The 72089-nt window shown below is 40.8% G+C and overlaps 1 protein-coding gene across 2 annotated transcripts; it reads left to right on the forward strand.

The window, feature by feature from the left end:
• The first annotated feature begins 1235 nt into the window (after positions 1–1235).
• LOC132404018 (aldehyde dehydrogenase, mitochondrial-like) lies at positions 1236–57167 on the forward strand. Of its 2 annotated transcripts, XM_059987968.1 has the most exons (13): positions 1237–1537; positions 7538–7642; positions 13483–13623; positions 27408–27487; positions 29383–29494; positions 31880–32008; positions 36126–36239; positions 42333–42435; positions 43099–43283; positions 45109–45273; positions 50831–50988; positions 55358–55472; positions 56524–57167. In XM_059987968.1, the coding sequence occupies exons 1-13, from the start codon at positions 1427–1429 to the stop codon at positions 56554–56556; spliced, it is 1551 nt and encodes a 516-aa protein (XP_059843951.1). In that variant the 5' UTR covers positions 1237–1426; the 3' UTR covers positions 56557–57167. The 2 variants fall into 2 exon arrangements, with proteins under 2 accessions (XP_059843953.1, XP_059843951.1); XM_059987970.1 differs by lacking the exon at positions 36126–36239 and having other exon boundaries at positions 1236–1537.
• The last annotated feature ends 14922 nt before the right edge of the window (positions 57168–72089 follow it).

Raw genomic sequence — 72089 nt, forward strand, 5'->3', positions numbered from 1 at the left:
ACTTTTAGCCCTTAAGTCAAAAGGGTTGCCGGTCTCTCGATGGCAGGAGGTCCTCCCTGAGGCACTGCACTCTATCCGCTCTCTGTTATGTACGTCCACCAATGCCACCCCTCACGAACGCCTATTCTCTTTTCCCAGGAAGTCTGTCACTGGGACCACCCTACCAGTTTGGCTGACGTCCCCGGGGCCAGTGCTGCTCCGGAAACATGTGAGGAGCAATAAATACTCCCCGCTGGTAGAGAGGGTTCACTTTCTACATGCGAACCCCCAGTATGCTTACGTGGCCTTACCTGATGGGCAGGAGGACACGGTCTCCATCCGTGACCTGGCACCCGCAGGTGCAGCAGACCACTACCCTGAAGGCTCTCCGGTAACTATGAACCCTGCACCAGAGGTGACACCGTGCTCACCAGGCCCTACACAGACTCCTCACGACACTTGTATACCGGGCGTTTCGTACGCATTTATACCAGGCGCCTCGCACATGCGTGAGGGATCACCGGCGCCTAGTGGGCAGGAACAAGCGCAACCCCCATCCCCTGTGCAATCACCAATGTCGCCTGCATCCATGCGATCACAGCCGGTGCTACGTCGATCGCAGCGACAGATTCGACCACCTGATAGACTTGACTTGTAAGAAACTTCGCCACATGGGGACTCTTTCAAACAAAGGGGGGGTGAATGTGGTGAACTATGTGCCTGTCTGGACATGCCCCTGCTGACTGCTCCTGTGGCTCCTCCCACAGGCCCCTGTATAAAGGCGATCTGAGGCCTGACGCTCGGCCTCAGTCTCCAGGACATGGTATGATGGACACTCACTCCTTCTTCCAGTCAATAAAAGACGATATCTCGCCTTACGTCTCAGTGTGAGTTATTGATGGTGCATCATGTGTGTTGCTTGAATTTCCAGCATCTGTAGATTTCCTCATGTTTGCAAATTTTTTCCTCGCGTTTCTCTTAAACAATATAACCGGACAGAGGAACTTCAGGGTAAACGATGAAGGTTGGACATTTTTTGTTTTCCCGTGCTGATTCAACATAAAATTCATCACAATCTTTTAATAAAAAGGATTAATAAACAATAGTGCCAAACTAAATCAGGATAGAAGCCGTTCAGAATAAACAGATCTAGAAACTCATTAACTCTCTTACACAAAACTATTCTAAGAAAAGATTTATGCACTTTAAATATTAATCTATCTTACTTCCCACACCCTGCTGGTATTGCCAGTTCACTTTCACAGGACAAGTGGAAGACAAATTGTTCTTGGTCCTGAACTGTTGATTGACAGGCCGCCATTACTAGGCTGGGCGGTCGGTCCTGTTTACAGGGATTGATAGAAAGGGGCCTTGTTATTAGCACTTAATTGAATTCGAGTAGGATTTCCCCCCCGCCTGGGAGGTTGATTCTGGACGAACACGGAGAATGCTGCAATCGGTAGTTAGTCGCTTGTTCAGGATCTCGCGAGTGAGGCGATACTCCGCTGCTGCGGCGATTCCAGCTCCGACTACCCACCCCGATATTCACTTCAACAAGGTAATGGCGGGCGGTCCTGTGCGTAGCAGTAAGGGAATATTGTTTGTACTCGTTTAAAAATCAGTGTGACGAGTTAAAACTTGGGTGAAATGTTATAAAATGATTACAACGTATTATGCGGTAATAATATATTGTCACAAAACAAAAGGCTGTAAATTTGATGCAGAATACAGAGTATGTGCTCGTGTGGGTGAATTTCAAATTGTTATACCTTCTTGAAGATTCTGGCCAGCTATTACTGTATCAAAAATGGATGTTGTTGGTTTTGAACCGAAATAGAGATGGATAAATCCTGAAGGAAGCAGCGAGAACGTAGGGAAGAAATGGCAGGGCTCATGGCAGCGAGTTTATTTACCCGTGGGTGAAGTATTGGAACGCTAGAGATGGCTAATGTGCGTTTATTCCAAAAAAGCTGCACAAACAAACAATCCAGAGAAATATAGGTGGGTGAACTTTGCATCTGTGTTGAGATAGTTACAGGAAAGCATACTGGGTAACTAGATTTATTTTGAAAGGCAAGAAGAGATTAAGCAAAAGTTCAATATTTACTTTCAGTATCAGAGAATGTAAACATAAAAACACTACAAGCCCTTTGGCCCACAATGCTGTGCCAAACATGAACTTTAGAAATCACCTAGGGTTACACATAGCCCTCTATTTTTTTAAGCTCCATGTACCTATTCAGGAGTCTCTTAAAAGACTCTTATCAATTCTGCCTCCACCACCATTGCCAGCAGCCCGTTCCACGCACTGTCCACCCTCTGCGTAAAAACCTTAACCCTGACATCTCCTCTGTACCTACTTCCAAGCACCTTATATACAAGTGCCTTGGGAAAAAGCCTCTGACTCTCCATATAATCAGTGCCTCTTATCATCTTATACACCTCTATCAGGTCACCTCTGTTGCTCCAAGGAGAAAAAAGCCAAGTTCACTCAACCTATTCTCGTAAGGCATGCTCCCCAATCCAGGCAACATCCTTGTAAATCTCATCTGCACCCTTTCTATGGTTTCCACATCCTTCCTGTAGTGAGGTGACCAGAACTGAGGACAATACTCCAAGTGGGGTCTGACCAGGGGCCTATACAGCTGTAACATTACCTCTTGGCTCTTAAACTCACTCTCACGGTTGATGAAGGCCAATGCACACATGTGACTTTCTTAACCACAGAGTCAACCTGCACAGCAGCTTTGAATGTCATATGGTCTTGGACCCCAAGACCCCTCTGATCCTCCACACTGCCAAGAGTCTTACCATTAATACTATATTCTGCCATCATATTTGACCTACCAAAATGAACCACCTCACACTTATCTGGGTTGAACTCCATCTGCCACATTTCAGCCCAGTTTTGAATCCTATCAATGTCCCGCTGTAAGCTCTGACAGCCCTCCACACTATCCACAACACCCCCAACCTTTGTGTCATCAGCAAATTTACTAACCCATCCCTCCACTTCCTCGTCCAGGTCATTTATAAGAATCACAAAGAGAAAGCAGTCCCAGAACAGATCCCTGAGGCACACCACTGGTCACCGACCTCCATGCAGAATATGACCCATCTACAATCACTGTTTGCCTTCTGTGGGCAAGCCAGTTCTGGATCCACAAAGCAATATCCTCTTGTATCCCATGCCTCCTTACTTTTCTTAATAAGCCTTGCATGGGGTGCCTTATCAAATGCCTTGCTGAAATCCATATACACTACATCTCGTGCTCTATCTTCATCAATGTGTTTAGTCACATCCTCAGAAAATTAAATCAGGCTTGTAAGACACGACCTGCCTTTGACAAAGCCATGCTGACTATTCCTAATCATATTATGCCTCTCCAAATATTCATAAATCCTGCCTCTCAGGATTTTCTCCCATCAACTTACCAACCACTGAAGTAAGGCTCACTGGTCTATAATTTCCTGGGCTATCTCTACTCCCTTTCTTGAATAAGGGAACAACATCTGCAACCCTCCAATCCTCCGGAACCTCTCCCATCCCCTTTGATGATGCAAAGATCATTGCCAGAGGCTCAGCAATCTCCTCCCTCACCTTCCATGCATCTCATTTCATCTTGCCCCAGAGACTTGTCCAACTTGATGCTTTCCAAAAGCTCCAGCGCATCCTCTTTCTTAATGTCTATTTGCTCAAGCTTTTCATCCTGCTGTAAATCATCCCTACAATCGCCAAGGTCCTTTTCTGTAGTGGATACTTTTATTGTCACCAGACAATTGATACTAGAGCATACAATCATCACAGCGATATTTGATTCTGTGCTTCGCACTCCCTGAAGTACAAATCGAAGTAAATATAATAAGAATTTAAATTATAAATCATAATTAGAAAATAGAAAAGGGAAAGTAAGGTAGTGCAAGTTAGGTCCAGATATTTGGAAGGTACAGCCCAGATCCAGGTCAGGATCTGTTCAGCAGTCTTATCACAGTTGGAAAGAAGCTGTTCCCAAATCTGGCCATACAAATCTTCAAGCTCCTGAACCTTCTCCCGGAGGGAAGTGGGACAAAAAGTGTGTTGTCGGGGTGGGTCATGTCCTTGATTATCCTGGCAGCACTGCTCCAACAGCGTGCGATGTAAAGTGAGTCCAAGGATGGAAGATTGGTTTTTGTGATATCCTGGGCTATGTTCACGATCTTCTGTAGCTTCTTCCGGTTTTGGACAGGACAACTTCCATACCAGGTTGTGATGCACACTAGTAGAATGCTTTCTACGGTGCATCTATAAAAATTAGTGAGGGTTTTAGGGGACAGGCCAAATTTCTTCAGCTTTCTCAGGAAGTAAAGGCGCTGGTGGGCTGCCTTGGCAGTGGACTGCGCTTGGTTAGACCAAGTTAGGTCATTTGTGATGTCCACCCCGAGGAACTTAAAGTTTTTGACCTGTTCCACTTGCACACCACTGATGTAGATGGGGTCGTGCGGTCCGCTACTCCTTCTGAAGTCAACGACCAATTCCTTCGTCTCGCTGACATTGAGGGATAGGTTATTGTCTTTGCACCATGCCACCAGGTTCTTAATTTCCTCTCTGTACTCAGACTCATCATTACCCAAGATACGGCCTACAATTGTGTCATCAACAAACTTATATATTGAGTTTGATGGAAACTTGGCTACACAATCATGGGTGTACAGTGAGTACAGCAGGGGGCTGAGTACACAGCCTTGTGGGGCACCGGTGCTCAGAGTGATTGTAGAGGAGAGCTTGTCCCCTATTTTTACAGCCTGGGTCCTGTCTGTGAGGAAGTTGAAGATCCAGCTGCAGATCGGAGTGCTAAGACCCAGGTTCCGGAGCTTAGGAATCAGTTTATTTGGAATGATGGTATTAAAAGCAAAGCTGTAATTAATGAAAAGGGGCCTGATACTGAAGCAAAGTACTCATTAAGTACCTCTGCTAATTCCTCCAGTTCCATACACACTGAAGTTTCCACGAGGTGGATTTGCTGCTCGTGGTCAGCAGTCTGATTTTCGGTGTTCAACACTCTCTCAGTGAGCGCTTGCTGGGCGGACAACAGACTCTGGAAACTGTGTTCAAACTTGTCAAACCTCTCATTGAAGAACTGCAAGAGCTTGTTCTAACACTTTCTGCCAAGTAAGAGGAAGCTCGTCTTCCTTTTCGGCTGACGACATTTCTGGAGGGTTCTTGCTAGCTTGGTCCTGGCTAACATTAGCTGCAGCATTGCCTCGCAGGTGAGCGGCTCCCTTCCCACCTTGTGCTGTTTTACTGGACATGTTCATGTTACACTTTTTGGTGGCGTAAAAGAGAAACAAACAACGGAGATCTTGCAACAAAAACTGAGAGTCAAGCGTTCAAAAAGACAGTTTTAACTGGTAAAGTTTGGTGTGCCATGGGGAGCTGGAATAAACACGTCTCTACAGCACTCATCTCACTAGCACCCCCAAGTTGTGGAGAAATTGAATGTTTTCCCCAGAGTGAAGGAGGTTGATGGATGACCATAGAGATTTATAAAATTATAAAGTTGCAGTCTATTTCTCATGGTAGGTAAATCTAGGTGGAGGGGTGGAGATACGTTTCTACCAAGGAGTGTAAGGCGCCCTTTCCCTCCGCAAGTCTTCAGGTCACCCTTGGGTGTAATCAAGCAATGTACTTACAATATTACTTCAATATTAAATACTGATATATTAAATACACAACACCTTGATTTATTGGTTAGCACCATGTATGAGGTAGAGAAAGGAAGATGTTTCTCAGCCATTCCATTGGAAGTGTTCTTCTAGATGTCTGGTCATCAAAATTGTGGTTGATTCTCTCCTTCAGTTCTAGATAACTTGAATATATTAAAGTTCATGTTTATTATCATGGGGACATTTACAGGACATGAATGCCATGAAAATTAACTTTTATTTTACAGCGTAAATGAAGCAGATATAAATAAAATTCTATTTGATAAGATCATAGTTCATCTGGTCTTGACCTTGGCATCCAATAATACAATGCCACAAACTGTTCCAGCTGCTATCATCCGGGAAACAGTACCACACCATTAAAGCCAGGACCAAAAGGCTCCGGGGACAGCTTCTTCCACCAAGTCATTAGACAGATTAATTCACACTGATACAATTGTATTTCTAAGCTATATTGATCTATTGCATATCTTACTGTACATACAATTTATTACAAATTAATTTAGACATTGCACATTCAGATGGAGATATAACATAAAGATTTTTACTCTTGTATGTGAAAGATGTAAGAAATGAAGTCAATTCAGTTCAATAGGGAATTTGATCTTTACAATCCTTGTCTGAGGCCTAGTTCATCACAAGTAAAGCTCTCCCCACCATTGAGTACATCTACATGAAATGCAGTCACAAAAATCCATTATCAGGGACCCCCATCACCCAGGCCACGCTCTCTTCTCGCTGCTGCCATCAGGAACAAGGTACAGTAGCCTCAGGACTCAAACCACTGGGTTCAGCATCAGTTATTGCCCCCTGATCATCAGGCTCTTGAATCAAAGGGAATGATTTCACTGGAACCATCATTGAAATGTTTCAAGGATCTTCACCTCATGTTATTGATATTTATTGCTTGCTTGCTTGCTTGCTTATTTATTTATTTTTCTTTCTTTTTGTATTTGCACAGTTTGTTGTCTTTTGCACACTGGTTGCACACCCAAGTTGGTGCGGTCATTCATTGATTCTGTTATGGTTATTATTCTGTAGATTTATTGTGTATACCTATAAGGATATGAATCTCAGAGTGACATATGGTGACAAATATGTACTTTGAGAATAAATTTACTTTGAACTTTTGAACTTTTAAATTGCCAATCTCTTTACTTTTGTTCTTGGTTCACAGATTCAAAGGAATATTTTTGACTAAACAAACAATGATCCAATACAGTATATTTCTAACTCTTTTGTTGGAATTTTGTTTCCACCAAGAAGTTTGTATAAATTAGCCAAAAGAACTTGAAGATGAATCAAAGCCTGTCACCTCCATATAAACTTACATTTGGTTAGAATATTTAACTCTTTACTGGAGAAACAGCACAATTTTGTCTTTTTCTGCACTTGGCTTCAGCGCACAAGAACACACTAAAAAGTTGTAGCATCTGTCTGGTTCTGAAGAGTTATTTAACTGTTCAACTGATTTTTACATAATTTGTTAAGTATAGGTTAAAAAGGTGTAAAATAATCGAACACCAACTCGACCTTTTTCAATTGGCTTCCTCTTGATGTCCTGAAGAAGTTTTTGAGTATATTCGAAGATTCACGAGGAGGTTGTTTTCTGCATCCTATGTTTTATTTTAAACTGTGTGATAAAAGTTGTTCTGGAGCAATTGAACTGTCATAGATTTGGCATTCACAGTAATGTTTGATTGCATACCAAATGTCAAATTTGTTCTTTGTCTAGCACATACTATACTGGAGAAAGAAATGATAAATTTAGGAAACTCTTCCAAGTTTTGTGCTGTTTGGTTTCTGTATCCCATGCTCAACAAGAGGTCTATATCCTTTCTTTCCTCTATTGCAGATCTTTATTAACAATGAGTGGCATGATGCAGTCAGTAAGAAAACGTTCCCAACCATCAATCCCTCCACAGGAGAAATCATCTGTCAAGTTGCTGAAGGAGATAAGGTAATTTGTTTTTTATACATATTTGACATTGAAGATCGAACATAAAAATGTACAGCACAGGAGAAGATCATGTGGCCCACGATGTTGTGTGAACCAGCTAAAAAGCAAATGAAAACCTCCAAACACTAATCTTTCCTGCACCCACAATGTCCATGTCTCTCATCTTTCCTATATCCATGTGTCAATCCGAGCATCTCTTAAAACTTTTATAAAGTTGCAAATAGCTTAAGCCTTTCATTTAAACCAGGGGTCCCTAACTATATCATTAACCAAGGGGTCCTTGGTCCCTAGTTTGGGAACACCTGATTTAAACCGAATGCTTCCTCTGTCCTTTGCATATTGAATTCTGTTAAGGAAGTACAGAATTATGGAAAAAATGATTATTCCTAACAAATACTAGTTGAATCCAGCAAATTCCCTCTGATGCCTTACATTGTAATAGTGAGATGTATGAAACACAGGGGAACCTGCAGGAGAGCCTAATGAATTTGAGTACCAAGCTAAACAGACCAGTAGTTTTTGAAAGCATCTGTCATAAGATGCTAGTGGAACTCAGCAGGACAGGTAGAATCTATGGAAAAGAGTATAATGGATGTTTTGGGTCAAGACCATTTAACACTATGATGAATTTGGAAGCTTTGCTGGGACAACATACCCTGATAATTAGATTTATCTAGAAGCTGGTAGTGCTACAAACCCTGCTTTTCTTCCCTTCTTGTTTGTTTAGAAGTTTGAGGCAGCATTGAATTGAGATGTTGATTTGAACAGGAATGAATACAATGTTCACCTGGACTGGGGTTCCTACTGTCTGTTGTATCCACTGACCTCGACGTTCATGCAGGAGCTGTAGATGTCAGCCCCTACAAATCAGCACAGCCATTTGTCACCCAGTCTGAGCCAGGTGATTTGCTGCTCACATCAAAACGGTGTATGAAGTTACTGGGAGACCCTAGTCGGTTACAAAACAGTCAGGCTGTACAGTGAAGCTGTTTATTGAGAATTAGGAGCTTTAATCTGTGGTCATCATTCATCTTCTATTTATGGCTCCAGATGCAATTAAGAAACCATTGCCATCTTCTCGCAGTTCTGTTACTGAGATAAATCTGCAGATGTTCTGCTGAACACTGAAGTTCCCTTTGTTCTCAGCAACTTAAAAGCATATTTGTTTTCTAACTTCTCCTTATTCTGTTAAAATGTTGTTTCTCTCTCCACAGTTGCTGAGGGAAAACTACAGGTCTAAGCTTGCCATCACTTATTGGGTAACTGTTGGAATTCGTTATTGAATGGCAATGGGACTTTGGGAACATAGGCAGAGTCAAGCAAGCAGTGAAATAGTCATGTCTGGATCATCAAAAGTCATTAAGGTCCCATTCAAAAAAAGAAGTATGGAGGTGTGGGTCACGTGATCCTTGGGTCCGTTCAAATCTATTCCACACTGGGTAGAATGGCGGTTGATCTTGTGTCTCATATCCCCCTTGTTGCTCAGTCTCTGATTCTGGAATTATCCAAAGTTCTGGTCATTCCCAACCAAACTCAATTGTGGTCATTGACATTCCTCTGTTGCTGACAGTTCCAAAGACGTATAACTCTCTGGTGAAGGGGTCTTCTATCCTAAATGTAGGGAGGAGGTCCTGAAAACAAGATGACAGGGAGTTAGAAATGAAGTTGAGAAGCAGGACCAGAAAGGGATTGGAGCAGGAGGCAGGGATTCAGATTTCTGGATCATTGGGACCTCTTTTGGGGCGGGTGTGACCTGTACAAAAAGGATGGGTTGCATTTGAATCCCAGGGGGACAATATCCTGGCAGGGAGATTTGCAAAGGCTGTCGGGGAAAGTTTAAACTAGAATTGCTGGGGGATGGGAACCAAACTGAAGAGACGGAGAAAGAGGCAGTTGCTCACAAATAGAGAAAGCTTGGAGTCGGTGCAAAAGGGATAAGCAGGTGATAGAGAGGAGATGCACTCAGATCGATGGTTTGAGTTGTGTCTATTTTAATGCAAGGAGTATTATGAACAAAGCAGATGAGCTTAGAGCATGTATCAGTACTTAGAGCTATGATGTTGTGGCCATTATGAGACTTGGATGGCTTAGGGGCAGGAATGGTGACTTTGAGTGCCAGGCTTTAGATGCTTCAGAAAGGACAGGGAAGGAGGCAAAAGAGGTGGGGGCGTGGCACTCTCAATCAGAGAAGGTGTCACGGCTGCAGAAAAGGAGGAAGTAATGGAGGGATTGTCTACGGAGTCTCTGTGGGTGGAAATTATGAACAAAAAGGGGTCAATAACTCTACAGGGTGTTTCTTATAGACCACCCAATAGTAACAGGGACATCGAAGAGCAGATAGGGAGGCTGTACTTAATCTACTTAATCTCTCAGTGGGAGAGCATTTTGGAAATAGTGATCACAATTCTATCTCCTTTGCCATAGCATTGGAGAGGGATAGGAACAGACAAGTTAGGAAAGTGTTTAATTGGAGTAAGGGGAAACATGAGGCTACCAGGCAGGAACTTAGAAGCATAAATTGGAAACGGATGTTCTCAGGGTTGTACGGAAGAAATCTGGCAAATGTTCAGAGGATATTTTCATGGAGTTCTGCATAGGTACATTCCAATGAGACAGGGAAAGGATGGTGGGGTACAGGAACCATAGTGTACAAAGGCTGTTGTAAATCCAGTCAAGAAGAAAAGAAGAGCTTATGAAAGGTTCAGAAAACTAGGTAATGATAGAGATATAGAAGATTATAAGGCTAGCAGGAAGGAGCTTAAGAATGAAATTAGGAGAGCCAGAAGGGGCCATGAGAAGGCCTTGGCGGACAGGATTAAGGAAAACCCCAAGGCATTCTCCAAGGATGTGAAGAGCAAGAGCATAAGACGTGAAAGAATAAGACCAGTCAAGTGTGACAGTGGAAAAGTGTGTATGGAACCGGAGGAGATAGCAAAGGTACTTAATGAATACTTTGCTTCAGAAAAGGATCTTGGCAATTGTAGGGATGACTTACAGTGGACTGAAAAGCTTGAGCATGTAGATACAAAGGAAGTGGATGTGCTGGAGCTTTTGGAAAGTATCAAGTTGGATAAGTCGCCAGGACCAAACCAGATGTACCCCAGGCTACTGTGGGAGGTGAGGGAAGAGATTGCTGAACCTCTAATGGGGATGGGAGAGATTCCAGAGGATTGGAGGGTTGTGGATGTTGTTCCCTTATTCAAGAAAGAGAGTAGAGATCGCCCAGGAAATTATAGACCAGCGAGTCTTACTTTAGTGGTTGGTAAGTTGATGGACAAGATCCTGAGAGGCAGGATTTATGAACATTTGAAGAAGCATAATATGATGAGGAACAGTCAGCATGGCTTTGTGAAAGGCAGGTCATGCCTTACGAGCCTGATTGAATTTTTTGAGGATATGATTAAACATATTGATGAAGGTAGAGCAGTTGATGGAGTGTATATGGATTTCAGCAAGGCATTTGACAAGGTACCCCATGCAAGGCTTATTGAGAAAATAAGGAGGCATGGGATCCAAGGGGACATTGCTTTGTGGATCCAGAAGTGGTTTGCCTGCAGAAGGCCAAGAGTGGTTGTAGACAGGTCTTATTCTACATGGAGATCGGTGACCAGTGGGGTGCCTCAGGGATCTGTCCTGGGACCACTTCTCTTCGTGATTTTTATAAATGACCTGGATGAGGAAGTGGAGGATCGGGCTAGTAAGTTTGCTGATGACACAAAGGTTAGGGGTGTTATGGATAGTGTGGAGAGCTGTCAGGTTACAGCAGGACATTGATAGGATGCAAAACTGGGCTGAGAAGTGGCAGATGGAGCTCAACCCCGATAAGTGTGAAGTGGTTCACTTTGGTCAAATATGATGACAGAATATAGTATGTTACGTACCCCATAACTGGGTCACTTACCAGCAAAGATAGAGAGGTCCATTGAAGTCTGATGGTACTATTTTTAACAGTATTTATTGATAAAAATACACAAAATAATATCATTGGAAACGTACAGATACTATATGTCGTCAATACTAAATCTAAAAGCACGGGTATAATAATAATCAATAAGAAATAACACTATCGTTATCTACGGGATAATGTATTGTCCGATGGAAATATAAAAGTCACTGTTAGTTCGTTCAAGCTGCAGCGTTTTGGTTTGAGAGAAAGACGGGTTAAAACTTGCCCAGTCCTTTTATGATGTCAATCCTTTGAGAGTATTCAGTTCTGGGCGCCTCACTACAGGGAGGATGTGGACACCATAGAAAGGGTGCAGAGGAGATTTACACAGATGTTGCCTGGATTGGGGAGCATGCCTTGTGAGAATAGGTTGGGTGAACTTGGCCTTTTCTCCTTGGAGCAACAGAGGATGAGAAGTGACCTGAAAGAGGTGTATAAGATGATGAGAGGCATTGATCGTGTGGATAGTTAGAGGCTTTTTCCCCGGGGCTGAAATGGCTAACACAAGAGGGCACAGTTTTAATGTGCTTGGAAGTAGGTACAGAGGAGAAATCAGGGGTAAGTTTTTACGCAGAGAGTGGTGAGTGCGTGGAATGGGCTGCCAGTGACGATGGTGGAGGCAAATACGATAGGGTCTTTTAAGAGACTCCGGGATAGGTACATGGAGCTTCAAAAAATAGAGGGCTATGGGTAACCCTGGTAATTTCTAATGTAAGGACATGTTTGGCACAGCTTTGTGGGCCGAAGGGCCTGTATTGTGCTGTAGGTTTACTATGTTTATATCCCTTATTTAAGACTACGATCTCCCCTAGTTCTGCCCTTCCAGATGAAGAAAACAGCTTCTTGGCATCTACTTTGTCTATTCCTTCCAGAATCTCTGAGAGGAGATCTAATCTATCATTCTTTTAAATTTAAGTGGATAAAGGCCAAGTTATCCAATCATTATTCATTGGAGAATTCCCACGCTCCAAGAAGCAGTTTTCTAAAAGTTCACAGCACTGATTCCAATCCTTGTCCAAGTTTGCCTATATAACGTTAGCAATGTTTCCATATTTTAGGCTGAAGGGCAATAGTCTATGATGAAGTAATCATCTTAAGTCCTTTTTTAGCCAATGTTAACATATTAGGTTGATGTTAAGATCTGAACTGTTTCCAACCTATATGAAAGATTTTGCATAAAAGACCGAGTATTTTTATCTGTTTAAGCACTATCTATGGTTGTCGGGTGGCGGGGTGGAGATGCGTCTTTACAAAAGGAGGTGCAACGTGCTCCTTCCCTCCATTAGTCTGCAGGTCACCGTGGGGTAAGATGTATCTCCTGCTCAGCCAGCCCCCCCCCCCACCCAGTCAGGGTCACGTAAAGCCATGGGAGCAGGTGGTGGACGGTCGTATGAGCAGCTGGTGCACATCACAAGTCCTGGTTATGCGACCACTGACACCAGGCAGACAATCTTTGAAGAGTATTGATAATGGCTGGAGTCACCTGTCTTGTAAAGACACTGCCCAGAAAAAGGCAATGACAAACCACTTCTGTAGAAAAATTTGCCGAGAATAATTATGGTCTGAGGCTATGATTGCCCACATCATACAACATAACACATATTGATGAGGGCGATATGGGTTTTACCGACTCAGTCCATCCTTAAGTGCCTTTGAGAAGGTGATGGTCATATGATTTGGTTTTTAAGAGAATTGAGGACAAGAAGAATTAGTAGTGATACGGTGGGTGAGGCTTGATGGATCTCAATGGTAACTGGCCTTAGGAGTGGCAAGAAAGAATGAACACAACTGTGTCTGTCACTATCGCTAGAAAATTACTTTGCATTTTCAGTTTTGATTAACTGTGGGTACTTGTATTGAATATTGTCAGACGTTGTGATTAATCTGCCCGCAGGCTGACGTGGATAAAGCAGTGAAGGCAGCGAAAGATGCATTTAAATTTGGATCACCTTGGCGATTAATGGATGCGTCACACAGAGGGCTGCTTTTACACCGCTTAGCTGACCTCATTGAACGTGATAAAGTATACTTAGCTGTAAGTACTTTGCATAGGAACTTGTACATTTTGTTGACCCACGTTGTATTCTTTATGCTGTCACGTTTAAAAGCTTTGTCCATACATCTAATGCTACTTTAATGTCACTTCAGGTACATTAACCTGTCTTGGTTTTGTGTAGCTTCCTGAATTCATCAATACCATCTGATTTTTGAGAGTAGCTTTTGTTTGTGGGGAATGATTTTTTTATTTGTTTTCTTTATATCTCTATATAGAGGAAGACCAAGAGAACTGAATTTGTTTAGTAATATTATAATTGCATAAATGGACAGCAAATAAGAGGCCTTTTGAACGATTCATCCATCATGGTGCTTGTTTTACCCACAACATCAGCATAATCTTCTTTTTCTTTCTTCCTCATTAGTTCCATTGTAAATGTCCTCCATGCTGATAGATTCAAAGTACATTTATTATCCAAGTATGCATACAGAAACCTGTGAATGTGTGGGTCTCCTCCACATATTCCGGTTTCCCCCCCCCCAGTCCAAAGAGCTACTGCTTGGTTGATAATGGGTCATTGAAAATTGTCCCGTGGTTAGGCTAGGAGGAAATTGGGGGACTCTTAAGTTCCGGAAGGGCCTGTTCCACACTGTATCTCAATATAGTAAATTCAATTTAAAATACAGCTCCGAGATCTGTCCTCCTGCAAGCAGCCATGAAACAAAGAAAAGACTGAACACCCAACACGTGAGAAGAAGAATGTAACAATAAAAAGAGTGGCACCAAGCATGTAACAATATTAACGCTCTGTCAGATAATCAAGCCAGGTATTTAGCAATGATATCTCAGCTCCGCACAACCAACACCACTGGCATCGACGTTGCTGTCACCAGGTTACTCTTCATCCACAGACCAGAATTCTCTTTCCACTGGATGCACAAATACATCCCAAAAGCAAAAAGAAAAATGCCAATCTTGGAAATATGAAGCTAAATCACAGGATGCCTAAAGCATTCGCAAGATGAGTGCAATCTATGAGGAAACAGTCAATGTTTTGAGTCAAGGACTTTTCATCAGAATCAGAAAAGCTATAAAACGAAATATGTTTTTCACTGAAGGTAGGGGTGGGAAAAAGGGGGGGGGCCAGGGGTTTGATAGGGTGCACATCAAGTTGTTAACGTAATAATTACTTCTTAAAAACTTGCAACAGGAAAGGAAACTCTAACACTTAAACATAGGTACGGTTACATCGGGGGAGAGAAACTACAAGGATGATTACCTAGGTAATAAGTTTGGAGGACTGCACTGTGCTTAGGTGGGTAATGAGGTACAATTCCACTTCCTTGCCTAGGACGGTATTGGAGCAAGAGAGAAGGCTGAAGTGTAATCAAAAATAAAGTGCAAGGTGACTGGAGGAGCTCTGCAAAACATTATTTTCCCAATGTAGAGAGGATTGAGCAGCTAGTGCACATCACAAGTCCTGGTTATGTGACCACTGACTAAAGATGACTTAGCCAATGTAAATTGTCCCGTGATTAGGTTAAGGTTGATCATGTTTGTTGGGGGTTGTTAGGGAGGCGTGGCTCAAAGGGCCACTAAAATAAAAACTGTTTGCTGTTCTGTCATACCTCCATCTCTCCATGCTCTTAAATGCTCTTCAAAGCCACTGTCCAATACTTGGTTTACTGTAGTAATAATTTCCACAACTCAGTGTCAAACTTTCTAAATCTTTGTTTAATAAAAGATCTGTTAGGGAACAATTCATAATGTTGGAGGTGCTAAATACACACATGTTAATATTGACTGAAGTTGAGTTACTGATCCCACCAACTCTGTCACAAAGATACTCTTGTACTCATTTCAGTTCATTTGTGATTTCATTGCTCCAATCACTCTTTAAATATTTGCATCTTTCAGGACTTCTCAAAACCACTGCTGCCCAAGTTCTAAGTTGTACCAGCCCATTCTCCCATTGTGCGACTTGTTTTTTTTTTCCTTTCCCATGTTGGGTGTTTGATGTTTTCTTCGAACTGGTTCTTTGTATCATAGTTGTCTGGGGAAATCTCAGGGTTGTATACTGCGTACATATTTTGATAATAAATGTACTTTGAATTTTTGTCAATTCCTATTGACTCCAAATCATGCAAAGGCTCAAATTGGGGGGAAAAAAATTCTAATCTGTCTTTGCAAATTCTTAAATAACCTTAAAACTGTAGAACACTACAGCACAGTACAGGCCCTTCAGCCCTCCATATTGTGCCGACCCATATAATCCTTAAAAAAAAGAGTACTAAACCCACACTACCCCATAACCTTCCATTTTTCTTTCATCCATGTGCCTGTCCAAGAGGCTCTTAAATACCCCTAATGTTTCAGCCTCCACCACCATCCCTGGCAAGTCATTCCAGGCACTCACAACCCTCTTTTTTTTATTTATATATATATACAACTTACCCTTGATGTCTCCCCTAAACTTCCCTCCCTTAATTTTGTACATATGCCCTCAGGTGTTTGCTATTGGTGCCCTGGGAAACAGGTACTGACTATCCACCCTATTTATGCCTCTTATAATCTTGTAGACCTCTCTCTGGCCAAACTGTACTAAACTTTCCTCGTGTGGTGGAAGTCAAAATATTTTAGTGACATTTACACTTGAAGCATCCCCCTAAATGCAATTTTGCTGCAAGATTCAGGAAGGTATTAAAGTCAAAGCTGGTCAAATTCAATTCCCATTTGAGTAGTTTACATATATTAATAAGATGATTTCATTCCTCATGTCTGGGCTGAGTAAAGTAAAAGATTGTGCAATGAGTTCATGCTCTTTGCATTACAATCAGAAGTACAACATTTAATGATTTAATCTACCTTTGATAAATCAGTAACAGTAATCAAATTTTGATAAGTTACAAAGCAGTTTAAAACTACAAGTGCTTTAAAATTGCTTTCCAATTATAGTTCAGTTACTTGAGAAGAGCATGTAATATTAATAAAGATGCAGAATGTGCTGTATGTAGTTGCCAGCATAGAGACATTACAGAAAAGCTATGCAAATACTTAAATATCAATTTATGGGACATGGCATCACAGGAAAGACGAGTGCCTCTTACCCATCCTTAACGTCTTTGAAAAGACTGTGGCAAGTTGCCTTCTTCAACAGCTGCTTCTCTTTAGGTGACGGCATTCCCGTGGAGTTTGGGGCAGGGTGTTACAGGATTGAGGCCCACATGATAAAGAAATAGCAATATATCTCCAAGTCAGATGGTCTGGGATTTGGAGGAACCCACCAAGTGATGGTGTTTCAATATATCTGCAGCCAAGATTCTTCTTCGTGGTAGAGATGAAAGGTTAGGGGTTGTTGTTCAGAGTAACTAAGATTAGTAATTGGCAGCAGATTAGATCTGTAGAAAGTGACAGTAGAAGCAAAAGGTGAATTGATGAGCATGTAGGACAAAATAAGCTGCAGAGCTGCAGGGACATTATCCTGATGGGATTGTTCTGCCAGTACTAATATTGCCCTGTCAGTACTAGATAGTATCCTCACATCAACCATTACTGTCTATCTTTTTCTTTTTTTTCAATCTTTTTATTGAATTTCATATATAAAAAAAGCATATCATAATATTGAATAGGTTATAAGTGCACGAGACTTGAAGTTGAATTAGTAATAAGATAACAATATCTTATTAAAATATCAGCAAAAAAAATAGTACATTAATCAATCAAGCCTATAATAATTATACATGAAAAAAAGTAAGAATAATCATCAAAAGAAAAAAAAATTTAAAAATACAAGAGAAAAAAATATATATTGAAAAAAAAATTAAACCTAAACTAAACTAACATGGGCAGTAATAACAGTTTATATGTATATGATAGTGTCAAAAACTCCGGAACTCCATACCAGAACAAGAATAAAAAGAGAAAAGGTCTGGAAGAGGCCAAATTAATTCATGTGAAAGTGTCAAATGAACGGTCCCCAAGTTTCTTCAAATTTAATTGATGAGTCAAAAATAGTGCTTCTAATTTTTTCTAAGCTCAGATAAGAAATAGTTTGAGAGAACCACTGAAACGTGGTAGGAGGATTTACTTCTTTCCAATTTTGTAATATAGACCTTCTGGCCATTAATGTTACAAAAGCAATCATTCGTCTAATTGAAGGGGAAAACTGATTACCATCCTCATTTGGTATACCAAAAATTGCAGTAATAAAATGAGATTGTAAATCGATATTCCAAATTGAGGAAATGATAGCAAATATGTCCTTCCAATAGTTATATAAAGTGGGACATGACCAAAACATGTAGGTCAATGAAGCCACATCTGAATGACATCTGTCACATTGAGGGTTAATATGAGAATAGAATCGAGCAAGCTTATCTTTAGACATATGAGCTCTATGTACAATTTTAAATTGTATTAAAGCATGTTTAGCACACATAGAAGAATTAACCATTTGTAAAATTTTTTCCCATTTTTCTGTTGATATATTGAAGTTCTTTTTCCCATTCTTGTTTAATTCTACCTGATATTTCTGGTTGTATCTTCATAATCATATTATAAATAAGAGCCACTAATCCCTTCTGACAAGGATTCAAGGTAAAAATCAAATCTGAAAAATCTATCAAAGTTGAATTGGGGAAAGATGGTAGAACTTTATGTAAAAAATTTCTAATTTGTAATTATCTAAAAAAATTAGATTTAGGTAACTTAAATTTGTTGGAAAGTTGGTTGAAAGACATCAAACTACCTTCAAAAAAAAGATCACGAAAACATTTTATACCTTTCCTTTTCCATATGCTAAAAGCTTGATCTGTCAAAGAAGGTTTAAAAAAGAAATTAAGTAAGATAGGCCTATCAAGAACAAAGTTTTTCAGAGTAAAAAACTTACGAAATTGAAACCAAATTCGTAATGTATGTTTGATAATAGGGTTGGATATCTGTTTATTGAATTTAATTAAATCAGCAGGAAGAGAAGAACCAAGAACAGAGAATAAAGAATATCCCTGTGCATCATTGCATTCTATATTTACCCACTGTGGGCACAATGGTGAATCCAAATCTAATTTCCAATATATTAAGTTTCGAATATTATTCGCCCAATAGTAAAATCTAAAGTTAGGTAGAGCTAATCCACCATCTTTTTTAGATTTTTGTAATTGCCTTTTACTTAACCTGGGGTTTTTATTTTGCCACACAAATGAGGAAATTTTTGAATCAATGTTATCAAAAAAAGATTTAGGAATAAAAATTGGTAAGGCTTGAAATAAATATAAAAATTTCAGTAAAATCATCATTTTAATAGCATTAATCCGGCCAACTAATGATAAGGATAAAGGAGACCATCTTGTAGTAAGTTGTTGAATTTGATGAAGCATAGGTAAAAAATTCAATCTGAATAAATCTTTATATTTCTTGGTAATTTTTATACCTAAATAAATAAAGTTATCAGTAACAACTTTAAATGGGATCCTGTCATTCAATAAAGTTTGCGCATTTAAAGGGAATAATTCACTCTTATCCAAGTTTAGTTTATAACCAGAAAAACTACCAAATTGAACCAATAAGGATAAAATAGCGGGAATAGACCTGTCAGGATCAGAAATATATAACAACAAGTCATCAGCATAAAGTGATAACTTGTATAACTTCTCATTACGAGTAATACCAAAAATATTAGGGGATTCACGAATAGCAATGGCTAGAGGTTCTAATGCGATATTAAATAATAAAGGACTTAAGGGACAACCTTGTCTCGTACCACGAGATAATTGAAAAAAAGAGGATCTGTAATTATTTGTAAGAACAGAAGCAACAGGTTTATAATATATTAATTTAATCCATGATATAAAATTAGGACTAAAATTAAAATTTCTCAAGGCATTAAATAAGTATGTCCATTCAACTCTATCAAAAGCTTTTTCAGCATCTAATGAAATAACACATTCTGAGGTTGTAGGTGAAGAAGTATAAATTATATTAATCAATTTTCTAACATTAAAAAAGGAATACTGGTTCCTGATAAAACCAGTTTGGTCTGAAATAATTTGTGATAGTAACTTTTCTAATCTAATAGCTAAAATTTTTGTAAGAATCTTAGAGTCTACATTTAATAGCGATATAGGGCGATAAGATGCACATAGAGTAGGATCCTTATCTTTTTTAAGAATTAGAGAGTTAGTAGCTTCATAAAAAGACTGGGGTAGTCTCTTCTTAGTAAATGCATCATTAAAGATTTCACATAACCTAGGGGAAAGCAAAGAAGAAAAAGTTTTTAAAAATTCTATAATATAACCATCAGGACCAGGAGCTTTCCCTGAGTTCTCCTACTTCAGCCATAGAAATAGGAGCATCGAACAAGCTCCGATCTTCATCTGTCAGTTTAGGAATATTCAAATTGTTAAAAAAATTATCCATCATGGATAGATCGCCATCAAATTCTGATTGATATAAAGATTTATAAAAATCTTGGAAAGTATTATTAATTTCTTTATGATCAGTAGTCAGATTATCGTCTTGTTTACGAATTTTAATAATTTGTCGCTTAGTCGAAATAGCTTTTAATTGGTTAGCTAACAATTTACCAGTTCGATCACTATGAATATAAAATTGAGCCCTGGTCTTAATTAATTGATTCTCAATTGAAGAAGATAATAATAAGCTATGTTCCATTTGAAGCTCAACTCTCTTCTTATAGAGTTCTTTGGTAGGAGTCACAGAATAAATCTTAGCAATTTCTTTAATTTTATCCACTAATAAAGCAATATCTAAATATCTTTGTTTTCTTTTACCGATGGAATATGAGATAATTTGTCCACGGATAAAAGCCTTAAAAGAGTCCCAAAGTATTCCTCTGTCAATCTCTTCAGTATAGTTGAAGAAAACGAGTCAATTTGCTGTTTTATGAAGGTGATAAATTCTGGATCTTGAAGCAAAGTAGCGTTAAGTCTCCAAGATCTAGTATTATTGGAAGAGTCCGAAATATTGATAGTTAACTTCAAAGGTGCATGATCCGAAATGGCAAAAGAGTCATATTTACAATCAGTAACATCTGTTAATAAACGATGATCAATAAGGAAATAATCAATTCTAGAATAACTGTGATATACATGTGAAAAGAACGAAAATTCTTTATCTTTAGGGTTCAAAAACCGCCATATTTCAGTAATTCCCGAATCAACCATAAAGGAATTAATAAGTAAGGCTGATCTATTCGGAAGAATTCGTATAGGTTTAGATCTATCCATCAAAGGATTCAGACAACAGTTAAAATCTCCACCCATTATCAACATATATTCATTTAGATTAGGGAGGGAAGTAAATAAATGTTTAAAAAATTCAGGGCAGTCAAAGTTTGGAGCATAAATATTAACAAGAACCACTTTTCGATTAAAAAGTGAACCAGTTATCAACAAAAAACTGCCCTGTGGGTCAGAAATAATTTCATGATGTGTAAACGAAATTGAGGGGTCTATAAAAATAGACACACCCCTAATTTTGGCGGTACAATTCGAGTGAAATTGTTGACCCTTCCAGAACCTAAAAAAGCATTGATTATCCTCCCTCCTAATATGGGTCTCCTGTGCAAAAATAATATTAGCATTTAGTCTATGGAATACTTTAAATATTTTTTTACGTTTAATCGGATGATTTAAACCATTAGTATTCCAAGAAATAAAATTAATAGACTTATCCATCATGCCAATACTAATTGTATATATCATAAAAGGTTAAAAAGACACATAACCCATAATTCAGGAAGAAGGAAAAATGATTCAGGAGCAACTGGAGAACATGACACTTCAACAATATTAATAATCTAAAGTCGGCCCATAAACTGAAAGCAAAAAAATAAAAAGCAAAAGCGTGAAAAAAGATCCCTGCCCCCTCCCCCAACCCCACGAAAAAAAGCCAAGCGGCAGGCACACAAACTAATACTAATATTACCCCCATTTCAAGATGGCAACTCCATGAAAAGAAACAAAGACTATATAACACCCAGATATAAATACAGGGTTGTAAAAAGAAAGAATATATATCAATCAAAATGAAAAAATAATATAATAAAGCAAAAGATCATTAATAAAAAAGGATAAACATTAAAGTTTAAAATAGTGTAATATGCCTTTTAAAAAAAAGATTCCATATTCAAATACAAGAAAATGACGTTTCAAAAACAAAGACTTATGGGAAGAAGAAACGACATTTTGAAAAAGCCATATTACAGAATATAAATGTAAATTCACCAATCTATTAAAAAAGGTCATCAAAATAGGATTAAAAAAGGATTCAATAATCACTACACTATGTAAAAAAAAAAGGTCGAAAAATCCAAAACATTCGTCCCATTTTCAAGTACAAGCAAATAAATGCTTACGGAAAGCAAAGTTTTATGGGAAGAAGAAACGACATCTTAAAAAATAAATCATTTTTACAAAGTATTAACGTGTATATCCAATTCAGAGGGAAAAAAAATTAAGAAAAAAGACATTATAGTAAAATTAGAAAAGCATCTAATAACCATGATAATAAAAAAAAACCAGGTCTACAGACCACAGTAAAAAGCTATACCGCAGCTTCATAAGTTAAAGCCCAAAACGAAATGGCATCTTCTCTCCAAAATTTCTTCAACATAACACATAGTTCAACTTGTACTAGAAGACCGATATTCTTCGACAAATTTCTTCGCTTCTTCCGGAGTATTAAAGAAGCGCTGACTGTTGTCTCTCAACGTAATTCTGAGATTCGCTGGGTATCTTAAAGCTTGTTTAAGTCCAATCGAATGAATCTCTGCCATCACTGGTTTAAAAGCGATTCTCGCCTTCATCACATCAAATGAATAATCTTCAACAATACGAAACTTGTTTCTGTGAGAAATCATACCTTTCTGACGAGCTAATCGGATTAAAAGCTCTTTCTCCCGAGGATAATGGAGGCGAACAATCACAGCTCGTGGCTTGTCTCTCGAGATCGAAAATCTCGAAACTCTGTGGGCACGATCAATAGTAGGTTTAGCCTGCAAAGTGTCCTCGCCAAAAATTTCCCACAATAAGTTAGAGAAATATTCAGTTAAGTCACCAGACTCAACATTTTCGGGAAATCCGATAATTCGCAAGTTTTGTCTGCGAGATCGGTTTTCAAGATCGGTGATTTTAAACTTATTCTGCTCCACTATTTTAGCGGTCAACCGTACCTTCTCCAAAGTTTCAATAGTACATATTTTTTCACAAATTAACTTGTCAAGAGCCGCAAACTTTTTTTCATGCCGTTCAATATCTGCTGCCTGCGATTGAAACTTGGTATCAAACAATCTAACAACTTCTTCAAGCTCAGACATTTTCGCAGTAAGCTTATTCTCCAGACTTGGGAGTTTAGTATCCAGAAGACTGGAAATTGCCTCAAGAGATGGAGGGTCTTTAGACGATTTCTTAGATACAGACATTTTAAGTTTGAAAAGATTAAATCAAGTATTATTTTAGAAAAGAAGTAAATCGTAAATATCAACCCATGTAATTAAGTACGAAAAGATTTGATTAAAGGGTGATTATAGTTTAAAAAATGAAGAGCGCCTAAAAGGCAAATGTCTATGTCGCCATCTTGAAACTCCGCCCAATCAACCATTACTGTCTAGTTTGGAGCAGCATCCTCTCACAATGAATGAAAACTACGGTGAACCGTCAGGTCAGCAGAAAAGGTCACTGGCTGCAGTCCACCACTTGCAACTTCCAATGAGGGTAGTACATCTAAACTGTCAAGGAAAAGCATTAGTATGAGATGTGGAATTCCTAGGAATTCATGGAACCAGTCATCCAAAACTTAATTGAACTGGCTAGTGAAGCAGGATTAGAGGATGTTAATGATGGGGATGTTGAAGAGTTCTTGCATTCTCATGATGAGACCCTTAATAACGAAGAGCTTCGAGAATTGGCAGAGCAATCCATCCTCACTGAATTTTGAGGATGCAGATGGAGAGGAGGAAATTCCAGCAAGAAACCTCACCACAGAATTCCTTAGCACTAGCATCACTACGATCACACAAATCATTCACCAGTTCATCAATAATGACCCTGACTGGGAGCAAAGCAATAAGGCAGAGATGTTCTTGATATGATTTCCTGCTGTTGAGAACTGCTTCACGAGAGGAAACAGACAGACATACTTTATTGATCCCAAGGGGAAATTGGGTTTCCTTACAGTCACACCAACCAAGGATAGTGTAGAAATATAGCAATATAAAACCATAAATAATTAAGTAATAATAAGTAAATTATGCCAAATCCAGGACCAGCCTATTGGCTCAGAGTGTCTGACACTCCGAGGGAGGAGTTGTAAAGTTTGATGGCCACAGGCAGGAATGACTTCCTATGACGCTCAGTGTTGCATCTCGGTGGATTGAGTCTCTGGCTGAACGTACTCCTGTGCCTAACCATTACATTATGGAGTGGATGGGAGACATCGTCCAAGATGGCATGCAACTTGGACAGCATCCTCTTTTCAGACACCACCGTCGGAGAGTCCAATTCCACTCCAACAATATCACTGGCCTTACAAATGAAAAACTTAAGAAAAGGCAGGTAAATCTTGACACCTACTTGAAGAAGAAGCCAAAATTGGAGGAGGACCTACAGCCTGGTCGCTCCTGTAAGATGCAACCACCGCCCACTTCCCTCTGCAGCTGCTGCGATGTGTCGTTGCTGTACAGGTTAGGCCTATTTGCCTGTTTGTTACTCCACGAATTACTGTGCATTCATAAAATGTATCTCCGGTTTGATTTTTGTAATCAGTCACACATGTCTATTTAAATAATATTATTATGGCCCACATAGCGCTCCACCTCCAAGGAATGCATCCTCCGCATTAAGTGGAGTCTGAGGTCTCGTCCACACTGAAACAGCGTTTCCCTCCCCCGAAAATGGAGCTTTTCTAAAATGCTCTCCAGAGTATGTAGATCTGAAAAATCACTAGCTGGGCGGTGTGTGTATGGGATAACCGGAGCTTTTTAAAAAAGCTGAGATGACGTGCCAGAACAGATGGTGGCGGCAGCACAGCATTTCGTTGTTTTCTTGAACTAAGGGGAGGAAACGGAAATAGTATGCCGTTTCTTCTTCGCTGTTTTCTGTAGTTGTGTCCTGCGTGCGTGCCCAGTAGGAGGAGATTTGCCCAAGTACCCATTTTAATGTGGACAAAGGTATTTTCAGAAACGCCTGGTGTGGATACCTATCTTTTTTTCGCGACACTGGCATTTTCAAAATTCATGGGCTCTGTGGATGTAGCCTGAGTGTACAAATATTGCAAAACAAAGAAAGAATATTGGAGGCTGCCGGCAAAGTAAGCCAAACCTGTCCAAAGTCAACATTTCACACCAAATCCACTTCATGAGAACTGGAAAAAGTGTATTGAAGCAATGGGGGAGGGGTTTAATGAAAATAAAGGAAGTAACTAAAAGGGCCAAAGTTATCGATGCCTGCACAGTCATCTTGGGAAGAGATGAGAGAACCTAGAGAAAACCCACTCATTCCACAGGGTGGACATACAGAGACTCCTTACAGAGCACCACCAGAATTGAACTCCAAACTCCGGAACGCCCAGATCTGGAATAGTACCACTATGTTACCATGGCACTGTCTTGTTAATGTGGATAAACAAACTGTGGTGATATTAAAAAACAATGAACCATTAGCTAGACCGGGGGTCGGCAACCCGCGGCTCCGGAGCCACATGTGGCTCTTTTACGTCTGTGCTGCGGCTCCCTGTTGCTTTGGGAAATAATTGGTTGTGGCGACCCTTTTCCTGGCACATCCGAACCGACTCACAATTAGATAGCCTACGGGGGTTTGCGAGCACAGAGCTTTGGAGCCTCTGCGCCATGGGGGGCAGGTTGAGGGAGGCTTAAAAGTGAGGCTGAAGATTTCGAATAAAGTTTTTTCCTTCGACTGCAGTTACCGACTCCGTGTCGTAATTTTAGCGCTGCGTGTAGCACACCGCTACATGGTCAGTATTAAAATGTATTTTATGTTAGTTTGTTAGTTTTTGAAATGTAAATCTAAATTTGAAGATTATGGTGATCTTGTACAATCTAAATAAGACATTGTGGTGACCCATTTCCTGGCACATCCAAACCGGCTCACAATTAGCCAGCGTTCAGGCTAAGGGAGATAGCCTATGGGGGTTTGTGAGTACGTGTCTTTTGCAGCATCCGCGCCCATGGGGGGCGGGTTGAGGGAGGCTTAAAAGCAAGGCTGTTTAGTTCGAATAAAGCTATCTTTGACTGCAGTTTACTGACTGCGTGTAGCACACCGCTACAACGTGTTTTTATCACTGGCTGTCCAGAGGGGAGGTGCTGAAACGCTTTGTCGCGTGTCTGGAAGAAGTGAAAACTTTCCTGGGCAGCAAAGGGCTCAACTTTCCTGAGCTGGAACAGCCAGAGTGGCTGGAAAAGCTACACTTCATGGTAGACATGACAGCGCACCTGAACACGCTGAACACAGCTCTTCAACGGGGTAAGGACGTACAGCCCTGCACATGTTGGAGGATGTTTTGGCATTCGAGCACAAGTTGACGTTGCTTGCCAGAGATTTACAGAAAGGCACATTGTCTCACTTCCCCAATTTGAGAGAGTTCAAACAAGGTCACGACATGATAAATTCGGAGTATTTACATTCTGCAATCATCGCAATGCAAACATCGTTTAGGAAACGCTTCTGTGAGTTCAGAGAGGAAAAAAACACATTATCCTTCCCGGTCACTCCCCTAAGCATCGATCCATCCCTACTGAATACGACTGCATTGTCAGGTGTGAGTCAACCTGAACAAGTATGATAAATATTTTAATTGCCTATTATTTTATGTATATTCATATGTTTTCATTGTTCAGTGAAATAGTCCTTTTATTTTTCAGGTTGACAGCTGGCTGACATTATTTTTGGTTTGCTGCTGGCGGCAAATTTAAGTTTGGCGTTTTTCATAAATACAAGGGGACTCAAATAGACGTTGAGTATTTTACTTAAAAGTAACCTTCAACCCAATGTCTTTTTTTCGGAGTTCAAAATGTTTTTGTTGCATGCAGAAATGTAATTTCGTTTTCTCTGCAGGAGTTCATCAATTTCATAAATGCAACACATTATAGTTTGTTTATACATAGCATAAAGGCAAAACAAAACGTTGTATGCAGTGTTATTTCAGTTTAAATGTCAAACGGGTTTTGCGGCTCCCAGTGTTTTCTTTTCTGTGGGAAACGGGTCCAAGTGGCTCTTTCAGTGGTAAAGGTTGCTGACCCCTGAGCTAGACAAATGGTGGTGTAGTGATTTAAGAAGCATGTAGAGATGGAAGTGATTGCAATGATGGCAGCTTTGCTGGAGGCCTGAAGGTTTTTTGGAAATTAGAAGTTGAGATGTTGTTAGGGCATACGAGTAATAACAAATGTGATAGTGGAATCACACTTCATGTGAGTTAGGATAGCGAGCACTGAAGACAATGACTGTTCTTCCTGGGGTGGATATGTGAGCAGTAACAAATTAAACCAGAGAAGGTGATAGAGATACAAGAGAGCTGGTTGCTGTTAACACACATCTGGAACCTGGTGTAGTTTTCTGTCGATGTCGGCAAGGAGCAGCTCGTGGGAGAAAGCATGGTCTCCAAAATAAAGGTGTGAAAGAGTGAGGAGAAACACAGAAGTTGAACTTGCTGAGATGCCTTTGACATGTGTATGCTCCCCTAATTTTTGATTCATACCATTGAGGAGCATTTTATTGTTTTTATGGTGCTTGGTATTTTTATTGAACGTCTATATTGATTATATTATTTCCTTTCTCATTTATATTTTTCAGTCATTGGAGACATTGGATAATGGGAAGCCATACCACATAGCCTACATGACAGACTTAGATTTGGTTGTTAAATGTTTCAGGTATGAGCATTATGTTTCTATTCTACTTTGTTTCTCTTGCTAGAAAAGTTTGCCCGTATAAAAAGATTAATATTCCTAATACATAATGCAAAAGGAAGAATTACAAATGCTGGTAATAATCAGTAAGTCAGGCAGCATATGTGGGGGGGGGGGGGTTGGTAGAGAGGAAAGTTTAACTTTTCATCAGCTGTAAACTGAGCATGAGAACTTAATGTGATGGCCATAACATGCCTATCAATAATCTAGGTGTGCTAACTCGGGTCACTGCTGCTGAGATCAGTGGTGGTGAAGGTTATTAGTGATACAAAAACTATATGGACAGATTGATGTCACAGCAAAGGCCCCTGCTAGGTCAGTAGAGAGTAGCAGGAAAGATAAATAAATGGCTCCCATGCCCAATTGTCACCACTTGTGAGAGAAAGCTTATAAGTGGTTGCTGTACTCTGGAAAACTTCACCATTGCAGTTTAGAGCAGACTTGCATTATGAGGATGACAATCCACATACTCAGTAAGGGAACTAGCTTCCTTCCTAGTTACAGATAAAATGCAATTGAACTGGCTATGCAGAAGTAATGGACTATCCATGATGCAAGACTTGGGGATTGAATACCACCATCATCATTATGTGCCATGTCATATGACATGGACAGTCATAGTCTGTTGACCATGATTGTTCTTGGCAAAGTTTTCTAGAGAAGTGCCTTCTTCAGGGCAGTGTCTTTACAAGATGGGTGATCCAACCATCATCAATACTTTCAGAGATTGTCTGCCTGGCATCAGTGTTTGCATAACCAGGATTTGTGATCAGCACCACCTGTCCATATGACCATTCACCACATGCTCCCATGGCTTCTCGTGCCTTTTAATGGGGGGGGGGGGGAATGCTAAGCAGGTGCTACACTTTGCCCAAGGGTGAACTCCTGCAGGTCAGTGGAGGGTAAGAGCGGCAAATTGGCAGGAGGGAAGGGACTAAGCAGGTGCTACACTTTGCCCAAGGGTGACCTGCAAGTCAGCGGAGGGAAGGATCACTGACACCTCCTTTGGTAGAGACATATCTCCATCCTGCTTATCTTTGAACTGTTCTAGTATAGCTCAAAGATAAGCTTGAGAAATGCTGTTTGACTGGGCAATGTATTTCTCTCTTGTTTCATCCGGGTTTACAAGAATGATCCCAGAAATGAAAGGTTAATGTTTGAGAAGCATTTGATGGCTCTGGGCCTGTACTCACTGGAATTTAGAAGGGGATCTCATTGAAACCTCGCAAATATTGAAAGGCCTAGATAAAAAATGTGGAGAGGATGTTTTGTATAGTGGGAGAGTCTAGGACCAGAGGGCACAACCTCAGAGTAGAAGGATGTCCCTTTAGAATAGGGATGAGGAGTAATTTCTTCAGTCAGAGGGTGGTGAATCTATGGAATTCATTGCCACAAATGGCCGTGGAGGCTAAGGCATTGTGTTTATTTAAAACAAGTTGATAGGTTGTTGCTTAGTGTGAGTGTCAAGGGTTACTGGGAGAAGGAAGGAGAATGGTATTGAGAGGGAAAATGAATCAGTCATGGCAGAGCACGCTGGATGGGCTGAGGAACCTGATTCTGTTCCTATGTGTTATAGTTTTACTAACTACTTGTCTTGAATTTTATCCCTTTTGTCACTTCCCTGTACCCATCTTCCTCCTGGCTTAAAAAGTATTCTCTTTTGCTTGGATTCTAGTGAAAGAACATTCACACAGATGGTCATCATTATTTCTATATTGTAATTCCAATTCCAGAGCAGTTGCTTTTTGGTGGAAGTTTTTCTTTATTATAAAGCTTCATAAATGCACATTACACAACTTTATCAAAGTGTAAAAGGCAAAATAATAAAGACATTTTTTACCTTGCTGAATTCTTCACAGATACTATGCAGGCTGGACTGATAAATACCATGGTAAGACCATTCCCCTCGAAGGAAACTATTTCTGCTATACTCGTCATGAACCAGTTGGTGTGTGTGGGCAAATCATCCCGGTGAGTGAGCAGCTGGAAAATAAATTTGCAAGAAAGAAATTATTACCAGGAAATTATCAACTTGTGAGCCTGACATCAGTAGGATTTGAATAGACATGGACTGATTAAGGGTAGTCAGCATGGTAGGACATGTCTAACCAATCTTTAGAGTCTTTCAAGGAAGTTCCAGGAAAGTTGATGAAGGCAAGACAGTGGGTGTTGTCTACATTTGACAAGGTTGGTCAAGAAGGTTCAGTCACTCAGCATTCAAGATGAGTTAGTAAATTGGATAAAACATTGACTTTGTGATAGAAGGCAGAGGGTGGTAGTAGAGGTGTGCCTCTCTAACTGGAGGCCTGTTACATGTGGTGTGCTGCAGGGATGGGTGCTGGATCCATTGTTGTTTGCCATCTATATCAACAGTCTGGATGAAAATGTGGTTAAATTTGCGGATGGCATAAGATTGGGGATGTGCGTGCACAGGGAGAATGGCTATCATGACCTGCCGTGGGATCTGGACCAGCTGAAAAATGGCAGGTGGAATTTAATGCAGACAAGTGTAAGGTGTTGCACTTTGGTAGGATAAAAAGTGCGTATTGTGGTGGAACAAAGGGATCTGAGAATACAGGTCCTTAATTCATTGAAAGTAGCATCACAGTCAATAGGGCCATTAAGAAAGCTTTTGGCACTTTGGCCTTTGTGAATCAAAGTATTGAGTTGTAGGAGTTGGGATATTATGTTGAAGTTGTTTAAAACATTGGTGAGGCCTCATTTGGAGTATTGTGTTCAGTTTTGGTCACTTATCTACAGGAAAGATGTAAGTAAGGTTGAAAGAGTACAGAGAAAATTTACTAAGATTCTGCTGGGTGTGGAGGACCTGAGGAAAGATTGAATAAGTTAGGACTTTATTTCTAGGAATGTAGAAGATTGAGAGGAGATTTAATAAAGGTATACAAAATTATGAGGGACATAGATAGGTTAAATGCATTTTCCACTGAGGTTGGTTGGGACTACGACCAGAGGTCATGGGTTAAGGGTGAAAGGTGAAAAGTTTAAGGGGAACCTGAGGAGAAACTTCTTCACTCAGAGTAGTGAGAGTGTGCAGTAAGCTGCCAGCACGAGTGGTGCATGCAAACTCGATTTCAATGTTTAAGAGGAGCTTGGATAGGTACATGGATAGCAGGGGTATAGAGGGCTATGGTCTTGGTGCTGGTCGATGGGAGTAAGCAGATTAAATGGTTCAGCACAGACTGGATGGGCCGAAGGGCTTCATTTTGTACTTTTCTATGACTCTAAAGTAATAAAGAAGACTGAAGTTGCTGGAATCTGGAGCAACAAACAATTTGCTGGAGGAACTCTGTAGGTCAAAGGAACTTTAAACATTATCAAGTTGAGATCCTCAAAAGGCTCAATGTTGACATTTCCTCTCCCCTCCCCTCCCACCCCACAATTGCTACTCAACCTGCTATATCTCCCTCAGAATTGGCAATAATTACATTTATGATGCATGCTGTATCCCCAGTATTTTTATAGGTACACCTTTGTTTTTCATACATTGAATAAACTGTTTCTAAATTGGTTCATATGCATCTTTAATATTTAAATGGTGGTTGTCCATCAGGTCGGAAGATGACAGGAAACCTGTGCAGGAGAGCTTTTAAAGTGGAAAAGCTATTGTACTGGGGCAGTTCTAATCTTTCAGTCTCAGAAGTCTGTGTCTAGTGGTATAAATATGCGTCACAAACTGGGGTCTTCCTTGGTTGCAGTGGATGACCATGATGTTTTCTGAACCTTGTCATGCCTTTCACTCTCCATGGAGCATTCCAGTACCGCTTTCCTGGCTGTTAGATCTCATCCACCTAGTCTCTCAGAGCTGACTTAACATGCTAGGACATGTATGTCCCTAATTCTCGGGGGTATGAGCCTACCTAATACCCTTAACAGGTTTAGCCAACCTGTCAAAGCAGTGTGGCTGCTGCCACATGCAAACAACTACTTGAAACCACAGGCAAGAGCTAAGTGTTTGATGGGGACCAAAGATGAGTGAGCTGCCCCAGAATGGACATGACAAGCCCCTTCACTGGAAGTGCTACCCTTCCCTGGACACCCCATATGCTCCAATATTTGAAAAAAACTATTTTAAGTACACTCGTATTGTTACCAAAGAGTGTAATCACTGTTTAAAAATTGAAAACCATGTTGGCTAATGTAGTAGTCTGAATGGCTGAAGTCACACATGATTTCTAGTTTCTGTTAATTAAAGCATTAATTACACACTTAATAGCCATCAAAGTAGTAGAATTGACCTGCTTTTCCTCAACATAGATTTGGACATTTAACAATTATTGACAGTCGTGATTTATTTTATCTCCTGAAGACTCATTTTCAATTTTATTTTTCTTTCAGTGGAATTTTCCATTGACAATGCAGGCCTGGAAACTTGCACCAGCATTAGCAACTGGAAATGTAGTTGTGATGAAGGTGGCCGAGCAGACACCACTAACAGCACTCTACGTAGCAAATTTGATTAAAGAGGTTAAGTCACATTTTTATGTCAATGATGCTAGTTAACCAATGTGGCAATATGACCATAAGTTCTAAGAATCACATCTGCATGTGACATATTACAAATTGTGTTTGTATCTTTAGTTTTCTGATTGACCTTGCACCTTGACTTTGGTACATTATTGGAAAAGAGCACTGATATATAATTACAACTAATGCTAGCTCAAAAATAACCAGGCTAAATGAATGAATACCATAATATGGTACTCTCTGTGAAGTTTGCGGGATTATTTTGGACTGGAAGAAGGAATGAAGAAGGACACCAAATACTGGGTTAGTCAATCATCAGTTGGTTGTATATAAAACTATCTGAAACGGCCTTTTCTTTGAATGTTGTTTAACAAGACTCCAACACATTACATTGTTGAGAAGTGTGATTATGCTACTGGGACAACCTACTGCAGAACTACCTAATGTTGGATGCACAAAGATGGATTTTTCAGTCAAATTTGTTTGGTTTGCAGTAAATTCTATGGGAGTCAGGTGGAACAGTTTTTATGGGGAAAAAAGGCCAAGACTCAGTCACTTGGGATTTCCTGCTATGCTTTGTGAAGGGCATCCAGAGTGTTGGCCCTTTGCAAGCTGGAGAAGGAAGCTAAACTGATAAGAGTTAAAGACGAGAGGATTTGACAGACCACTAATACTGGGTGTACTGAGTGTTTCTGCATCAGTTACTTTTTAAGAATTCTTGAAAGGATGAGAGGTGAGCCAGCTGTATCAAGTGAGGCATGGCTGTGTGTGATTTTTAAAAAAATATTTTTTGGAAGATCCCGTTGCTGATCAAGTATTTGTTAGTTGACCTTGAAGTTGGTGACATACTGCCATCTTCAACTATTGAAAATGAGTGTGGTGAAAATGGCCCCAAAATGCCCTAGCTTAGCAGGCTCCAAAATTCTGTGTTGATGGTGCTGTTTCTGTCTTCTGCTTCCCTTTGTGGAGCTCATGTACTTTGCTGGCAAAGAATTCATTTCAGCTTTGCACATTGCATTATGGGGTGGGGGCTGCAAAGAGAAGAGCCACCAGGACAATCACAGAGCCTCAGATGACAATGAATCAAGAGGTGTGAGCCATGGACCAGTGCTGCTGGGATGCAAGTCAGGGTCTGATCAACCCTAGCAAGGGTGGCTGATGTTGAAAGACCAAAACACCCAATGACCCCAGGTGACATCAATGATGTGTCTCAGTGCATCTCAGAATGTATCTCAGCACCATGTTTGTATTTGTGGAATCCTCTCATAAAACCTTTCTCCCTTTTCCATATTGCTTACCTTGTCTTCCCTTAAATTAATTTAATGTACTAAATCCTCTTTCCTTATTTCCTCATGACATCCCTTGTTCTATGCAACTCCATACCTTCAATGTTTTTACATCTCACGAGACTCACTAATTTGTTCAAGTTTTCTGAAGAAGTACAATTTGTTATTCTGGCATTCCAACCGCATTTTTAAATATTGTTCTTTTATTTCATTGCTCTTCAAGGGTGTACATTACATTTTACATTTTTATTCTCAGACCCTTGATTAATATTTCTCCCATCTGTTTTTACTCTGGTTCACATATTTAATGCAATAATTAAGAAGGATTGAAATATTTTTGAATCTTTGAATCTATTTCCTCCTTCTGCTCCCCATTCAGAAAAATGGAGCCTATTCAGTCATTCCTGAGGCTTTCAGGTAATGAGCAGTCTTTGGGAGTCATGTGAACCATTGTGTAGAATACATGAACTGCACCAATTTCCAGTTCATTTCAACTCTCTGAAGAAACAAGATGTAGTTTGCCAAGAAGGTAGATTCTGCTTTGTTTGGAATCATTTCTTGTTACTTTTATTTCTACCTCAGTTCAAGTTCAAAGTAAGATTTTTTTAAAACCAAAGTACATTCATGCCACCATATACAACCCTGATCTTCAGAGTAGGCCTTTCAGTGCATTGAAACTTTTTTGCCATTCAGCTAATGTATCCTCCACTCCACCAATCCGCTCATCTTAATACTCTGCCTGATTTAAACAATCTCAGCCTTAACATTAAGGTGACCCAGGGAAGTGAAGTGTACATTTCTACTCTATTCTGGGTTAAGAAAGTGTTTCATAAACTTCATTTATGACAGCTAACTTACATTATTTTTAGAAGACTCGCCCATTTTCTATATTTTCTCATTAGGAAAACCACTTCTCTGTAATGTACACTGCTTTTCTCATTTTCAATACTTCTGCTTTCTAAGGTTTAATCATCTAAGCCTGAGGGATAATTATCCTTATAATTTAATACTTTGGATTTCCCAGAAAACCTCTTGGCATTTACTTGCCATACCTTGATTTAACGTCTTGATGATTGCAGATGTTTGTTCTTTCATTATCTCAGAAACAGCAAATTGAATTCCATTCTTCCATATCCACCCCTGTCGAGGAAAAACATTGGTGAAGCTACTAAAGATGATAGGGCAATGATATTGTAAAGAATTGGAAGAGAGATCCATGTCTAGAAACCCAATACGAGCAGTTTTTCCCAAAATGCTCCATTATGAATTAAAAGGATGGTGTTTATGGTAGATCGAAGCATCCTTGCATCTTGGGTGGTAGGCAATAAGATATTTTCAGAATGGGACAAATCAATAAACTTTAGTAAAGGTGTTCCTCAGGGTCCTGCCCCCAGCCCAGCCATATTCTACTGCTTCATTAATAAATTTCCTTCCATCTTAAGGGTAGATGTGGGAGTGATTGATGAACTCCATTTGCAAATGAAGTAACTCATGGGGCAGCATGGTAGTGTAGTGGTTAGCACAATGCTTTACAGTGCTGGTGACCCAGGTTCAATTCCTACCACTGTCTGTAAGGGAACCCCAATTACCTTGTGGATTTCCTCCAGGTGCTCTGGTTTCCTCCCACAGTTCAAAGACGTAGAAGTTGGTAGGTTAATTGGTCATTATAAATTGTCCTGTGATTAGGCTAGGATTAAATCGGGTGATTGCTGGGGAACGTGACTCAAAGGGCTTATTCCATGCTGTATCTCAACAAATAAACAAAAACAAGCAATAAATAAAGTGCACTATATTCAAGGCAATTTTTGAAATATGGCTGAAAGTAGCATCTTTACTCCACAAATACTGGGCAAAGAGAATCCCCAACAATCTCTTGACTATCTATTCTTGACTTTCAAAAGCATTATCATTGGTAAGCTTAAAGCAAAACAGCAAATGCTAGAAACAAAACACTCTACAAGTCGGACAGTATCTTCAGAAAGAGTTAATGTTTCAGATTGAAGATGGCAACCATGGTACTGCCCTTTCAGATATCTCCTTCATTCTATCCATTTCTCTCACTCCCGCCCTCTCTGCCACATCAAACTAACTTGTTTTCTCTTTTATGCAATTCTGAAGAAGGATCTTCAACCTGTAATGTTAACTGTTCGTCTTCCTGCAGATGCTGTCAGATCTGTTGAGTGGTTCCAGCATTTTCTGTTCTTGAACATTTATGCTTCTCAATAGCATACCTTAACTCCAGTGCATATCATCTATACCAGCAGGCAGATGAAGGCAGCTCCTGTCTCAGAACATAAGATTGTAAGAAGTTGCACATTATTCTAATACAAAAGTACAACATCATTCCATTTTTTTGTGCAGAATCCAAACCCTAAACTATCAACAGCTCTTTTGAGAGAACTTTCATTGACCTCTTAACACATTTAAGGATCCATAGATGCATAGTCCAAGATCCCTTTGTATATTGACACCACACTGTCAATTATTGTGTATTCACTTGTCCTAGTGTATTTCCCCAAACTGACATTAGTGATGCGAGAAGGCTCCATCCCTAAATTAATTGGTTAAAGTTGAATTTCTTTCTGTTTTAATGCTAATGAGGAGTCTTCCCTCTTGCCTTGAAATATTCAAGAAGGTCATCAGAGGCTTGTTGAGTATTGATCATAACCACTAAAAGTGAATCCATAGACACAGAATTTCCTGAATTTTAATGAAGCAAATACAACACATAGTAATGGATAACAGTATTTGCTGTTATGTATGGTTGGACCATTAATAAAATGGTAGTTGTTTTGTCTTAATGTCTGTGTCACCTTTTCCCTTCAATACAGGCTGGATTTCCACCAGGAGTAGTCAATATCATTCCTGGTTTTGGACCAACTGCAGGAACAGCTATTGCCTCCCATATGGATGTAGATAAAATTGTTTTTACTGGATCCACGGAGGTCAGTTTGAAAACACTTTCAAATTAATATAGAAGTTTAGAAATGAACCAAAGTTCAAAGTAATTACGATTTCCATTCTGATATTGGTCCATGGTCTCCTCTTGTGCCAAGCTGAGACAACCCTCAGGGTAGAGGAGCAACATCTTGTTTAGGTAGCCTCCAACTTGATGGCATGAGTATCAGTTTCTCCTGGTAAACCAATTTCCGCCCTATCCTTCCTCTATTCTCCATTCTGACCTTTTACCTCTTCTCACTTGCCTATTACTTCCCCCTGGGTTCCTCTTCCTTCCCTTTCTTCAATGCTCCACTCTCTTCTCCTATCAGATTCCTTCTTTTCCACCCACCTGGCTTCACTTATCACCTTTCAGCTAGCCTCTTACCCACCACCCCAACCTTTTTATTCTGGTATCTTCCCCCTTCTTTCTCAGTCCTGAAGAAGGCTCTCAGCCCAAAACATCAACTATTTATTAATTTCCATAGATGCTCCCTGACTTGCTGAGATCCCCCAGCATTTTGAGTGTGTTGCTTTGGCTTTGCAGCATCTTCAGACTTTAAAGTAAAAGTAAAAGTTTAAAGTAAATTTTATTATCAAAGTACATACATATTCAACCCTGAAATTAATTTGCTTGTGGGCATACTCAGCAAATCTATAGAACAATAGCCATAACAGAATCAGTGAAAGACCACCCAACCTGGGGCATTCAACTAGAGTACAAAAGACAATAAACTATGCAAATGAAAAAAGAAGAAACATTAATAAATAAGCAAGCAATAAATATCAAAACAGAATTAGATATGTTGCTTGAACCTTCATCATTTTAAGATCCCGACAGAATATTTTTAATATATTCACCACTTCCTTATTTCTCTGTAATGTCTCTTATCTTTGCTCTTAAGGTACACTTTTACCCACTTCATTTTTTGACTTACCCATGAAAATTTAGTTTTTCATAAATTTCTTTCAAATTCTCATTACATTTTCTCTCAAAACTTATCTTTTTAAAATTCAGTTCTTATTCACATCATCTTTGCCAAGAACAATCATGGTCATGAGCCCAGGATTGCCTACATCATATGGTAGGCAGCTGTCGATCCCAGGGGATCATGGGCTTGTGCCTCTGGTGGGCTGTCTCCTTTCCAGGGCACAACCCTGGGTGGGAAGATTTGAAGAACCAGCCCATGCAGCAGGTTCCCTCCCCCCTCCATGTCACTAATGTAATCCAAGGGAAGGGCAAGCGCCAATACAGCTTGGCACCAATGTTATTGCAGAGGTTGCCAGAGTGAAGTTGTAAACAACATCAAACTGCCTTAGGAACCCCAGCTCTGGATTTCTTCCTCTGGGTTTAATCCCAAAGCCTTTCCCATGGCTCAAAGCAACTAGCTTTGAAGTGCTAGTGGTCTGCCTTTGCCCCTTTGCTTGTTGATAGAAACAGTTCCGCTGGGCTTAGTAGCTAAGCCACACGTGAAGGCCAAGAGTTAGACTTGGTTGTCAGAGGCTATTAGAGTCACATGCCATTTAGAGTAGTTTATAAGTAGTGGGAACTTATCCCTCATTACCACCCCCTACTATGACAACCTTAGGAACCACTACATCATATAACACCGTGCATAATGATGATTGTAAGACTCTTAAATAAATAGTCATAATGAATAATTCAGTAAAATAGTTGCCACTACATTTAGAAATCCATATTTTAGAAACACGTGTTCTGCAATAAATACTTATAGATTGTAACTAAATGCTTAAACAATCCTCATTGATGAATCAGAAGTGAAAAGGGGGAGCAATTTCAAGTTCCTAGGTGTCAACATCTCTGAAGATCTATCCTGGGCCCAACGTATCTGTGCAGTTACAAAAATGACACAACAGCAGCTATGTTTTATTAGGCGTTTAAAGAGATTTGGTATGTCACCAAGGACACTTGCAATTCTCTGCAGATGTTCCAAGGACAGCATTCTAACTGGCTGCATCACCATCTGGGTTGGGAGGGGGGCTATTGCGCAGGATTGAAATAAGCCACACAAAGTTGTGAAAGACAGCTCCATCATGGGCACAAGCCTCCCCAGTATCCAGGACATCTTCAAAGAGCAATGCCACAAAAGATAGCATCCATTATTAAGGACCCCCATTACCCAGGACATGCCTTCTTCTCATTGCTTCCATCAGGGAGGAGGTACAGGAGCCTGAAGGCACACACTCAGTGATTCAGGAACAGCTTCTTCCCCACCGCCATCTGAATTCTGAACCCATGAACACTATCTCACTACATTTTTTCCTCTCTTTTTGCACCACTTATTTAATTTAACATGTGTATACAAACATTTTAATTTACAGTTTTTATTATTATGTATTGCAGTGTTGGAAGGTGGGTTGAGATACAAGTCTATCAATGGAGGTATAAGACACTCCTTCCCTCCACTACCTTGGGCAAGGTGTAGCAGCTGCTGAAACCCTAATCAGGATTAGGAGCAGGTAGTGGATGGCTGTATGAGAAGCTGGTGCATATCATAAGACCTAGTTATGCGACCACTGACACCAAGCAGACAATCTCTGAAGAGTATTGATAATAATTGAGGTCACCCGTCTTGTAAAGGCACTGTCCAGAAAAAGGCAATGGCAAGTAACTACTGTAGGAAAAATTTGCCAAGAACAATTCTTCAGCGGTTTGATCAGGGCACAACTGCACAAGCAGGTGGACGTCAGCCAGTGAGAAGAGTTTAAAGGGAGATGGTTATTTCTTCAGCGGTTTGATCAGGGCACGACTGCAAGCACGTGGACGTCAGCCAGTGAGAAGAGTTTAAAAGGAGATGATTATTTCTTCAGCGGTTTGATCAGGGCACAACTGCACAAGCACGTGGACGTCAGCCAGTGAGAAGAGTTTAAAGGGAGATGGTTATTTCTTCAGCGGTTTGATCAGGGCACGACTGTGCAAGCACGTGGACGTCAGCCAGTGAGAAGAGTTTAAAGGGAGATGGTTATTTCTTCAGCGGTTTGATCAGGGCACGACTGTGCAAGCACGTGGACGTCAGCCAGTGAGAAGAGTTTAAAAGGAGATGATTATTTCTTCAGCGGTTTGATCGGGGCACAACTACGCAAGCACGTGGACGTCAGCCAGTGAGAAGAGTTTAAAGGTAGATGGTTACTTCTTCAGCGGTTTGATCGGGGCACGACTGTGCAAGCACGTGGACGTCAGCCAGTGAGAAGAGTTTAAAGGGAGATGGTTATTTCTTCAGCGGTTTGATCGGGGTACGACTGTGCAAGCACATGGACGTCAGCCAGTGAGAAGAGTTTAAAGGGAGATGGTTATTTCTTCAGCGGTTTGACCAGGGCACGACTGTGCAAGCACGTGGACGTCAGCCAGTGAGAAGAGTTTAAAGGGAGATGGTTATTTCTTCAGCGGTTTGATCGGGGTACGACTGTGCAAGCACGTGGACATCAGCCAGTGAGAAGAGTTTAAAGGGAGATGGTTATTTCTTCAGCGGTTTGATCAGGGCACGACTGTGCAAGCACGTGGACGTCAGCCAGTGAGAAGAGTTTAAAGGGAGATGGTTATTTCTTCAGCGGTTTGATCGGGGTACGACTGTGCAAGCACGTGGACGTCAGCCAGTGAGAACAGTGAGAAGAGTTTAAAGGGAGATGGTTACTTCTTCAGCGGTTTGATCGGGGCACGACTGTGCAAGCACGTGGACATCAGCCAGTGAGAAGAGTTTAAAAGGAGATGATTATTTCTTCAGCGGTTTGATTGGGGCACAACTATGCAAGCACGTGGACATCAGCCAGTGAGAACAGCGAGAAGAGTTTAAAGGGAGATGGTTATTTCTTCAGCGGTTTGATCATAGGCAGGAAAAGGGAGGACGTCCTGAAATCAGACTACAGAGAGTTAGGAAAGAAGTTGAGAAACAGGACCACAAAGGTAGTAATCTCAGGATTACTGCCTGTGCCACATGACAGTGAATATAGGAATAGAGTGAGGTGGAGGATAAATGCGTAGCTGAGGGATTGGAGCAGGGGGTAGGGATTAAAATGTCTGGATCATTGGGACCTCTTTTGGGGCAGGAGTGACCTGTACAAAAAGGATGAGTTGCACTTGAATCCCAGAGGAACTAATACCCTGGCAGGCAGGTTTTTTAAGGCTACTGGGGAGAGTTTAAACTAGGATTGCTGAGGGGTGGGAACCAAACTGAAGAGATGGAGGAAGAGGTGATTGGCTCACAAATAGAGAAAGCTTAGAGACAGTATGAGAGGGAGGATAGGCAGGTGATAGAGAAGGATGCACTCAGACCGATAGTGTGAAATGTGTATATTTTAATGCAAGGAGTGTTGTGAACAAAGCAGATGAGCTTAGAGTGTGGATCAGCACTTGGAGCTATGAGTTGTGGCCATTACAGAGACTTGGATGGCTCAGGGGCTGGAATGATTACTTCAAGTGCCAGGCTTTAGATGTTTCAGAAAGGACAGGGAGGGAGCCATAAAAAGTGGAGGTGTGGCACTGCTGAGCAGAGGTAGTGTCACGGCTGCAGAAAAGGGGGAAGACATGGAGGGATTGTCTACTGAGTGTGGGTAGAAGTTAGGAACAGGAAGGGGTCAATAACACTACTGGGTACTTTTTATAAGCCACACAATAGTAACAGGGACATCAAGGAGCAGATAGGGAGACAGATTCTGGAAAGGTGTTGTGGTGGGAGATTTTAATTTCCCAAATATTGATTCCCAAATATCTCCCTAGAGTGAGGGGTTTAGGTGGGGTGGAGTTAGGTGTGTTCAAGAAGGTTTCTTGACACAATACATAGATAAGCCTACAAGAGGAGAGGCTGTACTTGATCTGGTATTGGGAAATGAACCTGGTCAGGTGTCAGATCTCTCAGTAGGTGAGCATTTTGGAGATAGTGATCACAATTCAGTCTCCTTTAGCATAGCATTGGAGAGAGATAGGAACAGACAAGTTAGGAAAGCATTTAATTGGAGTAAGGGGAAATATGAGGCTATCAGGCAGGAACTTTGAAGCATAAATTGGGAACAGATGTTCTCAGGAAAGTATATGGAAGAAATGTGGCAAATGTTCAGGGGATATTTGTGTGGAGTATTGCAGAGTTATATTCCAATGAGACAAGGAAAGGATGGTAAGGTATGGGAACCATGGTGTACAAATGCTGTTGGAAATCTAGTCAAGAAAAGAAGAGCTTACGGAAGATGCAAAAAACTAGGTAATGATAGGGATCTAGAAGATTATAAAAAATCTGGCAAATGTTCAGAGGATATTTTCATGGAGTTCTGCATAGGTACATTCCAATGAGACAGGGAAAGGATGGTGGGGTACAGGAACCATAGTGTACAAAGGCTGTTGTAAATCCAGTCAAGAAGAAAAGAAGAGCTTATGAAAGGTTCAGAAAACTAGGTAATGATAGAGATATAGAAGATTATAAGGCTAGCAGGAAGGAGCTTAAGAAAGAAATAAGGAGAGCCAGAAGGGGCCATGAGAAGGCCTTGGCAGACAGGATTAAGGAAATCCCCAAGGCATTCTACAAGTATGTGAAGAGCAAGAGGATAAGACATGAGAGAGTAGGACCAATCAAGTGTGATATTGGAAAAATGTACATGGAACTGGTGAAGATAACAAAGGTATTTAATGAATACTTCAGTATTCATCACGGAAACGGATCTTGGCAATTGTAGGGATGACTTACAGTGGACTGAAAAGCTTGAGCATGTAGATATTAAGAAAGGATGTGCTGGAGCTTTTGGAAAGCATCAAGTTGGATAAGTCGCCGGGACCGGATGAGATGTATCCCAGGCTATTGTGGGAGGTGAAGGAGGAGATTTCTGAGCATCTGATGATGATCTTTGCATCATCAATGGGGATGGGAGAGGTTCTGAGAGGCAGGATTTGTGAACATTTGGGGAGGCATAATATGATGAGGAATTTTCAGCATGGCTTTGTAAAAGGCAGGTAATGCCTTAATGTATTATGTATGTAATACAGTACATATTGTATTGCTCAATATGTAATATATTGTTTCTTGAACAATTATTATACTTTTTTTTTAAATCTCCTTTAGGCAGAAGTTTAAATCTTTTTTTGTGATCTCTTGTAGGTTGGCCATCTGATCCAACAGGCTGCAGGAAAAAGTAATTTGAAAAAGGTGACATTAGAGCTGGGAGGGAAAAGTCCTAACATTATATTTTCTGATGCTGATGGTAAGAATTGCTACTTAACTTGCAAATTGAACAATTTCACATTAGTGATTACATTGGATCAGTGTGTAGGAAGGAGGGAGAAAAATCCACGTTCAGTCTCATTCTGCTTTTTTTTTAGTGTTAAAGCCAAGCAAGTTTACAATAAACTTTGTCAGGGTAAAAGCTGTAACAGTAAGTCTGTTATATAGGGAAAAATGCTCAATATTTAGCTGGCCAGCAGCTTCTGTGAAGGCAGAAACAGTGTTTCGTGGTCTTTGAAATAAAAAGTGATCAATCTGACATGTTAACAAAACTTTGTGTGCAAATACATTTTAAAATATTTAATGTTGTATTTTTCAAATGAAAAATAAAGATGAAAATTTCTCTTTGCTTTCTCTTCTAAAAATTTCTGAGCTTCTAATGCTATTAATTCAAACTGGTCCTAAGTAAAGATCCATTATGAAAAGCGGTATTTATTCCCCACTTTTGTAAGGTGTTAGCATTGTGAAGGAAAATTAGAAGGTAATTGATCTTGGAAAAGGTCTTGCTAGATTCTGAGAACTAATATCTTACTTGTTCTGTGTTTCGTTCTTTCAGTGGAAAATGACAATTGTTTTCAGTTTTCTTCCCTCCTAGCAAATGCTTATTTAAAAATATTCAAACTGATTTTACTCCATTCTCCAGTGAACTACGCAGTTGAGGAGGCCCATGCAGCTCTGTTCTTCAACCAAGGGCAATGCTGCTGTGCTGGATCACGCACTTACGTTCAAGAATCTGTGTACGATGAATTTGTAGAGAAGAGTGTGGAAAGAGCAAAACTTCGTACTGTGGGAAATCCATTTGACGCCAGGAATGAGCAAGGACCACAGGTAACACAAGGGATTCTGCAGATGCTGGAAATCCAAAGTAACTCACACAACATGCTGGAGGAACTCAGCAGGTCAGGCAACGTCTATGGAAATGAATAGACATCGATGTTTTGGGCAGAGACCGTTCTTCTTTATAGGAAATCAATAACTTGTTCCATTAATCTGCTATGTTTTCCTCTATTTTATTTTTTTATAAAATGATTGGTTCCTTAAGGTTGTTATATTCAATACTCCCAATGGCATGCACTCAAATAGCCTCTGACAACCAAGTCCAGCTCTTGTGCTTCACGTGTAACTTAGCTACTAAGCCCAGTGGAACCATTTCTACTAACGAGAAGGGGCAAAGGCAGGTTACTGGAGCCTTAAAACCAGTTATTCCGGGTCATGGTTGGCAGCTCATCTAGAAGGAAAACTTTGATCTCAAACCTCTGCTGCCTTGCAGCTATGCCCACTCATGGGGAAGGCTTCGGGAGTAAACCCCAAGGGAAAAATCCAGAGCTGGAGTCCCTAAGGTAGTCCTACATTGAACTCAATGCTGACTGGCAACTCCTGCGATGCTGCTGGTACCAAACTGCATCGGTCCCTTTAGATTCATCAGATACATGGAGCAGAGCAGCTTGCTACATGGGCCACAGCTTACTGGTACTGCCTGGGCTTGCATACCTACACAGCTGGGATGCAATATTCATGGTCAAATCTGACCGATGGAGGCTGTCAAATCAAATCAAATCAAAAATGAATACAACCACAAAATGCTTTATGCTGTGAAAAGATCATATACCAGTAAACTTTCTGATGTTAACCCTTCTGAAACCTCGAAGAAGTTCATACCTCAGTATAGGCCACCTCCAGTCACTGCCCTGCATACCTAGTTCACACAGGTGTTTACACCAACCTCAGCCATGCTGTTGTGTGAATCATTGTCCTTAGGTGTGTTAACGATGAAGCCATAATAGAGAAATGTATTTATGAGGAGGAAATTCAGTGGAATAATTTGTGTTTGATGTGACTGATGGTTATCCATTTGCAAACTGGCAAAATTCTTAATCGGGAAGAAAAGATATTTAAAAGCTTGGTGCCTCAGGAAGGAAGGATGCATCATTAAAGACCCTCATCAACCAGGACAAGCCCTCTTCATTACTTCCTTCTTGTAACTTTTAAAGTCTTGCACTGTACTGTTGCCACAGCATAACGAAGTTCACACATATGTCAAACATTCTGATTATGAGATACCTTTATTGCTGGAATTACCAGCTAACTCTTGCCATCTGAATTTGCAAGTGAATTTGTACATTCTCCCTGTGACCACGTGAGTTTCCTCTGGATGCTGTGGTTTCCTCCCACAGCCCAGAGACGTACTGGTTGGCAGGTTAATTAGTCATTGTAAATTGTCCTGTGATTAGGATTAAATTGGGGGATTGCAGGGTGGCGTGGCTCAGAAGGCTGGCAGGCCTATTTCGCGCTGTATCTCAATAAATAAAAGTTTAAAAATAAATTAAAAGTCTTTGTTTAGAAACAAACTTGGTGCCAAAGGAATTTAACTCTGTCTACATATGAGATGAGAAAATACAGGGAAAGAAGATGTTAAATTAAAAATAATCATTGTATCCACACAAAAAAAAACTTATTCATTTCACTTGGACATTAAAATGTAAGTAGTTCAATATTCTTAATTAAGATTATTTGCCATAAACCTTTACGTATATTAGGAATTTGCTGTTGGTGTGTTATGACTTGCAACAAAGCATTTAGTTTTGGCCATTCGCGTTGGTCACTGGAACCCCTGAGTAAAACAACTATTAGCACCAAATTATGTTTGTTATAGGTGGACGAAGAACAATTCAACAAGGTTCTGGGATATATTACCACTGGAAAGAAAGGAGGAGCAAAGTTACTTTGTGGAGGTGGAGTGGCAGCAGATCGTGGGTATTTTATCCAGCCAACTGTGTTTGGAGATGTGAAAGACGAAATGATCATTGCTAGAGAGGAGGTAAGGCTATACTCCCAGCTGTTATGTTTCACTAACCAGCAAATTTTACTTTAAGTATTATTTTTCCAGTTTTAGTCGGTTGTAGCATTTGAGTTGAAAGACTACTTTCAATCTGATGTGTCCTCTTCTTTTGTCGTATCCTTACACAAACTATATTACCTGCTTTAGGCACCACACTTCCCTCTTCAACTTCATAGTGGTGTGAGGGGGAAGGGGAGTTGTCACTTATTATTCACTTCTTTGGTTCAGATTTCCATATCAGATGACAAACATGTAATCTCTGTTGGATGAGATGATTTAGGATGAGATGTTAAAACTGAGGTAACTTTTGGCTCTGTAAAAAGAGCCCTAAGCACTACAGAGATAAACTGTGTAATATTTCAATTTTCTAAGTTTTTTACATGTATTTTTTGAGATTTAGGTGCTTTGAGATATAACTAATAAAATAATTTTGTGGTTTATTTGGATTTTTGAAAGATTGTTCTATTTGAGCTAGAGCAGGAGGAGTTGAGAACTCCACCATGGATGGTCCCAAGCTTAGCTGCAAAAGGAAGAGGATTGGGAATGGGGCTAGCATCCCATCCTACAAAAAAACAGAGCTACAGAAACCAACAGAAGCTCCAAACACCTCATCCCTGAGAGAGGAAGGATCTTGGCCTAGAAGATAAATAGATGGGCTACAACTGGACTTGAAAGATTGGCCTAGGAGACAGGACTCTGGCGAGCTGCTGTTGGTGGCTCACGCCCCAGTACTGGTGTCAGGCTTAAGAAGGAGGAGGAATAGTTGGGGTAAATTGTGAATTGGTTGTTGGACAGAGATTGAGGGAACAAACAGACGGTTTACAAGTTGGTGACTGTGAGTAGGGGTGTACTGTAGGGATCGGCTTTTGAGCTAAATGTGATCCATATCAACAATGTTGCTCCGGGCCAAATATCATCTGTCAAAGTTTATTAGTACAAAGCAAATGGAATTTGGACCAGGAAGAATATAAAGAGGCTGCAAAGCGATATAGGTAATTTGAACAACTGGGCAGGAATGGAGCAGATACAGTTTAATGTGGGAAAATGTGAAATCATCCACATTTTTCATTATCCTCATTTTACTCTGAGATTGACAGAGTACGTTCAAATGGACCCACATGTGCTTTGGAACAAGTCATTGGAAACTATTTGGTGGCAGCAATTGATTATGAAACCAGATGGTATGTTGGCCTTTACAAGAGAATTTGAGTACAGGAGTAAAGACGTCTTTGTGCAGTTATACAGGGTAAGAATAAATATGATGTATTATGTACAGCTTAGGTCACCTTGCATTCAAAAGAATAAATGCACTAAACTGACTCCAGGGATAGTAAATTTGCCAGGTGAAGAAAGAGTGACCAGACTAGGCTTGTAAGAATTAAGAGTTTTAAAGAATGCGAGGAGATTTCAATGAAAGCGACCAAATGCCGGTGGATCTAGGAGGTAAGAATCAGAGGTTATCTCAGAATAAGAGGTAGGCCATATAGGACAGATCCTGTGGAAGCTCAGGACAAAGTTTGTTAGGTTTCTGAGTATTAGGGGACTTTGAAGATACAGGATTGCTGAAAGCGACACTGAGGAAGATCACCTTTGGACTTGGAATGGTGGAGCAAGGTTGAAAGGCCAAATAATCTATTCCTGATGTTTTTTGTAATCAAACATCATTCTGCCAGCTTGCTAGTGACTATTGATTTCTCTGTGGTAGGGGTTCATGGTATAAAAAAGATTGGGAACTCTAGCCCTATGTTAACAATTTCTGGGCTGTGGAGAGCTGTGCATGCAACAAATAGAGACAGATAACAGCCTGCATCGTATCCAATAGGCAGTGATGAGAGAGACCATAAGCTCAGTGCCATATGACAAAATGTAGTATAGTTGCTTCCAGATTCAGTAATGGCCTGTACTCATCATATCAGCCATGGTATAGCTGTGACCCCTAGCCCTAGCTCACACCAATTCACACAGTTAACAGTTTCCCCTCTCATAGAGTCATAGAACACTACAGCACAGAAGGCACCATTTGGCCCAGCTAGTCTGTGCCAAACCATTAATCTGCTTTGTCCCATCCATAGCCTTCCATACCTTTGCCTTCCATGTACCTGTCCAAATTTCTCTTGGTTGTTCAAATGACCCCACATCCACCACTTGCCTGGCAGCTCATTCCACACTCTCACCACCCTCTGAGTGAAGAAGCTCCCTCTCATGTTCCCCTTAAATATATTACATTTCACCTTTCACCTATAACCTATTGCCTCTAGTTGTAGTTTCAGCAAACCTAGTGGGGAAAAAAGCCTACTTGCACTTACTCTATCTGTACCCCTCATAATTTTGTATACCTCTATCAAATCTCCCCTCAATCTTCTATGTTCTAGGGAAAAGAACCTATATTCTAACACTTTTTACAACTTTAACATAAGATTCTAAGTCCTGTACTGATTACATTGATTTATGAAGGCCATTCTTTACAACCCTGTGATGACACTTTCAAGGAATTAATGGACCTGTATTCCCAGATCCTTCTGTTCTACCACACTTCTCTGTGCCTATTATTTACCATATAAGACCTACCCTGGTTAATCCTTCCAAAGTTCAGCTCCTCACATTAGTCTGCATCAAATTCCATCTGCCATTTTTCAGCTTATTTTTCCAGCTGGTCCAGAGCCTGCTGCAAACTTTGATAGCCTTCCTCGCTCTCCGCTATGCCCACAATCCTGGTGTCATCTGCAAATTTGCTGATCCGGATGAGCACATTATCATCCAGTTCATTAATGTAGATGACAAACAACACCGATCTCTGCAGCACACCACTAGCCACAGGCTTACAATCAGAGAGGCAGCCATCTACAACCACTCTCTTGCTTCTGCCACAAAGCCAATTTACTATTTCGTCTCAAATGCCAAGCGACTGAATCTTCTTGACCTACCTTCCACTTGGGACTTTGTCAAAGGCCTTACTAAAGTCAATGTAGACAATATCCACTACATTTACTTCATCAACTTTTCTGGTAACTCAAAAACTCTCAAACTCGACTTACCATGCACAAAGCCATGTTGACTATCCCTAATAAGTCCCTATCTATCCAAATACTATATATCTGCTCCCTTAGAATACCTTACAATAACTTTCCCACTACTGAGTCAGGCTCACCAGCCTATAATTTCCTCAGTTATTCTTAAAGAACAAAAAACATTAGCTATCATCTAATCCTCTGGCACATTACCCATGGCTAAGGGTGTTTTAAATATTTTTGCTAGGGCCCCTGCAATTTCTACACTAGCCTCCTACAGGGTCCAAGGGAACACATTTCAGTCCCTGGTGATTTATCCACGTTAATTTGCCTCAAGACAGCAATCTGTATGGGGTCTATGAAATCTGAATCAGGTCCATGACCTCACTGCTACATTGCCTCACTCCTATAGAAACTTGGACCGCCTCCCAAGTAAATATAAATAGAAAAAATCCATTCAAGATCTCCTCCATCTTTTTTAGCTCCAGGCATAGATTACCACTCTGATCTTCCGAAGGACCAATTTTGTCCCTCTCGCTCATTTTGCTCTTAATATACCTGTAGAAAAAGCTCAAAGCTTCATTTTATTGTCGAAGTATGCATGTACAATGCAACTCTAATATTCATCTTCTCCAGATTACATGAAATACAGAAAAAACACGTGAATCATTGAAAGAAAATACATCAACTCCCTTCATCTCATGAAAAGGAAAAAGAAACAAAACTCGCAAACTCCCAAACCCACCACCCCCTCCGTCGTGCAAAAAAACTTAACAGATTGCCCACACCGATAACAGCAGCTGGAACACTAAACTCCAAATCCCTCAACCCATTCCTCACATAAAAACCAACAGATCACCCACCCAGATGGCAATCAGAACATCAAAAACCCCAAACCCCAACCCCCACACTCACAAAAAGGACAACAACATCAAACCCCAATCCCCTCCCTCGCAAATAAGAACAGTGCCAACAGCACCAAAACCCTGCCAACTCTCACTCATACATGCAAAAGGTAAGAGAAGAGCCACACAGAAAAAATTCACAGAAACATCAGACCCCTAATCCCCCACCTGTCCCTCGCACAAAAAAAACACGTCACCCGCCTGGAACCCCAACCCGCCAATTGACAACTAGAAAGAAAACACAGAAAATTGAAGGAGAGCAATACAAACTACAGTCCAATAATCACATAAATCTCAGAATTTTGAGAACATCCTCCCATCAAAACTGAGGAGATCTGCTACTGAACGTAAAGAACAACCGCTGGCCTGTGGCCTTCCGATAGCAGCCGATCCGGCTACAAACCACCATCGGCCCATGGCCTCCATGGTAAGCGACCACTGGCCTGATCCGCATTCGCGTTGATACTTCATCCTTCCTCGATGGTTTGAAATGGAGTCAATCAGGGCCCCAACTCTGTTCTTCTTCATAAGGCAGCTCGTGCTCTTGCTCTTGGTCCTTTCTGGGGATAGCAGAGTGTCAGATCACTCGATCAAACTCCAAACTGCATGTCACAGGCTCCAACAGTCTCTGAAACACAAACACACTAAAAGAACAAGCAGAAGGTAAATAAAGAGTGAAATAATTGGAGATTGGTGATCTGGAAGATTCACCTGAGAAATCGTTGTTTGTTGGCACCATCTTAGGATTCTCCTTCACTATTTCTGCTAGAGCAACCTCATGTCTTCTTTTGTCCCTCCTGATTTCCTCTTACATTTCTTGTACTCAAGTACTTCATTTGTTCCTACCTGCAGATACTTGCTGTTCACCTCCTCCCTTTTCTTAACCACAGTCTCAATATCTGCTGATAGGAACATACAAATACTGTACTCTCAAAATTTCACTTTTGAAGGCCTCCCATTTACCAAGTACACCTTTGCCAGAAAACAGTTCGTCTCAATCCACACTTCGATTGGATAGGTTTGGAATTTAATCCTTGGAACTTAGAAGATTGAGGGGAGATTTGATAGAGATGCACAAAACTATCAGGGGTATGGACAGGGTAAATACAAGCAGGCTTTTTCCACAGAGGTTGAGTGGGACTACAACTAGAGGTCATGGGTTAAGTGTGAAAGGTGGAATGTTTAATGGAACTTCTTCACTTGAGAGTGTGAAATGAGGTGCCAGTGCAAATGGTGCATGCAAGCTTGATTTCAGCATTTAAGAGAAGTTTGGATGGGCACATGGACAGAAGAGGTATGGAGGCCTATGGTCTGGGTGCAGGTCAGTGGCAGTATGCACTTTAAATGGTTTGGTACAGACTGCATGGGCCGAAGTGCCTGTTTCTGTGTTACATTTATCTATGACTACGACCTGCCAGATCCTTTCTGATACCATCAAAGCTGGCCCTTCTCCAACCTAGAATTTCAAATCAAAGACCAGACCTATCATTTTCCATCATTACCTTGAAACTAATGGCATTGCAGTCACTAAATGCAAAGTAATTTCTCTTATATACAAAGTTTCCTAAAAATCTATAAACTTATTAATTCAATTAATGTAAGTTTTTTTTTGTTTATTTGGAGATTTTTGGACCAGTGATGCAGATTCTGAAGTTTAAGACATTGGAAGAGGTAATCGAACGAGCAAACGATACCAAATATGGACTTGCAGCAGCAGTTTTCACCAATGATCTCAATAAGGCCAATTACGTCTCTCATGGTTTACGTGCAGGAACTGTCTGGTGAGTTTCCCTGTGTAAGCCCGAGACATCCCACTCTTAACTTTTGGATTTTTTCCCTTTTCTAAAATCAAATTGAATTTATTGTCATGTGCAGCAGTACATGCATGCACAGGTCAATGGAAAACTTACTTGCAGCAGCATTGTGGGCACAGTTAGATACACAATATTCAGAAGAAAAACATTATTTTCCTGAATGCCAAGGTAACCTAGAACAGCTGACTGTAAAATACCATCAAGAGCAGCTGTTCCTTAGATTAGTGTCTATTTTACTCAATTGTGGCCATGAGTTTTAAAAAGCTATTGAGGTACATGACTGCTGAGTCTTTTCTAATATCTGTGCCTGCTTTTCACTTGAACCTGAATTCTGTGAGACAGAAATGCCATTGCCTAGTTCTTCACAAAATGCTGGTGGAACGCAGCAGGCCAGGCAGCATCTATAGGGAGAAGCACTGTCGACGTTTTGGGCCGAGACCCTTCGTCAGGATGTCTCGGCCCGAAACAGCAACAGCGCTTCTCCCCATAGATGCTGTCTGACCTGCTGCATTCCACCAGCATTTTGTGTGTGTTGCTTGAATTTCCAGCATCTGCAGATTTCCTCATGATTGTCTAGTTCTTGTTGGTTATGGGAATGGTGGTGCAGGATAAGACCATGTGACCTCTCCAACCTGCCATACCATTCAATAAGGGCATAGCTGGTCTAATCTTTGACCTCAGTTTGATTTTTCTAATCCATTCCTGTTTTATTAACATTGGTCTACTATAGTTTTAAATATACTTACTGACGCACGGTATTCTGGGGAGAGAATTCCAGAAAAGAAATTCTTCCTCATCTGTAAGTTGTCTATTACTTGTCTCTCCCAGAACAACAAACATTCTCACCACCACCACCCTTTTAAACCTGCTAGAGTCTTATGAGTTTCAATCAGACCATTCAACCTTCTAATTTTCAGACAGTATGGCCAATTCCAATCAATCGTTATTGGAATGCCAGGAATCAATCCAGTGTATTTTCAGTGCACCACGTCGGATATATCTGCTTCAAAGTTCAAAGAACGTTTATTATCAAAGTAATAAGCAGTATATAATCCCAAGATTCATCTTCCCACAGTCTTTGAGGCAGTGGCTCAAATTCTGCATGAAACTCTAGGTTGCAATCTCAACAAACACTATATTTATAGGAAAACTTATTTTCTTCTCTATCTGCTTTGTAATTAGGTTTCCATTTGTATTCTCGATTACATATACCTAAAGTACGTAGTACATTTGTATTTCTTGTCAGGGCATTATTATGATTGCTTTGAAAACCAATCTTTAATTGTCTCACACCATTTATGAAATACTCTTACCTTTCTAATCTCCCTACTGAGTTAAATACTTTTCAATACCCTCGTCTTATAATAAAGGATTGTTTAGTTTGCAGTCTCCTTGAAAACTAATTAATTGCATTTTCTTTTAAAAAAGATTTTAAAATAATAATTTAATGTGCATTTCATCATGTCATCGGCCAGGGAGTATTCAAACTTACAGCATTCCATAAACATTACATTCCTCTTATCTTCATCCTTGTCTCATTCTTGCATTTGAACTTTGTAAGTTCCATCCTGTTGCCCCTGTTATCAAACATCCCCTCTGGCCATATAACACAAACACACTAGTAAGTTTTCTCCCCCAAGCCAGCAAAGCACCTTAGGATTTCATGTTATTTTACATTTTACAAAAGTTACAAATTCATAAAGACTTCAGGGTCACAGATATATTTCCACATGATCACTTTCTTGTTACCTGCCTGGCTTTTTTTTAAGAGAGAATATATTTGCTGTTTGCAAAATATTATGCACAGTTGTTTGGATTGGAAAATTCACTACTTTTCTGCAATTGTTAGAATAAAACAGGTGTCCCCCATTTTTTAAACGTTCACTTTACAACACCTCGCTGTTACGAAAGACCTACATTAGTTACCTGTTTTCACTAACAGAAGGTGTTTTCACTGTTACAAAAAAAAGGCAGCGTGCACCGAGCAGCCAGTCTCCTTGCCAGAAACCTCATTCTAGCCACCATAGCTTAAACACATGCCCGTGAGCATCTGTGTTTTATCTCGATTTATTTTGTGCATCCATTAGCAAGATGAGTTCTAAGGTATCAGAAAAGCCTAAGAGAGCGAGTAAGGGTGTTACACTTAGCGTAAAACTGGATGTAATTAAGCGTTTCGATCGTGGTGAACAAAGTAAGGACGTAATGAGTTTGGCTAAGGAGGCTGGGTTTGTGGAAAATGATGTTGAAGAGGTTTTGGCATCCCATGATCAAGAACTGAGAGATGAAGAGCTGATGAAGAAGAAAGGATAACAATTGAAACCGAACGCAGTAGCGAACGGCCCAAAAGTGAAGTCATCCAGGAACTTAACATGAAACAATTACGTGAGATTTTCGCTGCGATTGACAATGCTGAAATGATCGCAGAAAAGTATGACTTTAATTTTGAAAGGGTACGTAGGTTTAGGGCAGGGTTGCAGGATGGTTTGAGTGCTTACAAAGAACTGTATGATAGAAAAATGCGCGAGGCTAAGCAGTCAAGCATACTGTCGTTTTTCAAACCTTCAACATCAGCCACAGCAGACGACAAACCTCGACCTTCGACATCGAGGCAGGCAGACATAGAAGAAGATGACCTACCTGCCCTGATGGAAACGGACGACAATGAGATGACACCCCAGTCTCCCACCATCCCAACTCAGCCTAGCACACCATCAGTGTGCTCGCTGTCTTCCCAATTCCAATAAGTGAAACTACACTGTACATACATTATTTCTACTTTATATAGGCTGTGTATTTTTATGTGTTATTTGGTATGATTTGGCAGCTTCATAGCTTAAAGGTTATTGGAGAGACTGCTTCTGCCAAGAGTGCTTGCGCCAAGTGATTCTGCCAAAAGCGCTTCAGTTCAGTTAAGTTTCAGTTTATTGTCATTTAGAAACCACAAATGCAATGCAGTTAAAAAATGAGACAACGTTCTCCAGAATGATATCACAAAAGCACACGACAAAACAGACTACACCAGAAAATCCACATAACATTTGGCAATCCCCAGTCCAGAGTCTGCTGCATATTAATATCGCGCTACCATCTTAGCGCGTACCCCAGAAAGGAGCTCCAAATCCACCAGACAAAACAAGACTACCCAGACACACCAAGTCAAGAGACCAACTCTACCACCTAACAAACCAAAAACTAAAGCTACAAGACCTGCACAAAACCACATAGTTACATATAGTTATAGTTAACATATAGTTACAACAGTGCAGACAATACCATAATTGATAAGAAACAGACTATGAGCACAGTAAAAATAGTCCAAAGATGTTAAAAGACTATAAGTTCAAAAGAAACCAACACAGTTTCCACAAGTCCTCAGGGTCCTGACAGACTCGCCATCCCACGCCGGCGGCAGAAGGGAATACCCCTGCTATGGACTTCCAAGCCGCCGCTGGATTCAGCCTCGCAGATGCATCAAACAATGAAAGCTCCGTTGGACCCAGCCTCGCAGACGCAGCACACGGCGAAAGCGTCCCGACTGCAGCGGACTCCGAGTCCGTCGTACCTCCGAGCCTCCGACCACCCCCTCTGAGCACCATCCTCTGCCGAGAGCACAGCGACACCCCCGCCAGCGGCAATGCGAGCCCGAGGACTGGGGGCCTGCTCTTCTCAGCAGAGTCCCAGACCTCACAACAGCAGCAGCAACGAAGAAGGCCTTCCTGGAGATTTCCAGATGCTCCTCCGTGCTCCCATGTCTGTTTTTCATCAGCTTAGGATTGTGCACAGCACCCCGCTTAACAAATAACAGATATCAGCTCCGGAATAGCCGCTGCAAACTGCGTCGTGCCGCCATCTTGCCTTGGGCTTGCGTGCGATTTTCGCTATGGTGGACTGTGCTGCAATGATTGTAGAAAAGTATTCCTACTTTATATAGGCTGTGTATTTATCAGATCATTCCTGCTTTTATTATGTATTACTATTATTTTGGGTTTTATGTGTTATTTGACATGATTTGGTATTTTTTGGGTCTGCAAACACTCACAAATTTTTCCCATATAAATAAATGGTAATTGCTTCACTTTACGACATTCCGGCTTATGAACTATTTCATAGGAACGCTCTACCTTCGGATAGCGGGAGAAACCTGGATTGCGGAAATAATTTAATTACCTAGTATGGAAAAAAAATCCACACAGTATAAATAATCAAATTTATTTGTACTTCTGACATAGTCCAACAAAGTTTTGTTCATTAGAAAAGCACCAATTGGCAATAAAATATTTATTTTAAAGTTGATTTCCTAATTTGTACCTCTATTAACCACATCACCCTGCCACAGGATAAACTGCTATAATGTGATTGGAGCTCAGGCTCCATTTGGTGGATACAAAGCTTCTGGCATTGGGCGGGAACTTGGAGAGGACGGAATAGCAGCCTACACTGAAGTAAAGACTGTGAGTAATAAGTGTTAACAATGTAACCCCAGATTAGAATTTAATGAATATCAATGCAGTTTATGAAGTTTTTGATTTCCTTTTATATTTTTACCCCAAATCTTCTAGAATGTGCATGTTTATCTTTTTATATTTGATTATTCAGATTTTAAAGGTAACCGCTACTCTCCACTTCCTCAGTAATTTTCAACACATTAGTCTAATTACTTAACCTGTCAAGATATTTTTATATTCAATCCCTTATATAAAATATATAATATTTTATATCAATTATATTTTATTATATATTATATTTATATATTATATTAAAATATTATATTTTATTTTATATATATAATTTTTTTCAGAGACAAATACAAATAATGGGAGCAACATACAAGATGTTGTAGGAACTCAGCAGGTTACGCAGTGTCTCGGAGTCTGAGGCCCCCCCCCCCCCCTCAGTCAGAGTTGTCCTAGCTGTCTAGATGTGCAAACCTGGGCAGTATGATATTGAGAGCATGCTGTTGGCTATGTAGTAAGGTCCCCCTCTCCACGCATCTGATGAACCCAGAGGAACAGCAGAGACCGAGACAGTTTTATTTCAGGAGTTGCCAGTCAACATTGAACTCAATGTAGGACTGCATTAGGGATTGCAGCTCCGGATTTTTCCCTTGGGGGTTATCACTAAAGCCTTCCCCATGAGTGGGTATAGCTGAAAGGCAGCGGAGTTTGAGATCAAAGTTTTCCTTCTCCAAGATGAGCTGCCAACCACAGCTGATGAGCCCCATCTGCCCAAAGTGACTGGTTTTAAGGTGCCAGTAACCTGCCCCTTCTCCTATCAGTAGCAATGGTTCTGCTGGGTTTAGCAACTAAGCCACACGTGAAGGCCAGGAGCTGGACTTGGTTATCAGAGGCTATTTGAGGTGCACACCATTTGGAGCATTTTAATGAGTAGTGGGAGCTTGTCACCATAACCTCCCTAGTCCTTCAGGACTAATAATGGGAAATGGGTTTAAGGATGAATGCTGAGAGCTCTTTTCTCATAAATTAATATTTTCTTATTATTCAGGTGACAACCAAGGTTCCTCAGAAGAATTCTTAAACCCGCCTGCTGACTGACCCGCCTGTCGACTAACTTGAGTTGAACTTGTCGGCTTTTTAAGTACAGAATTCAAAAGGAAGTGCTGCATTTAAATTGTAACTTTAATCAAAGCCTGATTGTATACTCATCACATTAATTTTGATCTTAATCAATATAATTTTTTTCCTTGGCTAAGAGAAATGACATGGGATTTCTTCAAATATCTGGCAGGGAGTCTTGATTATGCTTACAGATAATATTACATATATGGGAATAAACAATTAGTGGGTGGTGGGCACATAATTCAGGATATTTTGTTGGAATTTGTTTGAGAGGATTACTACTAGACTCAAAATACTTTTGCAGTAAGGATGCTTCTGTTTTTCTTCTCTCTTGAAAATAATGTTAACATTAATGCTAATGTTAATATTCCATCAATATTTCAGAAGTATAACGGATTATAACGACTGCAGGGGTACCTTACATTTTGCATGTAATGACAAGATTGAATGCACATTTTTCCTTTTCTACTCACTAATTTTCTGCAGTGACTTACTGCTGTTTAGAAATTTGATTTAGATTTGAATATCAGAATCACTATGCAAAGTCAAATAAACCAAGTTTATTACTAATTTATTGACTTTTTACTCTGAATTAATGCTTTCCAGAGACGCTTCTTTATTTTTCTGATTTATTTCTCTTGTCACTACAGAGGATGGATGAATGATGGGGGACCCTCCATTGTGGCTTTGTAACACTCATTTCACAATCAGATTGTGTGTTCTAGTCCCACTTCACAGCTGGGATTTATTCTGCCACCCAAGTTTAGAAAAAAGGGAATACTATTCAGACTTGTTTGTGAGACATTAGATAAGAATGGTACAGTGTATTTAGGTTAATTTGGCCATTGGTTAATCAGGGCAGATGCTTATTTGGGACAATGCTTAAAGAACAAAAACATATTGAGAAAATAGGCAGGATACTCTTTATTTATGTGGGACACTATGCCGCTTAAATGGGCAAGAGACAGTCAGTCACATGCACTGGTTTAGCTGTTCGATAGACACTGCGCCATGCTTAAAGGGAACAGTTCTATCAGGAAAAGATGTGCTTGTGTTACGTGATCCATTTGGGCCAACAGAACCGATTCAAAAAGCATTCAAAAAACATTTTGAGACCCTTGCCAGGATGTCATGAAAAGATTTTGACATTAGCTGAAAAAAATTACCCTACTGGGCCAAATCTTAACTAACACCCCTCATAGTCAACTGGTAGAGATAACTGGAGTACCAAAATCTACACAAACAAGAGAAAATCTGCAGATGCTGGAAATCAAGCAACACACCCAAAATGCTGGAGGAACTCAGCAGGCCAGGCAGCATCTATGGAAAAGAGTACAGTCGAGTTTTGGGCTGGGACCCTTAGCCAGGACTGGAGAAAAAAGATGAGTAGATTTTAAAGGTGGGATGAGGGGAAGGAGATACACAAGGTGATGGGTGAAACCCGAAGGGGGAGGGATGAAGTAAAGAGCTGGAAAGTTGATAGGTGAAAGAGATACAGGACTGGAGAAAGGGGTGTCTGATAGAAGAGGTCAGAAGGCCATGGGAGAAAGAAAAGGGGGAGAAGCACCAGAGGGTGGACGAGGAGATAAGGCGAGAAAGAGAAAAGGAGATGGGAATGATGAAGCAGAGGGTCAGCATTACCAGAAGTTTGAGAAATCGATGCTCATGCCATCAGATTGGAGGCTACCCAGACAGAATATAAGATGTTGTTCCTCCAATTTGAGTGTGGCCTCATCATGACGGTGGAGGAGGCCATGGATAGACATATCAGAATGGGACATGGAATTAATGGAATTCACTATCAATACCCAGTCCCTGCCTTGTCCCCATATCCCTTGATTCCCCTATCCATCAGATATCTATTTATCTGACGGTGGAGGAGGCCATGGATAGACATGGCCACTGGGAGATCCCACTTTTTCTGGCAGAGGGAGCATAGGTGCTCGGTGAAGTGGTCCCCCAATCTATGATGGGTCTCACCAATATACAGGAGGCCACACCAGGAGCACTGGACACAGTATATGAGCCCAATACACTCACAGGTGAAGTGTTGCCTCACCTGGAAGGACTATTTGGGCCCTGAATGGTAGTGAGGGAGGATGTGTAGAAGCAGGTGTAGCACTTGTTCCACTTGCAAGGATAAGTGTCAGGAGGGAGATCAGTGGGGAGGGACGAATGGACAAAGGAGTCGTGTAGGGAGCGATCCCTGGGGAAAGCAGAAAGTCTGTGGGAGGATGTACTTGGTGGGGGGGGGGGGGGGGGTGTCCCATTGAAGGTGGTGAAAGTTGTGGAGAATTATGTGCTGAATGCAAAGGCTAGTGGAGTGGTAGGTGAGGACAAGAGGAACCCTTTCCCTGGTAGGGTGGCAGAAGGATTGGGTAAGAGCAGATGTGTGTGAAATGAAAGAGATGAGGTTGAGGGTAGTGTTGATGGTAGAGAAAAGGAAGCCCTTTCTTTGAAAAAGGAGGACATCCCCTTTGTTTTGGAATGAAAAGCCTCATCCTGAGAGCAGATGTGGCAGAGACAGAGGAATTAAGAGAAGAGGATGGTGTTTTTTCAAGTAACAGGGTGGGAAGAGGTATAGTCCAGATAGCTGTGAGAGTCTGTGGGTTTACAATAGACATCAGTAGATAAGCTGTCTTCAGCGGTAGAGATAATAAGATCAAGAAAGTGGAGGGAGGTCTCGGAAATGGACCAGGTAAATTTGAGGGCAGGGTTGAAGTTGGAGGCAAAGTTGATGAAGCCGACGAGCTCGTCATGGGTGCAGGTAGCAGCACCAATGCATTTGTTGATGTAGCATAGGAAAAGTGGGAGATGGATACTAGTGTAGGCTTGGAACATGGACAGTTCCATATAGCCAACAAAAAGGCAAGCATAGCTGGGACCCATGTGAGTGCCCATGGCTACACATTTTGTTTGAAGAAAGTAGGAAGAGCCAAAGGAGAAATTAGAGTGAGGACAAGTTCCGCTAGATGGAGGAGAGTGGTGGTGGAGAGGAATTGGTTGGGTCTGGTGTCCAGAAAGAAACAGAGCTTGAGGCCTTCCTGGTGGGGAATGGAGGTGTATAGAGACTGGACATCCATGTTGAATAAGATTATCGGGGCCTTGAAAAGCTCCAGAGCATCTGAGATGTCATGGATGTAGGTAGGAAGGAACTGAACTAGTGGGGATAAGACAGAGTTGATGTACACGGATATGAGTTCAGAGGGGCAGGAACAAGCTGAAACAATGAGTCACCCGGACAAGGGGTTTGTGGATTTTGGATAGGAGGTAGAAACAGGAGGTGCGGTGTGCTAGAACTATGGGGTTGATGGCAGTGGTTGGGAGATCCCTAGAGCTAAAAAGGTCAATGATGGTGTGGGAGACAATATCCTGGTGCTCCTCAGTGCGATCCTGTTCTGGGGTAAGTAAGAGGCTGAGAGTTGTTGCTGGACCTCAGCAAAGAAGAAGCCAGTCTGCCAGACTACTACAGCACCCCCTTTATCTGCAGGCCTACGCAACTCTACAAATCTACAAAACCTCCCACTTGCTTCAAAAAATTTGTGCAGATGATATGTACCAAGATAGCACCAGTGAACTTAGGTGACTTTCTGTGGACTGCAGAAAATTGTTCCTGTTTTCCCCTTACATACACTTTTGAATTACTTTCACTGCAGTCTGCAGAATGTAAATTTCCTCTTAACAGCAGACTTCAAAATTGCATCAATGATTTTCAGATCTCACGGCTAAATGCGGAGCAGTTAACTGCAGCGTCTTTAAAAGTCATTGCCCCGGCCGGAAGTGCGGCAAGAGAGGCAGAATTCAAACCAGGCTGGAACCCGAGGAATGACGCCTCCTATACCCAGTATCTTGTTGGCAAATGTGCATTTGCTAGAAAATACGAGTGACGATCTCAGGGCAAGACTGTTGTATCAGAGGCAGAAGAGGCAGATTTCAATAGTTTACTGTACTTTGACTAGGCCGGGGGTCGGCAACCTGCGGCTCCCGAGCCATTTGTGGCTCTTTCACCTCTGTGCTGCGGCTCCCTGTGGCTTTGGGAAATAATTGGTCAGTATTTAATTAAAATGTATTTTATGTTAGTTTGTTAGCTTTTGAAATGTAATTCTAAATTTGAAGATTATGGTGATCTTGTACAATCTAAGTGTGGCGACATCCGAAACGGCTCACAATTAGCCAGCATTCCGGCTAAGGGAGATAGCCTACGGGGGTTTGTGAGTACGCGTCTTTTGCAGCATCTGCGTCCATGGGGGCTGGGTTGAGAGAGGCTTAAAAGCAAGGCTGTTTAGTTCGAATAAAGCTATCTTTGACTGCAGTTTACTGACACCGCTACAACGTGTTTTTATCGCTGGCTGTCCAGACGGAAGGTGCTGAAACGCTTTGTCGCGTGTCTGGAAGAAGTGAAAACTTTCCTGGGCAGCAAAGGGCTCACCTTTCCTGAGCTGGAACAGCCAGAGTGGCTGGAAAAGCTACACTTCATGGTAGACATGACAGCGCACCTGAACACGCTGAACACAGCTCTTCAGGGGTAAGGACGTACAGCCCTGCACATGTTGGAGGATGTTTTGGCATTCGAGCGCAAGTTGACAGTGCTTGCCAGAGATTTACAGAAAGGCACTTTGTCTCACTTCCCCAATTTGAGAGAGTTCAAACAAGGTCACGACATGATAATTTCGGAGTATTTACATTCTGCAATCATCGCAATGCAAACATCGTTTGGGAAACGCTTCTCTGAGTTCAGAGAGGAAAAAAACACATTATCCTTCCCGGTCACTCCCTTAAGCATCGATCCTTCCCTACTGAATACGACTGCATTGGCAGGTGTGAGTCAACCTGATCTTGAGATGGAACTGGCCGACATAGCCGACAAAGACATATGGGTGTCCAAATTTAGACGCTTGACAGCAGACCTTGAAGATGTTGCCCGTTCTTGCTCAGAAACACAAATGGAGTGATATTGAAAACCTTCCAAAACCGGACAAACTTGTGTTCGAAACATTTATGTAAACATTAAAAAGTATGCACTTTGAGTCCTGTCGATCTTTGGATCCACATATGTAAGTGAGCAGGTGTTCTCCAACATGAACTTTATTAAAAACAAACATCGCGCATGCCTCACAGATGACAGCTTGCGATCCTGTGTAAAGATGAAGGTGACGTCATACAGCCCTGATGTGCAGACGCTGTGCGCTGAGGTCCAGGAGCAGAAATCCCATTAACCAAGTATGATAAATATTTTAATTGCCTATTATTTTATGTGTATTCATATTTTTTCATTGTTCAGTGAAATAGTCCTTTTATTTTTCAGGATGACAGCTGGCTGATGTTATTTTTGGTTTGCTGCTGGCGGAAAATTTAAGTTCGGCGTTTTTCATAAATACAAGAAGGACTCAAATAGACATTGAGTATTTTACTTTAAAGTAACTTTCAACCCAACGTCTTTTTTTCGGAGTTCAAAATGTTTTTGTTGCATGCAGAAATGTAATTTCGTTTTCTCTGCAGGAGTTCATCAATTTCATAAATGCAACACATTATAGTTTGTTTATACATAGCATAAAGGCAAAAAAAACGTTGTATGCAGTGTTATTTCATTTTAAATGTCAAACGGGTTTTGCGGCTCCCAGTGTTTTCTTTTCTGTGGGAAACGGGTCCAAGTGGCTCTTTCAGTGGTAAAGGTTGCTGACCCCTGGACTAGGCTATCAGCGGATACATTGGACATAGTGGCGTTGTGTGCTTTTTAATCAATTCTTGTTGGTGTATTGATGTGGAGGTTATGTCGACCTCTTGTTCCCTTGACTTAGAACACCTAATGATTAAACGCAGACCATTCTATTTGCTTCATGAGTTCTCATCCATGATCCAGACTGCAGTTTATATAGCACCAGCAGCCGATTATAAATAAACACTCATGACACTGCGCAGTGTTGTCTGCAGACAAGAAACAGCCCATCAGGTTGCATTTCAAATTATAATTGGTGACTTCAACCAGGTCTGTTTGAAGGAAGCCTTGCCCAATGATCCCCAGCATGTAACCTGTTGCACCAGTGGTTCCAACACACCAGATCATTGCCAGGGATGCAGTGCTAATTTTTTAGGTGCTGGAGCTGACAAAATGCTTGCCATTTTCTATATCCTCTCAATGTATATGTCACACCCAATTTGTGTACCTGCTCATTACATGAATGGGGCAAGGAATTACATGATATGAGCAGGTACATAAATTGGGTGTGACGTGTATATATATATAAAAAATAGGGCTTCTTATAATGTCGAGCACTAAACCAAGATGAAAGAAATATATGAATTCCAGAGCTCCACAGAAATATAGTGATAGTTAAGAGATTAACAAAATTATAGCCTATGACTACATTTCAGTGTATAACTGGTACAATAAAACATATAATACTTAATATAATAATATGACAAAGTATTGCACAGTTGCACTCACTAATTATCATAAAATAATACTATCAGGCAAGTAAAGAAAAAGATGCCAATCATGTATTTTACCAAGTTAAAAGTATTACCTTCTTATCAAATGCCACCAATGAGAAGTTTCACAATAATTTCCACAAAGGGTCAGGCGTAATATGTGTTTGAGGTTCTGAAGCAACTCTTGTCCTGGTGTCACCTGATCTGTGGTACTGCAACCATGATGTGACATACGGCTCAGGATTTCACTGAACTAGAGGAGGTCCATGTAGTTTAACAAACATAAGTGCTAATACGTGACTTATGAGAATTCTTGAGTAGTGTTGTTGTTATCAAGTTCATGTGACTGAATCTTCTCTCACACTCAGCAGTACTAATAGGAATAACTTGTGAACAGCTCAGTAATGGGCATAAATCTTGGGGAATGCAGCATCCACGATCCTCCACGTAATCTCTGAAGGCATTTTTTACAGAGGAGGAAGAAAGCTTAAACTCTTACAGAGAGATGATATTGCAGCTTCTCCATAATTACCGTAGGCGGTATTTCATCAGGCCAGTTATCTTAATCAAGGACACACACTTCATTTAGCAGGGATTTATACATACTTTGAGGTTTAGAAGTTTGAGAACCTTTCAAGGATGTTGCCATGAACATGTGCTGCAAATTATAAGACTAGTAAGAAGCTGTAGATAATTAATGGAGACAATTTTGTTGTTGCTTGTTAAGGTAATTTCTCCAAACTTCCCCTTTTCAACTGCTCTTGAGCTTCTAGAATTTTTGTACCAGGTTGCTCTTTCAGTCCATGCAGTGATCTTAAGCTCTGTTGGATCAGTTTGTCTACATAAACAAACGTAGTAGTGCATTTCTGTAAACACTCTAACAGTAAACCAAGTTCATGCAACATGTCATACATTAGAGCCAAGTCCAATAGAAACTGTTCTGAAGAGAATCTTTTCAACAGACCTTCACAGGTTTTTCGGTCACTCCCAGACCTTGTTTCATCTTACATTGCTTTCTCAAAATGAAAACACAGTGCTTCATAATTTTGCCACACTGCTGAAACTGTTCGAAACGAGTTAGCTACCCACCTGGTGCCCAGAACACGGCCTATTTTGTAAATCTGTTGTTCTAGTTGAGAGGCACATTCAGACAGTTCCTTTTGATTTAGAGGTGATCCACTGTAAACAGAATACAATTTGTTCATAAATTATTGATAAATGATTTATTCCATGAACTTCTCTCATTGAATCACCTACTGCAAGTTCTCATCTGTAATTAAGACAGTGCTGAATTATCACATCAGGGTAACGTTCCTTGAGAATTGTAGCAACACCAGATTTGACACCAAGCATTATGCTCACCTGTCACTAGCAAATGCTACAGTATTCTGTTTCAAGTAAGAGTCATCAAACCCATGGTCATTGAGACAGTTCAGTAGATGCTCAGCAATCGTTGCAGCTTTCTGATCAGGCAGTTCAATTAGATCTAAAAACATAAAATGGGGATCACTTTCACATTTCAAATAAACTGTTAGGGTGGTCTTAATGCTCAGGTGTGTTGATTCATCAATGAGAACAGAAAGTTTGCCATTTATCTGCTTGATATGCTGGCAAATTGTCTTTTTCATATTAATGGCTATGTGATTAATTATCTCTGTAGCACTGGTGCAGGAATGCAGTCCAATTCTTATGTCAATACCATTTTTTTGAAGTTCCAAATAAGCCAAAGTGATCAGAATATGGTCTGTCATTCTGAGCTAAATAATATGCAGAACGAAAAATTGAACAAGTTGCCTTTAGATGCGAAGCATTCGTGGTGTCACATAATTTTCCAAGAGCATCTTCACTAGCTATATTTTCAACACTTAGAGCAGCAGAGTGAGCTTTTGATAGTTTTTGATAAACAATTTCTTTTCTGAGAGACTTCAAGTGTGTACTTCAATCGGCTCCATAACAGGACACTTGGTACATCTGCCAGGGATATGCTTCAGTGACATGTCCTCTAGCCACACACTTAATGCTTTCTCAGTCTTCGCAAGCACTTTATCACGAACCAGAGAGACCATTTTTGCCGTTGTAGAGGTAGCACTAACACTTCCACGAAGTTCAGTTTCTTTCTGCTGTATTGTGAGAATGCTCAATTCGTTCTTACTGACCTTCAGCAAGCGACATGCCACTTTTCAATAGATATAAGATTTTTATTTTCTTAACGAACAATGCTCAAACAACAAGTGCTGGAGAGAGACTGAGGATCTGTGAAATGGCGGTAAGCTGGGACGACGGGTCGAGCGCGGAGGAGTTTCACAAAACAGTCACAGCCCCAGGATTTCACCAAAAACGATCAAATATCCTGATGTTATTAGTGGCATTTTCCCCACCAGCCACCACCCCCTCTCCCCAACTCCCGCTTCCATAAAATTCCCTCTATTTAATATGCGGCTGCTGTTAAATTCCCCGCATGTTTATTTTGATTTTTTTTTACAGAGGTGCCAGAGCAGTGCACCCCGATCACTGCAAAATCTCCAATAAGGAATGCTTGTCGTTCCTTTCATAGACCACATTTTGGAAGTCAGGCTATTCGGCTGTCCTACTACCTGCATACAGACAGAGCCTAAAAAGCAAGGTTCCAGAGATTAAGACAACTAAGAGGTGGTCACTGGAGGCAGAAGGGCGGTTACAAGATTGGTTTAAGTCAGTGGACTGGGCCGAGTTTAAGAACTCATCTGAGGACCTGAATGACCACACCAGGGTCATTACCCACTTACAGCTGTGTATGAGTGTGTCCTCATGAAATTGTTCAGTGTTTTCCTCAATCAGAAGCCCTGGATGAACCATGAAATCCAAATGTGCTGAGTGCCAATCAGAGGCATTCAAGTCTGGAGATCAAGAATGCTACAAGAGGTGCAGGTATGATCTCTGGAAAGCCATCTCACAGGCAAAGTGGAGATTTCGGACTTGACTGATAACAACAAGGGATGCTCGACAGCTGTGGCAAGATTGATTGCCATACCCTCCTACAAAGTTAAGAGAAGCAAAATGAGGGACAGTAGAGCTTCACTTCCATATAAGCTTAATGACTTCTATGCTCACTTTGACCACCAGAACATGGAGTAACTATCGCATACCCCCACATCTTCCAATGATCCTTTGGTCTTGTTATCTGAAGGTGATGTGCGGGCTGCCTTCAAGAGGGCAAATCCAAGGAAAACATCTGGTCCAGGCAGAGTACTTGGCCAAGCATTGAAGACCTGTGCTGACCACCTGGCAGGATATCTTCAGCCTCTTGCTTTGGCAATGTGTGGTACCCACCTGCTTCAAGCAGGCTTTAATCATACTGGTGCTCAAGAGGAGTGTGGTAACCTGCCTCAATGACTATTGCCCAGTGGCACTTACACCCACAGTGACATACTTTATTGATCCCGAGGGAAATTGGGTTTTGTTACAGCTGCAACAACCAAGAATAGTGAAGAAATATAGCAATATAAAACCATAAATAATTAAATAATAATAGGTTAATCATGCCAAGTGGAAATAAGTCCAGGACCAGCCTATTGGCTCAGGGTGTCTGACACACCAAGGGAGGAGTTGTAAAGTTTGATGGCCACAGGCAGGAATGACTTCCTATGATGCTCAGTGTTGCATCTTGGTGGAACGAGTCTCTGGCTGAATGTACTCCTGTGCCTAACCAATACATTATGGAGTGGATGGGAGTCATTGTCCAAGATGGCATGCAACTTGGACAGCATCCTCTTTTCAGACACCACCGTCAGAGAGTCCAGTTCCACCCCCACAACATCACTGGCCTTACGAATGAGCTTGTTGATTCTGTTGGTGTCTGCTACCCTCAGCCTGCTGCCCCAGCACACAACAGCAAACATGATAGCACTGGCCACCACAGCCTCGTAGACAATCCTCAGATATCGTCCGGCAGATGTTAAAGGACCTCAGTCTCCTCAGGAAATAGAGACAGCTCTGACCCTTCTTGTAGACAGCCTTGGTGTTCTTTGACCAGTCCAGTTTATTGTCCATTCGTATCCCCAGGTATTTGTAATCCTCCGCCATGTCCACACTGACCTCTTGGATGGAAACAGGGGTCACCGGTGCCTTAGCACTAGCCTCCATAGTATCCAAGATATCTTCAAGGAGCGGTGTCTCAGAAAGGCATTATCAAGGACCCCCATCACCCAGGACATGCCCTCTTCTCATTGTTACCATCAGAAAGGAAGTACAGAAGCCTCATTGATTCAGGAACAGCTTCTTCCCCTCTGCCATCTGATTCCTAATGATAACCCATGAATACTACCTCACTTTTATTAATTCTGTTTCTGCAGTATTTTTAATTAACTATTTAATATGCGTGTGTGTGTTGTAATTTATCTGTTTTCCTGTATTACGATGCATTGCACTGTACATACTGCTACCACTGTTAATAAATTTCATGACATATGCAGTGATATTAAACCTAATTCTGATTCTTATTTCCTTAGAAGGCTGTGATAATTCGGCATGACATCAAAAACATTAACAAGTCTCCACAGATGTGTAATGGAAAATGTATTGACTAGGTGGATTACAGTCTGATATTGAAACACCAATGCCTTTGGACAGGAAATCCTGCAAAAGGTAGTGGATTCATCCCAGTACAAAGGATAAAGCCCTGTCAACCATTGAGCACACCTACATAAGACCATAAGATATGGAAACACAAGTAGGCCATTTGGCCCATCGAGTCTGCTCCACCATTCAATCATGGGCTGATCCAATTCTTCCAGTCATCCCCACTCAGTTGCCTTCACCCCATACCCTTTGATGCCCTGGCTAATCAAGAACCTATCTATCTCTGCCTTAAATACCCACCATGACGGCCTCTACAGCCGCTTGTGGCAACAAATTCCACAGATTTACCACCCTCTGACTAAAGTAATTTCTCCACATCTCTGTTCTAAATGGACATCCTTCAATCCTGAAACTGAGCCCTCTTGGCCTACCATCAGAAATAACTTTGCCATATCTAATCTGTGAGGCCTTTTAACATTTGTAATGTTTGTATCAGATCCCCTCTCATTCTCCTGAACTCCAGGGAATACAGCCCAAGAGCTGCCAGACATACCTCATATGGTAACCCTTTTATTCCTAGAATCATTCTGGTGAATCTTCTCTGGACCCTCTCCAATGTCAGTACAGTATATCCTTTCTAAAATAAGGAGCCCAAAACTGCACACAATACTCCAAGTGTGGTCTCACGAGTGCCTTATAGAGCCTCAACATCACATCCCTGCTCTTATATTCTATACCTCTAGAAATGAATGCCAACATTGCATTTGCCTTCTTCACAACCGACTCAACCTAGAGGTTAACCTTTAGAGTATTTTGCACAAGGACTTCCAAGTCCCTTTGCATCTCTGCATTTTGAATTCTCTCCCCATCTAACATCTGCCCGTTTATTTCTTTCACCAAAGTGCATGACCACATACTTTCCAACACTGTACTTCATTTGCCACTTCCTTCCTCATTCCCTAAACTATCTAAGTCTCTCTGTTTCCTCATCGCTACCCACCCCTCCACATATCTCTGTATCATCAGCGAATTTAGCCACAAATCCATTAATACCATTGTCCAAATCATTGACATACATCATAAAAAGCAGCAGTGTCAACACTGACCCCTGTGGAACTCCACTGGTAACCGGCAACCAGCTAGAATAGGATCCCTTTATTGCCACTCTCTGTTTTCTGCCAATGCTCCACCCATGCTAGTAACTTCCCTGTAATTGCAGGGGCTCTTATCTTGCTAAGCAGCCTCATGTGCAGCACCTTGTTAAGGGCCTTCTGAAAATCTAAATACACTATGTCTTCTGCATCTCCTATGTCTATCCTACTTGTAATATCCTCAAAGAATTGCATTAGGTTTGTCAGGCAGGATTTTCCTTTCAGGAAACCATGCTGGCTTTGGCCTATCTTGTCATGTGCCTCCAGGTACTCTGTAATCTCATCCCTACAAGCGATTCCAACAACTCCCAACCACTAATATCAGGCTAACAGGTCTATAGTTTCCTTTCTGCTGCCTCCCATCTTCTTAAATAGTGGAGTAACACTTGCAATTTTCCAGTCATCCAGTACAATGCCAGAATTTATCGATTCTTGAAAGATCATCATTAATGCCACAACAATCTCTCCAGCTACTTCTTTCAGAACCCAAGGGTGCATTCCATCAGGTCCAGAAGATTTATCCACCCTCGGACCATTAAGCTTCCATTGAGCACCTTCTCAGTCGTAATTTTCACTGCACAAACTTCACTTCCCTGACACTCTTGACTGTCTGGTTTACTGCAGACGCCTTCCACTATGAAGACTGATGCAAAATACACATTCAGTTCCTCTGTCATCTCTGCATCTCTCAATACAATATGAAACGCTGTGGTAGGAAAGCAGCATCTATCATCAAATACCCTCACCACCAAGGCCATGTTCTTTTCTCTCTGCTGTCATCAGCAGAAGATACAAGTACCTCAAAAGTCTCACCAACTGGTTCAAGAACAATTACTACCCCTTAACCACTGGGCTCTTAAACAAAAGAGGATAATCAGACATATCTACTGAGATATTCCCAGGACTAATGATCGCACTTTAAGGACTTCTTATCTTATTATTTCATGCTCTGGTTATTTATTGCTATTTATAGTTGCATTTCAAAAAGTTGTTATCTTCTATGTTTCTGCTCTTTCTTTGATATTGTTTACAATTACTATTCTGTAGATTTGCTAAGTATGCCCACAGGGGAAAGAACCTCAGGTTGTATGTAGTGACATGAATGTAGCCTGATAATAAATTTTACTTTGGACTTTGAATGTACGTTGCCAATGAAATAAACCTTTTTATTGTGCCATGCCAGATGGTTCCCATTGCTACAAACTGGCAGTGCTGATAGGTTCAAAGAAACCAATGGATTGCATAACTGTGTTGTGTTGTGCAGACATTTCAGGAACTGAAAAATAAACTGTTGGTTATTGGGAAAAGCGTCCAACCTCAATGCTTTAAGGGACTAAGAATGGATAGTTTACCAATCTATGCCAGTAAGAATATGTGAATGATTTCTGAAAACTTTAAGAAATGCTGATAAGTTGGGATGTAGAGCTACAGTGGAAATCAAGTAGAGTTTTGCTTGTTGACAACGGTGCAGCACATTCTAATGAAGAATGTTTGAGAAACATCCAGCTGGAATTTCTGCCTGTCAGTACTGTTATGCACCAGCAGCAATAGACCACAACCTGAGTCAAGTTTTAACGTTAAACAACTATTTTTTTATTAGTATCTACCCAAAATACAGAAGATTAAACAAACTACTCTCCTAAACAGAAGTTAACAGTGTTATGCGTTTGTGATTCCCAAACCATCAGGCTTAGGGACAGTTCTTAAAGTCTGAAGATGGCAATCTAGAAAGTTCCAGTAATCCACGGAATAGGTGAGAGGAGAAACTTGTAAATCCACATTAAAATGTAACAAAGAGGCATCCACAAAGAATTCCAAAGGTTCCATGCTGGGAAAGCAAGGTAACAGTCACAGAAGATCTCAACCACCAAGTAGTGTTCTAAAATCCATGTAGAGATATCACAAGGTGACAGTCACAAAATACTCCTTAGCACGAGTGGTCACCATATAACACACCCAAATCCATATAAGGGTTAACAAAAAGTGGTCACCATGGGGTACTCCAGGAATCAAACAAAGTGACAGTCATGTATCCAATATGCACTGTGTGCCACCAATCAACCCAATCCTTTGGGCATGGGAAAGTATCAAACTTCACCCATTACTGTAACAAGCTCCTGCTCGTGGTCCTGCCTTAGCTCTCTCTCTCTCTCTCTCTCTCTCTCGATTGTCCCAGCAATCTGTCTGCATTTCATTATACTGACGTCATCCACCCACCTTATCCAGGTGCTTAAAGTAATGCTCACAGAAACGTTGACCTCTAACAGTTGCATGCCATCTTGGACAATGTCTCCCATCCACTCCATAATGTACTGGTTAGGCACAGGAGTACATTCAGCCAGAGACTCATTTCACCGAGATGCAACACTGAGCGTCATAGGAAGTCATTCCTGCCTGTGGCCATCAAACTTTACAACTCCTCCCTCGGAGTGTCAGACACCCTGAGCCAATAGGCTGGTCCTGGACTTATTTCCACTTGGAATAATTTGCTTATTAGTATTTAATTATTTATGGTTTTATATTGCTATATTTCTGTACTATTCTTGGTTGGTGCGACTGTAACAAAACCCAATTTCCCTCGGGATCAATAAAGTATGTCTGTCTGTCTGTCAAAAGCATTGTTTCAAAACACCAAGCAGGGAATATGAAGATGAGGAACATGATGAGAATGACACAAATGAATCTGAGCTAGTGACCACACAGGTTGCCAAGAAATTTATTGTTGGATATTGCATTACTCCATGCAGGAAGGCAATGAATTATCTGTGTTGATTTTGTTCATTTACAGTCAATCAGAGAACATGACAGCACACACTCAATGAATTCCTGTCAGTAACCACTATGAGCTAATACACAGTTTTATAGTACTGTAGTAATAGAAACAAACATAGACAATAGGTACAGGAGTAAGCCAGTTGGCCCTTCGAGCCTGCACTGCCATTCAGTATGATCATGGCTGATCGTCCAACTCAGAGCCCTGTACCTGCTTTCTCTCCCCCCTGATCCCTTTAGCCACAAGGGCCACCTCATAAATATAGCCAATGAACTGGCTTCAACTGTTTCCTGTGGCAGACAATTCCATAGATTCACCACTCTCTGTGTGAAGAAGTTTTTCCTCATCTCGGTCCGAAAAGGCTTCCCCTTTATCCTTAAACTGTGACCCCTCATTCTGGACTTCCCCAACATCGGGAACAATCTTCCTACATCTAGCCTGTCCAATCCCTTTAGAATTTTATACGTTTCAATAAGATCCCTCCTCAATCTTCTAAATTCCAGCGAGTATAAGCCTAGTCGATCCAGTCTTTCTTCATATGAAAGTCCTGCCATCCCAGGAATCAATCTGGTGAAACTTCCT

This window comes from Hypanus sabinus, chromosome 13, assembly GCF_030144855.1.
Source record: "Hypanus sabinus isolate sHypSab1 chromosome 13, sHypSab1.hap1, whole genome shotgun sequence".
Classification (NCBI taxonomy): domain Eukaryota; kingdom Metazoa; phylum Chordata; class Chondrichthyes; order Myliobatiformes; family Dasyatidae; genus Hypanus; species Hypanus sabinus.

What these genes read in the sequence shown, in the direction of transcription:
- LOC132404018 (XM_059987968.1), top strand. Translation starts at nt 1,427, where the DNA reads ATGCTGCAATCGGTAGTTAGTCGCTTGTTCAGGATCTCGCGAGTGAGG. An exon ending in CCGATATTCACTTCAACAAG is followed by an intron (nt 1,538 to 7,537) that starts GTAATGGCGGGC and finishes CCTCTATTGCAG; the next exon opens with ATCTTTATTAACAATGAGTG. An exon ending in TAGCAAATTTGATTAAAGAG is followed by an intron (nt 32,009 to 36,125) that starts GTTAAGTCACAT and finishes CCTTCAATACAG; the next exon opens with GCTGGATTTCCACCAGGAGT.